At 42.9% G+C, this 60948-nt stretch overlaps 1 protein-coding gene across 1 annotated transcript; it reads left to right on the plus strand.

Moving 5' to 3' along the window:
- Window positions 1-33279: 33279 nt before the first annotated feature.
- On the plus strand, window positions 33280-60605 carry SCAMP5 (secretory carrier membrane protein 5). The gene is made up of 7 exons (XM_020994527.2): window positions 33280-33528; window positions 41916-41986; window positions 45759-45887; window positions 52443-52599; window positions 53676-53777; window positions 54730-54847; window positions 55909-60605. Exons 2-7 carry the CDS (start codon window positions 41980-41982, stop codon window positions 56101-56103), a joined length of 708 nt encoding a protein of 235 aa, XP_020850186.1. The 5' UTR covers window positions 33280-33528; window positions 41916-41979; the 3' UTR covers window positions 56104-60605.
- The last annotated feature ends 343 nt before the right edge of the window (window positions 60606-60948 follow it).

Raw genomic sequence — 60948 nt, forward strand, 5'->3', positions numbered from 1 at the left:
GGGAGGCAGAATAGGGAAGTGGAAGAACTAATTTAATTTTTAAAAAGATTTTTTATTCTAAACCAAAATATCAATAAAACGAACATTTTAATATACAAAGAACCACAAAAGAAACCATTTATTTCTGTTCTGTATAATTTGTAAGTGCATATTAAATTTAAGATGGTGGTAATAAGACTGCTGGTTTGTATCTACCTTGTGAATTTTTGTATTTTCTTTTGGAGATTTTAAAATGTTTTATTGATGTTCTTTCCTCTTTTTTTTTTTTACAGCTCTATCATTCACCATAATTCATCTCACCCTTAGAACAAATGAGCACAGGCAAGCAAAACAAAGCAACACATTGGCTATGTTGAAAAATGCCTGCCTCCTTTTACACCTCTAGGCTATTGCCTTTTTGCTAGGAGTGGGGAAAGCATGCTTCACCAGCATCTGTCAGTTAATCGGTCACCGGCTTGGTTGGAGCCATATAGTGTTTCAAAGTTTCAGTCATCCTGTAAATTATACAAGTTAACTTTCAAAGCTTATGGAGAACAATCATAGAAGGTTATAGACTATGCAGTCTCACAAAGCAATAAAAGACAGTGAAAAGGGAAATGGACCTGTAATGGGAGACCCAACTAAGCCAGATGACTGAAAGCATGTATAGATGAAACTAGAAGGGCAGCACATAGATACAAATGAAATAGACCCGGCTGTGTTGGGATAGTTGCCTCTTCTCATCTCTGATTGAAGAATCCCACTCTAAAAACTAAAAACTCTATTGTCCTGGTAGCCAATGTGTTAGAATAAAAAGTGGAAATGGTACGGAAGAGGATGATGTAGTGATGAACGACTGGGCTTGACCAAATGCACACAGCAGAAAATTGTGCTGGAGGCAGCATGATTCTAAAGACACTAAGGGGAAGGAGAGTTGTGGGAGAATACAGGCTGGCAGGGCTAATGAAGAAGAGAAAAGGATGTTTATACCTCTGGGCTCTCCATGCATATGTAGATAATAAACCAGCCCAACCCAGCTCAGCCAGATGGACAATCTTTGTTGTTTGGTTGTTTCAGTCATGTCTGACTCTTCATGACCCCATTTGGGGTTTTCTTGGCAAAGATACTGGAGTGGTTTGCCATTTCCTTCTCCAGCTCATTTTACAGATGAGGAAACTGAGGCAAACAGGGTGACTTGCTCAGAGTCACAAAGCTAGTAAGTATTTGAGGTCAGGTTTAAATTCAGGTTTTCCTGACTCCAGGCCTGTTACTTTGTGCACCATGCCACCAATCTGCCCTCTTCCAAATGTCCAAGGATCTGATGAGGTTGATAGTATGAAAAGCTATCCATCCAGCTATCCATGATTCATTCTTATCTGTGGACGTGGCCAACCAGAAGGAGAAGACGAAGATAAAGAGATTGTGACAAACTTAGGAAGGTTTCTTCTGAAACCACTTTCCTTGAGGTTCAAGTTAACAGCATTGACTGTCAAGGTCTATGACTATGGAGGATGCTTGTGGAAGCAAAGCAGGGACCAGGCTCACAGAAGATCTGCTTCAATACATTGAGAAGACTTGTAAGGAAGTGGGGATCCACGCTATATTTTGCTCTCTCTATTCTGGCCTGCACAGTGTCACCGCTGGTTGGCTATGAAGGCTTTTTGCATTTGAGTTTTCCAGGAGGCACAGAAGCTGAAGAAACTGAAGAAGAAGGGAGCAACACCCAAAAATGAGAGAACAAAGAAGCCAGAGATGGAGGAAGCTTCGGTTAGATGGTTTGCAGTCTAAGTTTGACTACCAATCATGTGGCACTTTATATAAAAAAATAATAACTATGCTAACTTCCTTTCCTTCCCAATTAAAAAAAAAGACACAAAAGCATCAGTTTTTAACATATCTCAAAGATGCATCATTTGTGGAGCTGTGAATTGGTCCAACCTTTCTGAAAAATAATTTTGGATCATTTGAAGACAGTGACTAAAATGTCCACAGCTTTTGACCCAGAGATTCCTCTGCTAGCCATATAACCCAAGGAGGTTTATGGCAAAAAGAAAGGCCTGAAATACACCAAATACACCAAAATATTTATAGTAGTGCTTTTCATAGTGACACAAAACTGGAAGCAAAGTAGGTGCCCATCAATTGGGAAATGGGTAAACAAAATGTGGAAGATTTAACTGATACAAATCAAAGCAAGTAGAACAAGGAAAATGATATGCAAAATGACTACAATAACATAAATGAAAAGAAAAAAAACCCCATAAACTGAATACTGTGTAATCTTAATGACTAAACTTGGTCCTAAAAAAAGAGGAGAAAATGTCCTTGCCTTCCTTCTTTGAAAGGGATGGGACTTTGCATGTGGCTCATTGAATGTACCTCAGGCCTGGTTAATGTGGTTTTTGTTTGTTAGTGTTAGTTTTTCAGCACCACTTTTTTCTCCTTTTCTTGTTTATTCTTTGACTCTCATAGTTGGGGAGAGAGGAAGGATATATTCAGAAATGAAGGTGGTGTCAGAATAAAACAGATTTCTTCTCCCACCCCCAACCCCTAGCATATGCTGGGTTTCCAGCTATCCATGATTCATCATTAGGTTGAGTTCTCACAATTGGTTGCTGAATTAGATAAACTGATGACATGGGGTGCTATACTTGTTAGGAATAGAGGTCTTTTCTCTGTGGCAGATTTCTTGGAGGCAGCTTTCAAGAACAAAAGGAATGACTCCAGTTGGGGAGTAGAAGAAAGAAGGCTCTCTACTTGGGCACAAAGGTGGAGACCTGGGAACCTTGGGTCCCCCATTCCCCATGTGAAGTGTGGACTCAATTATTTGGGCTTTCACTAGAGACCCCAGGCTGTTTTGCCTGTCTTTTCTGTTTTGTTTTCTCTAGCATCTGCTTTATGAACATAGAAATGTCTTAAATGGCTTGTGAATGCTGTTGACAAGGACAGAAATTAACTTGAATAGGTGCCATTACAGCAGCACTAACAGTCTTGTGACCAGAAAAGGGTTAGTGTTTGCTAGAGAGGCCCCTTTAAAGAAGATCCTACTTTGTGTTTTATAAGACTGTTCAGTGGAGGTGAATTGTGAATGGGCTAATCAGCAGCCTTGCAAAAACTGCTTGTGTCCCAACAAGGCTGGGTTATTAGCTGGATTCCATTCTAATCATTCTACTATTCTTTATTACTTAGCATCATTCTCTTTTATGTGTTGGAATAGACAACATGTTCTAAATGTGACTCGTGCTTGAACATTCATACTTTGAAAAAAAATCTCCCACCTCCCTTTATTTTGGAAAACCCCAGACTAGAGCCAAGAGCAACATTACTGTAATTGGCAACTTTCCTTGGAATGCTGAAGTGGGGGAAAAAAGTGCCTACTTCTCCATTGAGAAGTCAGGCTTTCTCCAAGGCTGAACCCTGGGTAAGTTGTGTGGATGGGTAAAGTACAAGGACTGGTGCAAGTTACCAGCCTCTTGATTCCTCACTTCCTACCCTACCCACCTCTGACAGGAAGAGGACTTTTCTAGGCCAGAAGATTTTGGACTTCCCATCTTCTCGTTGGTGTCCTAGTAGTATCATAACCCAGGAGATGGCAGTAGCCCTCACCTTCCCCTGGTGTGTCCTAAATTGTGTCCCTGGACCATCTGGCATTAATGTCTGCAACACTGGGAGCTAAGGACAGCCTGGATTCATGGCTGTGCAAGGCACGCAGCAAAGAGCCTACATTATGCCTAAAAGGGGAATGTGCCACGTATGTCCAAAATGGGAGAAAAGAACTTCCAGCACCCAGGAGCTGTTACCACTTGGCTCTATGTGGTCTCTAAGCTTGAGTTCACATTCCCCTTGACTATATATGCACTTATGGGAGAGTATGACAGACTTTTGAGGGAGATATTTTGTCATAACTGTGTTTACTATACCTCCTTAGTAAATATACCTTTCTTTAAGGGAAAAAAAAACAATGCTGCTTGAGGCTGGTTGACTAAATAAATCTCAACTGATATTCTAGGGGGGAAATTCACCATTAAGGAAGGGGGGGTTTGAGTCAATGGCATTAGAGAAAATTCCTCAGGGGTATCCCTGGAATCGTGGGGGAGGGGAGAGAAATGTATTTGCCAAGATCTGAAAACCTGGCTTGTCCATGAGATAGGAAGTTAGGATAAGGATCCTCAGAGCTTACATGGGGCTACATAAAGACACATGTGCACGTACAAAGATTTCACCAAATGATTTAGATTTTTAAAAGACATGTAGAGAAGATGGAAATACGATCAGCTAATGGAGAATAAAGCATGGCACAGCAGCACAAGAAGGGTGTTAGAAATGTTGAAGATGGTGACAAGTGCAAAGGATAACAAAAAAGATGTTGGGGGTTTTTTTTAAGCTGTAAGAGGGAAAAGCAAGGTCAAATAAAGCATAGAGCTTCTGCTTTTGTGTGGATAGGCTGATGATAATAGCCAATGGGGAGAAGAGTTTGCTCATTTGTTTCTTTCTTTTCTGCTAAGGAGAGAAAGCTGTCTTCATATGGCATGTATTGAAGGCAATCTCTTCTGGACACACTCTAGCTCATCGATGCCAAATCAAGTCAAGGCAACAAGCATCTATTAAGTGCTGACTTACTATATGCCAGACATTATGCTCAGCACCTGGAACAGAAATACAAGCAACAAGACAGTCTCCGAACTGAAGGAACTTAAATTCTAATGGGAGAAAGTTTCAGGAAGCTGAAAGCTGGTGGGGAGGGGGTTAAAGATGGGAGAAGTGAAGGGATGGTGCATGGTGGAAATAGAAGTCCAAAGAGTCAGGAAAACAGCCCAGAGAGGCATGACGCTGGAAGGCATGGCTACTTCTTTTAACATAAGGGTTCTGGGAGGGACCACCCAATCAGAGAAAAGAGCTGCATGGATAGCGGGATCTTCCAGAAAGAAAGAAGGTTGCTGGCGCATGGTGAAGGAGGAAATCCATATCAGAGCCCAAAGAGGATGTCCTTACTTAAAATGGGACACTTCCCTGAAGACTTTTCAAATCAACCTTAAGCAGTGAACGATTCTTTTCTTTAAATATTAGAAGGGCAGCCATGTGGAAGAGGGATTAGATTTATTCTGACAAGATTATTGATGACGATATTATTGAGTTCCACTTGGGGCAGGGCATTTCCTGGGACCTGGGAAAGGGCGATCCTTTCCTGTGACTGAGAAGACAGGGCCCCAGTGGGAAGGAGAATAAGCATAAATCTAAAATATAGGGCTGTCTGGAGCAGAGCACTGAGACCCTAGGGTGGAGATAAGTTAAAAAAAAACACCACCACAAAACAAAATAAATAGTCCTCACATTTGTAAATATGCAAATGTTTGCGAAATATATTATGCAAATTATGAAGCCTTTCCTGATCCCCTCCCCCAACTGCTCTCTCCCAAATTACCTTGCATTTAAGGACTTTGTATACAATTGTATTTATTCTTTTTATATTTATGATGTGTGTGTGTGTGTATGTGTGTGTGTTTATCTCTCCCTTTAGAATGTAAAATTGTTGCAAGCCAAGAATTGTTTCTTTGGCCTTCTATCCCCAGAACCTGACACAGAGTAGGTGCTTAATAGATGCTTCTTGATTGATTGGTGAATAATAATAGCTTGCATTTATGTATCATCTGTTATGTGCCACACCCTGTGCAAAGCACTGATTTACAAATATCATCTCATTTGATCTTCACAACACCTCTAGGAGGTATGTGCTATTACTATTACCATTTTACAGACAAGGAAACTGAAGCTCAGAAAAGTCAAATGACTTGCTCAGAGTCCCACAGCTAGTAGTGAAGTCACATTTGAACTCAGGTCTTCTTTAGTTCAGGCCCAGTGCTCTATTGCCTCCTAGCTGCCTCATTATCTCATTTCAGACAGCAATGTGAGGTAGGCTTCCCAGTTGTCATCTTTACTTTATGGATGAACCCCGTGAGACTCAGAAAAGGAAAATGATTTTGCTCTGATCCTATAACCAGAGGTAGAATTTGATCCCAAGCCTAGCATTCTATCCACTCTACTGTGGACCATTTCTCCAATGGTGTAGGATGGAGATTCAGAGTAAAAAGCTAAAACACAAGGAGCTGAGCCATCTTTGACTCCCCTTGACCCTCATTTTCTGGGTTGCTATCTTGGGGGCCTGTACTTGACTCAAGCCAGCACAGATGGTGGTCATGGCCTGTCTCCTCTCTTTCTATCAAATCCTACCCATCCTTCATGGCCCGGCTCAAATCCCAGCTCCTCTTGGACCACCTGGCCAGTGTCCTTTCCTCAATCACTCACAGAGTTTAGTGGTTCACATATTCTGATGCTTAATTACATTGCATCAAGCCATCCCCTGTCCTGTATTGTTCTCTTCTTGTTTCCTGTGTTTTATTCTTGCTATTTCACTCAGCCTGGGAGTTCCCAGGGTTTAGAGACCATGTTCTCTCTTCCTCATGTCTCTTTCAAAGGGTAAACCAATACACGCCTGTGCACACAGGAGGACCTTAATAGACACTGATTGGATTGGATTGAATTGTATCCTTAAAAGCATGAGATTGTTAGCTCTCCCAAATACATGTGGGATACCTCTCTGAGCCCAATTAGTGAGCAGATGCTCTCTGCCTGGTCTTGAAATTTTTACCTCTGGGCCAGCTAACCTCAACCACAACTCAGTTTGCCTCAGTAATGCCTTTCCTATTGCCTTACTGATGTGTGTGCACGTGCATATGTGTGTGTATGTGTGGGTGTGTGTGCATGCATGTTTGTGTGTATGTTTGCGTACACATGTGTGTAAGGATGCAAAAGTCTTTGTCTTTGTGAAAATCTCCCATCTCTTCCCATACTCTCAGTCCTATCCATTTAAGCCCTACCCTTGCATCGTCTATATTTGTCTCTATTCTCCAATTTTGTTGCTCCAGCTGGAATCCTCACTCTATTGTTAACAAACTTCTCCTTGATTCTGGATGTCTTTGCTTCACATTTTTCCATTGTCTTATACTAATGGAAACTTGATTTCCCCAAGAAGACATTACATCCTTGGGCACTGACTCATCGGTGCCCTTTCTCATGCCCCCCGAAACAATGAGCCCAAAGAAGTAGTAAACAGTTCTTGATCCTGACCCCCACTTCCAGTCTGTTCCTTTGCTGCCATCCCCAAGACATCTCTCCTGCTCTGAAGTTCATTCTATAAGGGATGTGTGGATATGCTATGTCCCCATGTTGGTTATGTGTGTCCACATGGGTCTGTCTAGAAGTGGCTCACAGGGAGGCAAGAATACATATCTCTACAGTCTCCTCTCCCCACTTTTCTCCAAGGGAGTCTTTGCTTCTCGCCAGGAGGGGAGGAGGAAGTTAGGGTCCGAGGCTGGTCACTCCATTCTCCTCAGAGAGAGGGGGTACTAAGCTAGAATTACATCTATTTGTCCCCTTAAATAATGTTGATCTAGGGGAAATCATTTTTAGGTTCAAGCTCTAATCCTAATTACCATCCCTTAACAGGGAAGGACTACCCCAAGCTATATATATTCAAGGCTTGACTCCCTTCCCACAAAATGCCAGTTCTATAATAAACACACATAGCAAATAGTTAATAAACCCATTCATCCAAGTTGATGGCAAAAGAGAAATCAGAAGATGCACATATGAGAATTTGCCTTACAATACAATACAATGCAGAGTACATAGAACAATAAAGAATGAATGAGCTCTCCCATTGGGAGTGAGATAACTCAGCTCAACCAAGAGAAGAGTCCCAGATCTCACCTAAAAAGAAGTTACTTGAAGTCTCTAATACAGTAAGCTGGCCATAGGGGCATGGTTGAAGTGCATGTCAGCTTCCTTCTGGAGTCTTTTTCTCCCTTCAGGGACTTGAAGAGAATCTAAAACTATGTATCTTCTGTCTTGAAGCTGAAAGCCCAAAGCCCAGGATTTTTCTTCTCTCAACATCTCACCCACCCCTCATGAAGGCTTAGAGCTTAGACTCATTGATTAATCAATCCATCAATGAGGAAAGTCTGATGCAAATGACCTTTGAGCCACAGGTTAACATCTATCTTTATCATCCAGTCTAAGTCTTTGAAACAATTATTTATTGGTCTCCAAGTAATTTTCCCTCTTTTCTCAAGGATTCCAGTGCACAGATCCTTATTTCTAACCCAACTCTGATCTCATACTTGGAACTCCAAAAATATTCATGTTGACATTCCCCCAGACAGTTTATTAACCTTTTCAGTTCTCATGACTTTGATCTTTACTTCATTTTAGCTATCTACAGGAATGTTCAAATTCTTGATTTGACTCTCACTCATAATTGTTCTACCTTGGAATTAGGCATCTAGGATGAAGACTAAGAAGAGAAAAAACCCCAAAGAGTTAGAGGAGAATTCTGACCCATGTCACAAGGTCAACGAGGGTGGAAGAATGTCACATAGAGGATTAAAAAAAAGGAGATCATTTAATACAGATTAAAAAACAAATGTGGATAGAGTGACAGACCTAGAGTTAGGAAGACTCTTCAAATCTGTCCTCAGACGCTTAATAGCTGTGTGACCCTGGACAGGTCACTTAACCCTCTTTGCCTCATCTGTAAAATGGAGAAGTAAATGACAAACTACTCCAGTATTTTTGCCAAGGAAGCCTCTAAAGGAGTCACAAAGAGTCAGACGTGTCTGAAAAATAACTCAGCAACTCAACAAAAGAAACCAATGTGAATCTCTTTCTGAAGGAGGGGGAAGCTAAATGTTCAGAAAATGAACTGGCTGCTTGTCCTCCAAGGAGTGATGATGTTGACTCACAGGTGCTGTAGGATGGGTAACCATTTAGTAACAGAGTAAGAAGAGAAACCTATTAATACTTGGGGATTTTCAACCAAGGGGGATTGAGGTATTTATCTGTTTTCCTGATAACAACAACAACAACATCAAAGTTTATTATCTTCTCAGGGCAAGTATTTCTAGCAGGGACATTCAGTGCTGTTGCTATAGCTTGAGCTTGGCCTACATTTTCCTAGCTCTTTTCTCTCATGGCTCTTCCATTCCTTTCCCCATTTCCTTCTTCCTTCTCTTCCTTACAAATGTCCTCCCCCCTTACATCTCTCCTGTCCTTTAGGTTATCAATCGCAGGGTCCCAGCAACTTTCCAAAGGGTTGAATAGAGGAACAGTGGGGATTTTTCTGTCCATTAGTCTCCAGTATACTGCTACATATTTCAGATATAATAACTCAAGATTTTTCAAAATGGATGACTAAGACCCTCTTTGGATAATTTATCTCAGCACAAATGATATTCTTAAAATACAAGTCTGATCATGCTACTTTGCTACTCAGAAATAATCATTGACTTCCTATTGCTTCTAGGATGAAATATTCCATTCTTAGCCTTGAATTAAAAAAAACAACCTCCATAATATGGCTGCCATATACCTTGCCAACCTTATTTCCATTACTCTCCTTTCCCTGTTCTTTGTTCCAATTGTACCACTCCCTCTAGACTCATTCCCCCAACTGACTGGTACTTGCAGGTTGGGTCCCCAGAGGGCAGCTGACTACAGCTGGCCTTAGGGCTCTAGTGGGTCATTCTGAGGTGTTGTGCTTGCTACTGTAATTGCTCACGAACCCCCATCTGATACGCTTCCACACAATATTGATTGATCAGTTCATGTCAATGAATTTTTACAAAGAATATTTACTGAGAAGGTGCAGCAAAGATGGCAGTTACCAACCTCCCATCACCCTCACTAAACTCGGGGTATCCTCTCCCCTTTCCACATACTCTGTCCTTAGAGGTGTGGACACAGACTTGAAGCACATGTGGTACTGAAGAACCCATGTCAAAACCACACATGATTGACAGGTGCTTCTTAGTCCTAGAAGTCCTTTTCTATTTTTGTGAAGCCCTCACCAAATTCACTTCTGTGTATGATATATCTAACAGATGACTTGCTCCCTTAGTCACCTGGGCTAAGCCCTTGCAGGATGTGATATCTCTGCTGTCTGGCTGATGTACTGTTGGGCTGAATCAGGCAGGTCATTCCTCAGGGCTGCACTCAGCTACTGCTGCTCCCAATTCTCATGGTCTCTACGGGTGCTTCTGGCTGCTGAGCTTATCTGTGGTGGTTCTTCTAACTTTTCAGACCTTACAAGGTCATAAACTAGTCTGTTTGGGCGCTACATACTCCTGTACCTAAGATCAGGAAAGAAGAAACATAAAGGGGTTTTAAAAAAACAAAGGTACCTTGCATTGAGGCTGAGTGGGTCATAGGACCCACAGCCCCATCCTCACCTGTGACCCACTACAATCCTCCTCACTCAAAAGTTTCCCGTGAAGAGAGAAGCACAAAAACCACTGAGAGAGGCTTGTGTTACTCCCTGTCCACCAAACAGTCCCAGTTTCATCAACAGTCCTTCAGGCTCTCGAGGCAACCTGAACATTTCTTATCACCACACGATACTCAGTCATTCCTGGCTGAAGAAGGCTCCCAAAGTTCCCTGTGTTGGAGCGAATATTCTAAATGCTCTAGGGACTAAGCCCTTATCAACCAGTACCCCATTACATAGCCAAATTGCCCTGCTAGCTGATCCCTCTAGATGACATCACATCTCACTCAGGTATTCCCCCTAGGTCTCCCTCATTACCTCTGCCTTCTGGAATTGCTTGTTTCAGTCAAAGTCAGATGTTACCTTTTGAGATTAGGACCAAGGCATTTCCTTACCACCCTAGTGTAAGGATTCTTAACATTTTTTTCTGTTGAGGATCCTTTGGTAGCCTGATAAAACTGTGGATCTCTTTTCAGAATAATGTCTTTTAATGAATAAAACAAAACACCTAGGATTACAGAAAAAAACAATTATGTTGACATATCATTATCAAAATATAACAAAACAAATTGGCAGGCCCCAGGTTGAGAACCTCTGCCTTATTTGTTAGGGCTTGCTCCCTCTTACATTTAAAAAGAATGGCTTTTTATATAATTTGTATTTATTTATCCATGTATTTGACAGGTTGAGTTATATCCTAATAGAATGTAAGTTCCTTGAGGGCAGGTACTATTTCATTTTTGGCTTTGTGTCCTCAGTGTTTATTTTAGAATCTTGTATACTATAGTCAGCTCTTACTAAATGTTTATAGAATAGAATTGATCCTATTATGCCCATAGAAATGATTTGGGGGTTTCACCATGATTTTGTATGATTCATGAGTGCAGAAAATTGGAAGTGGCCTGTGCATGTTCTAACATCAGAAAGACCTCATACATGAGGCACACACCCACATATCCTTACGCAAAGGTGTGTGTGGGAGGGAGAATCAAAGGATAAAGGTGGTTTAGTGCAGAGTTATTGATCACCAAGACATTCTATGTAATTAGGGCTGGCTATAATTATGCAGAAAAGAGGTTTAGGAGAAAATAGGGAATGGAATAGAACGTGGTGTTGGCAGCTTCCTAGTAGAGGATAAAGGTTTAATGGATGGAACTGGGTTTCTGGCCATTGGTCACCATGTGAACATTATGTAGTCCCAGATTTAGCTACACGTGATCTGATACAGTTGAGTGAGACTACTTGCAGGGGTGAGGAGATGGGGAGGTGGAGACCAGGTGGGATGGAGCGGGGCAGGCTTTGGTGGTAGAAGTACCCAGTCATCATTTTCATTTAGCAAAGACTCTGGTTGAGTGACTTAAAAGAGAGAAAGCACTGGGCTCTACAGTAAAGTTTGGAAGCATCCATGGTATCTTGGGAAGTCTGGTTTCCCTTATATGCTTGGGAGTGTTCTCTGTACTTGTCTGGCAGGAGTTGGGAAATGGTTGCCTCACTCAGATGCCCAGGGAGGGGTATGTCTTTTTTTCAATATAGTCCACTAGTCTTCACAAATTCAGGAATTCAGGAGTGGTCTGCTCAAGAGAAACTTCACATACTCCCTGTATGATCTTGGTAAAGTCATTTAACCTTGTGGGTACTTCTGTACCCACATACAAGGTTGCCTGTTGATTATGTGACACATCCTATTTGAGCTCTTCTCTTCTGTCTAGAATAACAGCTGCTGCAGAAACCCTGGCCTCCTGACAAGGTGGAGAAGAGAATTGTGCTTAGGGAAGATAGGTAGGTTCATTATTCTGGGTCCTTTTGTTTTAGGGTATCTGTAGTTTTCCTACCCTCCCTCCTGCCCTCTCTTCCTTCCTCCCTTCCCCCCCCCCCACTTCTGTCTCCCTCGCTCTTCTCTTTCCTTTCCCATGGATGCCTGGTTGCATCTCTGTCTCAGCTCTTGGCCAGCTCATACACATCACCCATTCTCGGCTGTCTTTTCCTCTCAGTTTTGCCGGGGATGAAAATGTGGAGTGTGAGTGCCAAAGTCATTGAATTGCCCAGCATCCCTAAGGCCACTCCTCTCCCTCCTACTCCTACTCCCCCATCCCTGGGGCTTTCCTAAGGGGTCTCCTGCTGGAGAGTAAATGGGTGACAGAGGAGACAGGAGAGAGGGACTCCATTTGGTAATAATATGCCTGTTAATCTTGCGTGAAATTAAACTGCTTAACATACAGAGAAGCTGTGGCCTGTAAGAGGGAGAGGAGGAATCCATCTGAGACCAGGGAAGGGAGTGCTAGGAGACAGGACAGGACAGGACAGAAGAGGACAGGCAGCAGAGGCTTCAGCGACTCCACTGATTTGGAGTTTGTCCAGGAGGGGAATGGAGGACCCAGAGTGGAGAGAAAGGGCCAGAGAGCAGTCCACTCCCCCAACCCCTGCTGCCTATTCCCAAGGTGCCCAAGTTATTTTATCTTGGTTGCTGGTTCTCATTCCCACTTATACAAAGGCAGACTAAGTGGCCATCTACAGGTTGTGGCATGAGCCGCAGGGAGGAAGTCCTTTGCCCAGGAATTTCATTTATAGCTAACATTCTCCTATTCATCCCATTGGATACTACCTACAGGATCCTTCCTTGCCAACCTCTTTGGGAGGAGAAGCATACAGTCCCTTCCCCACACTGGAGGAACTAGTAACCTTGTCTAAGAAGGTCAACCCCCAAATCATGATATCACAGATCTGAAACTGGAAGGAACCTGGGAAATCATTTAGTCCAAACCCCTTCATTTTCCAGATGAGAAAGCTGGGGAATCCAAAGATCAAATGACTTGACCAAGGTCACGCAGGTAGCAGGTGGTAGAACTGGGATTCAAATGTGAGTCCATTGATCCAGCATCCCCACTGCTTTATCATGGAGAAGTCCCAGTTCAAAGGGCAGTGGGCCCACAATGCTTTGGGCGAGATGGATTGTGGGAGGATCCTCAGCAATGGCAGGGTAGGTGCAAACCTGATTCCAGATGTGATTCATGGCCAAGCAGGTCCATAGGAAGCAGTAGAAGAAGGATTAAGTTCTAGTGGCATCACTGAGGGTGAGAAAGAAGGAGCTGGGGCAGGGTACCTGCCTCAGACACTGGCTCAAATGGGGATCTAAGGTAGTTTCCTCATCTGTCAAATGGGGGGCTTACATTAAATCATCTTGCAGGTGTTCTAAGTTCTATGTTCTAAGGTCCTTTTGGTGTGGTATTGTGGAAAGAATGCTTAATTTGAAGTCAGAGGAACTGGGCTCATCCTGGCTCTGTCTTTTTGACCCAAAGCAAGTCATTTCACCTAAAGCTTCCTCTGTCAAATGAAGGCATTGTATTAGATGACTTCAGAGGTCCTTTCCAAGGTACCCTTAAGGGTCTAAGGTCCCTTCCGTTTAATTCTCAAAATGTATTGAGCATCTATTAGTTATAAGACATTGTACTAAGCACTGGGGATACAATAACAAGCTCAAAACAGTCTGCCCTCCAGGAGCTTACATTCTACTGTGGAAAGCAACATAAACACAGATCAGTAAATATGAGATAAATACAAGGTAAATATAAAGTGTGACCCCTGACCCTGGGGGCCTTCTCCTAGAGTAGCAGCTAGATTCTTATTGGAGGTGGCCTGACCCCAAAGATGTGAGTCAGGCTATTATTTTACTTTTTGGCTCATTATACCATCTAAAACAAAGTTTAGATATGGCTCATATTTGTGGTCTCCCCAAAAATGTGTTAGCAGATTCCCTTTTAGAAAAGATATTCAATATAGAAAGTATCAAAGATCAGATATTTATTTCTTCCACGACAAAAGAAATGCTTAATTTTAATTTACAAAGGTATTTGTATTTACAAAGGTCTCCTAAGACTAAATCCTTTGACCATAAACCAATAAGTGCAAGAATTAAAGTCAACTTTATGGAATTGCTAAATGGATATTTCCCAGTCACCTGGGATCTGTACTGTTTGAGCATGGAGCAGCAGTCCCAAGGATATATCAGCCTGGGCAGTTCACTAGCTAGAGTGAAAAAAGATGAAAAATAAATGAAAAGAAGGAGAAAAAAAAAGGTTGAATGTACTGACCTGTCTGAAGCTATGCTTAGGGCTCAATTTATGGCTGGGACAAAAGCTGAGTCTATAGCCAGGCTCAGGATTTGATTTTTCACCAAGGTCAGGAGCTGGTCTTTGTTAAAAAATTGAGAGTTGGCGTGTTGCCGGGTTTCAGGCCAGGGTTAGAGGTCAGCCTCTGGTCAGAGTTAGAAGATCAGTCGTGGCCAAGATTAGGGATCACTTGATGTTCAGGGATGTAGGTTAATCCATGGCCTTTATTGAGTCTATTTGTGCAACATTGGCACATTACTCCAAGGATTCCTGCCTTCCTTCCTCTAGTTATCACTTGCTTATGGGGTATAGAATGTAGCTGTATTATATAAAAGTTTCTAAATCCCTTCTTTTCTATACATTTTTTTTTTCAATTTAAGAACTGGAGATCTACTCTTCCCTCCCCACAATAAAGACCCTAGTGTTTGGGAGAGGGGAAGAGTCAATCTGTGCCCAAAGTGAGAGAAAATCATGAATCTGGGATTAGGACCAATGGGTAGCTATGGTTAAGTGTCACATTATGTCCACAGGTAGAGAAATTAGTCTACAGCTAGCATTAGGGTTCAGTCTGAGGCTAGGATTAGAAGTCAGTCTATATTTAAGGTAGGAGACATAATCTGTGTTAAGAGTAAGGTATCACTCTGTGGCTGGGATTATGGGTCAGTCTTGACTGAGTATAAGGCTCAGTCAATGATTATGGTAAAAAGTTATTCTGTGGCCAGAATTAGGGGTTAGTCTATGATCAACCTTGCTATCAGTTTCTGGTCAGAATAGGGTTCAATCTGTGGTTTAGAGCTATGGGGCTAATCTGTGCTAAGGAAGAAAGGTCTGTCTCTATCCAGAGACAGGGAGGTGGTGTATGTCCCCAGAGATAGAGGCCAGTGTGGCCTGAATTAGTTACTATTTGATAGCCACGGTGAGGTCATTTTGTGGCTATGAGTAGAGGTTAGTCTCTGGATGGTATTAGGATTCAAGTGAACCTGTGGTTCAAGGTTAATCTGTGTCCAAGGTTTTGAAGGCATTTTTCAGTGTGAGTTCAAGGTCAGTCTATGCTGAGGATTGTGGAGCAGTCTATGACCAGAGTTGGGGTAAAGTCTATAATTGTAGTTAGAGGTCAATCAATGACAAGAAGGAAGGGGCATGTGGGCAGTCTGTGTCTAAGGATTAGGACCTAATCTGTGGCCAGGAGTCAGTAGGTGGTGGTAAGAGTTGGTGGTGAATCTGGCCAGCACTTAAAACAGAATTAGTGGTCAGTTTATGACTAGGGGCAGGAATTCATTTATACTCACAGTTAGGGGTCATTTTTGTAGCCAGGATTAGGAATCAATATGTGGACAATTTTTTAAAAATGGTTTTAAGTGGTTAGTATAGACTCTTAGTTTAGGGATATGGCAGTGGTTGGCTAAGCTAGAGGTCAGTCTGTGACTGGTTTAAAGGGGTGGAACTATCATCATGATTAGAGATCAATCTATCATTAGGATCGGGGTCAGTCATAGGATCATAGATCTTGAGCTGGAAGGGTCTTGGAGGTCATCAGATCCAACCCTTATTTTGTTGCTGTTGTTTTCAGTCATTTCCTACTCTTTGTGACTCCATTTGGGGTTTTCTCAGCAATGATACTAGAGTAGCTTGTCACTTCCTTCTCCAGCTCATTTTACAGATGAGGAAACTGAGGAAAATGGGGTTAAGTGACTTGCCCAGGGTCACACACTGATAAGTATCTGAGGCCAGGTTTGAATTCAGGTCTTCCTGACTCTAGGCTGGTGCTCTATCCACTGTGCCACTAGCTGCCCAATCCTTAGTTTACAGACAAGAAAATGGAGGCTCAAAGAGGTATAAGTGATTGACATGGCTGCTACAACGGGGGACTACCAGAAGCAAGATTTGAACTAGGATCTTTCAATTTCAAAGCCTAACACTCTATGCAGTATTCCACACTGCTTCGGCTGTGGCCATGTAACTGGCAGGGTTCTGTCTCCAGCCAGCAGTTGAGGGCCATCTGCACCTGGAATTAAGGGGCTCAGTTCGTTGCCAAATGGATCTGGTTACCTCTGTCTGGGTCTCACAGAAGTAGGGGTAGGCTGTGAACGACACCTTAGAAACTGAGCCAACCTGATTTCCAGAGCACATAGTTGCAAGCTTGAATGCATTTGTGGGTTTAACATTGGGGAGACAGTAGACCTTGCTGCCCCCTTGTGGCTTTAGGAGACAAAAATGTGAGTTCATGCTGACTGTAGACAACTGATAATAATAATGGAAGTCAAGAAAGCATAATGAGAGGAGGCAGGCCTCTAGGGTGGGGGAGAAGGAGGAGAAGAGGGTACATATATTGGTAAATTAATGGGTAAGCTGGGTGAGGCTCAATACTTGGCCCTACCCACTAAGCAGGAGTGTGGGCTAGAATGTCTGTCATGTTCTCTGGCTGAACCTTCCAAATGGGAATTCCAGGACAGCAAAGTAAGTGAGGAATGTCTTAGTCTCTTCTACCCTTTGGTTCCTTCCTCTTTTACTACCTCTTCTGATCAAAACCTACACCCAGCTATGGCTTCAAGTTAGAACTCTCCCAGGGGCTTTTAAATTTTAAGAGATTTCACTTCCTACAAAAGGATAATTGGAAATTTCCACATCTTTAGGAAATTACTTGAGGGCAGGTACATTTTGTGTGTGTGTGTGTGTGTGTGTGTGTGTGTGTGTGTGTGTGTGTACACATAGTACCCTTGGGGTATAGGGGTGTTCAGGGAAGACTAGTATCTCTGGTGTGAGGGCTGCTCATCTACCTGATTCACCCAACTCTGACCTGTGGCCCTAAGAAGCTGCATGTGCTGTGGCCATACCCCAGTAAACCATTTTAGCAGAATGTCTAAGCCAGGTTGAGGGTAACTGAGGGGTCTCAGGTCAGTCAGTTTGAATAGGGGGGTGTCTACCCCAGGCACGTGAAGACTTCCCCTGGTGGAATGGGCAGATAAGAACAATTTGTTCCAACAGCCATGAAGGTGGCTTGAAGCAAGAGCTGTTAGAGCTTGGTTAGACAGCAAAGATGTCAGGGTCATCCACTGCCTCCTGAGCCATCACCAGTCATCTTGACTTTTGTCTTGCTGCTGGACTCTAATGACTCTGGAAGAGAGTATGTGGCCCAAAATTTCACACATCTCTGCTTTACTTAAATCCGGATTTATTCGTGGGTCAACAGACATCATCCATACCATTTTTTAAAACCATTTTTGCCTACCTCAAAGTTTTGTGGTGATAGGCAGCAGGTGAAGATACACCAGGAGCTGTAGTCAACCCTGCACACAGGCAGCCTAGGCCATAGGGTCATCTTCTCACTGGACTGGAGCAGCAGTGGGATTCAGCAGCCTCATGGGTATCTGAGTGCCTTTTTTTTTAAAAGGACTATACTGCTCACCTCCTGGTGTGAAGAAGGAGTTAGAAAAGATGCCCCCAAAATAATTTGCTTCACCCAACCCTGATTTGCTTACTTTGGTAGGCAGCGATCCCACTCTGTGGTCGAAACACACAAAAAAAATGCACGAAAATTTTTGCAAAGATGATTCCGCTCACCACTGATACATGGAATATGTGCATACTTATGGGCAGCACAAAATCTAGTAGACCTGAAAGACAAAGAGCTCTTGTTGCAAGAGAACTCAGCAGGGCTGAACTAATGAGAGGACATGGACAAGAATTTCATAGAATGAGAAGGCAGGTATAGCTTGCTACCTGTACCACTGGAGGAAATATTTGCATCAGTCAGATCAATAATTGGTTGAAGAACAGATCTAAAAGCAGGCACTCGGGCCTTTTCGGTAATAATGCCTTTTTCATTCTTTGGAAATTTTCATTCCAGTCCTGTCTTTAAGATATCTTGATCTTAAGTCTTTAAAAAATAAATTACCTTTAATGTAATCAACAATGAATTTCTCATCTGTAACATAAGGGGTTAGAATAGATGATCTCTATGGTCCTTTCTCATCTTGGAATTCAGATTCCAAATTAGTTTGGTCCAGTCACTCTTTCCAAATTCATTTTTTAGTTGTCATTTCCACCTCTTTTAACACATTGGGTACTGAAGTGGTTGAAATCAAATATGGAGGTTCCACTATCATGTATGATAGAGAGAAGTGAGAAATTCCATTTCATGCCTATTTGTTGTTTTCCTTTCAGTTTCTTCTACAAATGCCCTCAGGTGACACAGCTTAGCCAAGCTTTCTGAAAGGTTCATTTTCCCTTCAACTCCTTTTCGTTGTTTGTGAAATGAGACTACTCATAAACTTCCATTATCCTCTTCTGTAATGCTGGATAAATGAGCTTGTAAGACTAATGTTTCCTTTGCCTGTCATGTTTGCTCTCTTGGCAAATGGATTGAGTATTTGCTGTCCTAGGTTTTTTCTGTGCTGTCTTGGCCTCCTTGTTGTGGTAACTGTTTTACATCATCTAAACATCTCTTAGAAATGATAATAATCAAAACCAATGTCATTACTTTTACCCATTTCCTATTTAGAGTTAATACTTTCTTAAATTGGGTTGGTTTGGAATTGTAATTCTGAGTAGCATCATAGATATTCTGTAAATGGTTCTGGCTTGTTCTGTCCATGGCAGACAGAAGCCTCTTTGTCTACAGTCATAGAATTGGGGTACCTTCAAAAGGTCTTATTAAGCTTTGGAGTGTCTATTGATTTTTATATTTTCTTTCTTGGTTGGATCTCCACTTTGGTTTGACTCCTTTATCGATGGTATCTGGTGGGAGACAATGTTGTAAGGGGAAAGGCCTTCTCTCTTTCCCTTCTGAGACTGGCAAGTGACCAGGGTTGTTCAGGTAAATGTTTGGCAATTAATTCTCTTAAAAAATGTACCCATGACAGATTTTAAAATTTAATCTGCATTATTAATGTTTTCTCCATCACTTTCTTAAGTCTCGACAATCAACAAAATAAAAAATTAAGTCCTGATTTGTAGTTTGCCCATTTCTGAAATAGAAATGCTCACTCTGAATATTTAACAATGGTCATAAGTTGGTTCCAGCATCCTAGTGTGTAAAGGACAGTGTGCCCCCAAGATAGTGGAGGATAGGTTTGAAGGAAACATCCTTTTGTCAAAGCTAATTGATGCTAATTGGTTAAATGAAAATGGGATGCTCCTCACTGGTGGCTAAGGGGGGACATGCCTTGAACAGGAGTTGAGCTGATAGCATTAGAGGAAGCACTCCCAAATCACTCAGGGGAACCCTCTAGGCCCTAATGGGGATATAGCCCTGACTTTGGCATAATGAGCCCAGAACATACCTACTACATAGGTATTGCAGAAATAGAAAGTTTAGGTAAGATTTAGTACTTGACTTTATGAAATTGACAGTCTAGAAAGGGGGATAAGCCATAAATATGGATTACTATAATGTAGAATATTACATGCTTAAGTGCATTAAGCAGGTCCAAGATAAATTACTATGTGAAGTAAAGGGAAGGAAAGATCTCTATAGGCAGGAATATGATAACTGTCTTCAAATATCTGAAAGGTAATCATGGGGATAAAGTATTTGACATGTTCCATGTGGCTGCAGAGGATAGAACAAGCACCACTGGGGAGAAGGTGCCGAGATGTAGACTTTGGCTCAACATAGATGTGGTCTTGGCATGCACCAAACCCATCACATAGGGAAGGATGTTCTAACAATTGGAGCACTCCATACATAAGCTGCTTTGGGAAGTAGTGAATTTTCCATCCCTTAAAGCAGCCAAGTAGAGGCGTGATGACTACTTATCAAGGATTACTGCATTGGATGGAAGGTTGGGCTGTGCTCTCAGGTTCCTTTAAACTCTGATAATCTTGAGTTTTGACTTTTTTCTAAATTATTTTTTTTCCAAGGCAATTGGGGTTAAGTGACTTGCCCAGGATCACACAGCTAGTAAGTGTCTGAGGCTAGATTTGAAATGAGGTCCTCCTGACTCCAAGGCCAGCGCTCTATCTATTGCACCACCAAGCTGCCCCACCAAATTAAATTTCTAAAGGGGATTCAATGCTCTTGTCTTACACCTGCTTACACATGTTCTCAAGCTCAATTAATCTCTTTATTCCAGATCTTCTTGTCCCTTCCTTCTCCCTAGGCACTTTCTCTTCCTGTCAAAGAGATTAGTGGGCACTGAGAACCATGCCAATCTCACATCTCCTGGGGCTTAGTTCCCAACTGCTAGGATTATGCTGTAGGGAGTGGTATGGAATATTGTATTTTTGGGTACCATGTTGTAAGACACTTATAAGCTGGAGAGTGTCCAGAAAAGAGTGACCAGAATAATGAAATGCCAAATCATGCCACATAATGATTGGGTGAAGAAGCTAGAGAAGAGAACACTGGTGAATTGGGAGGTGATGGTGGAATACGATAGTTGTGGGAATGGTGTTTGAACAAAATTATTCTGCCTGGTCCTGAAGGGCAAAACAACAACAAATAGGTATAAGTTATAAAGGGACAGATTTAATTCAGATCAAAATGATTCTTACCAAGTGGAGCTATTCCAAAATGAATCAGTTTCCTCAGAGATGTAGCAAGTTACCCATCTGTGGAAATCTTTTGCCTCTAAAATTCTGGGATTCTCACTTGGGACTCAGAACACCTTAATTTTGCAGGCGGCATACAGGTTTGAGGCAGCCACCTGTGTATTCTGCCTTAGTTCTCAATCATCCTCATGCTCTGTAAATAGAAGTTCTCTAGAAGACATCCAGGGATCTATATCCATGTTCAAATAGCCCAGGCACCCACTTCTAAACCCACCCTTCTCATTTGCAAGCAGTGAGTGACTCACATTCCTTCAGCTCCAGCAGGGTGCTTTTCACTAACTTCTCACCCTCTCTGCTCCCTCACATTCCCTGTCCTCTGCACACTCAAACTCCTCCCTTAATACACTTTATAACTAACATCCAGAGGCCAGCTTCCAACTACTCTATCTTCTCTGGTGTCAAGAGAATGTTGGACAGCTCTCCTATAGCCTGAAGGGTAATTAATCATTACTTTGGGCAGCTGCTGGCTCTGTTTTCGCTGCATTCTTTTTTAAAAGCCTGGTTTCCCCAGCATATAATTGTTCTAAGAAATTATTCTCACTTGGGGTACAAAGGTGCTTTAATATGATGTAAGGTCTACATACCATCACAGATTCTCAGCGTTGGAAGGGAGCTAAGAAGCCATCTATTTCAACTGATGTCTGAAAAAGAATCCCTCTACACTTTCCCCGATGTGTAATCAACCAGCCTCTTCTTAAAGACCTCCAGGGCTAGAGTCAATTAAATATTTAATTGAAACAATCAATAACTTTAGAAAAATTGCAGGATGTAGAATAAATCAATACAAATCATTAGCATTTCTGTATGTTGCAATTAAAACCTCACAGGAAGGGATAGACAAATTCCATTAAAATACTATAGAATATTTAAAATATTTGAGAATTTACCTACCAAGACACACACCACACACACACACACACACACACACACACACACAGAGGAAGTATCTGAATACAACTGCAAAATACCCTTTACTGAAATAAAAACAGACCTCTAGAATTAGAGAAATATTAATTGCTCATAGGCAGGTAAAACTGATGTAACAAAAATGATACCACCACCTAAATGAATTTACTTATTCAATGCCATACCAATCAAACTACAAGAAAGATTTATCAAACTAGAAAAAAATAATGAAATTCATCTGAAGGAACAAAAGGTCAAGCATCTTAGAAGACATAAAAAAAAAATGGAAAGGCCTGTAGTACCAGTGGTCAAATTACAATACAAAGTAGCCTTGGCCAATATGATTTGGTCCTGGTTTAATAACCAGAGAGACTGATTAGTGGAACAAATCAGATATACAACACAGAAGCAAACAAATCTAGTAGAGGCAGCTAGCTGGTAATGCAGTAGATAGAACACTGGGCCTGGAATCAGGAAGACCTAAAGTCAAATCCTGCCTCAGCCACAGTCTGAGCCAGGGGTGGGCAACCTGCAACCTTGAAACCACACGTGGCCCTCTAGGTCCTCAAGTGTGGCCCTTTGACTGAATCCAAACTTCAGAACAATTCCCCTTAATAAAAGGATTTGTTCTGTAAAACTTGGACTCAGTCAAAAGGCTGCACCCAAGAACCTAGAAGGTCACATATAGTCTTGAGGCCGCAGGTCAGACTCTAACTTTACACACTCACTAGCTGTATAACTCTGGGCAAACCACTTAACCTCTGTGTGTTTCAGTTCTCTCATTTACAAAATGGAGTTAATAACAGCACCTACCTTCCAGGATTGTTTTGAGCATGAAAGGAGATGATATTTGTAAAACATTTTGCAAACCTTAGGGGGATACGTGAATATTAGCTAGCTAGTAGTAGTGGTAGGAGCAATCTGGCATTTTCTAAGCTTAAAGACCATAGCTGCTGGAGCAAGGACTCATTATTTGAAAAAAACTGCTGAGAAAACTTGAAAGCAGTCTGAAAGAAATTAGGGTTAGGCTATCACCTCATATTATATACCATGACAAGCTCCAACTGGATATGCCTTAGATGTAAAAGGTCACATCATAAATAAATTAAAGGAGCAAGGAAGAAATCACCTTTTAAATCTGTGGATAGGGGAAGAGTTCATGACAAACAAGGGTTAGAGAGGATGACAAAAGTTAGAATGGACAATTTTTTTTTCTTTGCTTTTTGGTGAAGCAGTCGGGGTTAAGTGACTTGATCAGGGTCACACAGCTAGTAAGTGTCAAATGTCTGAGGCCGGATTTGAACTCAGGTCCTCCTGACTCCAAGGCCAGAGTCTATCCACTGCCCCACCTAGCTGCCCCATGGACAATTCTGATAACATAGAATTAAAAGGGTTTTGTACAAACAAAACCAATGAAGTTAAACCTGGAAGGGAAATAGTTAACTGGGAAAAATTCTTTGCAACAAGCTTCACTCGTAAAACTCTCATTTCTAAAATATGTTGCAGTTCCAAAAGTCTTAGTACAGTTTCAAGTTATTAAAATTTAATTAACTGATTCAAATTTGTGAGACCAAGAACTATTCCCTGATAGATAAATGGTCAAAGAATATGAAGAGGTACTTTTCAAAAGAAGAAACACAAGCTATCAATAGGCATATGAAAAAATGCTTCAAATCACTAGAAAAATGTAAATTAAAGCAACTCTGAGATTTCCCCTCATAGGCATAAGATTAGCAAAGATGGCGAAGAAGGAGAATGACAAATATTGGAGAGGCTGCAAGAAAACAGTCATTGTAGCATACTTGTTGTGAAGCTGTAATTGGTCCAGCAATTCTGGAAAACCATTTGGATGCCCCTGAAGTTGCTAAGTTGTTCATTTCTTTTGACATTTGATACTATTAATAGACCTATATCCCAAAGAGATTAAAAAAAGAAAAGAGACTCATATTATGAAAATATTCCTAGCAGTTCTTTTGTTGTGGCAAATAACTGGAAACTAAGGGCACCCATCAATTGAGGAATGGCTGAACGAATTAGGGAATATAAATTAATGGAATATTATTGTGCTGTAAGAAATGATAAAGGGGTTGGTTTTGGAGTATAACATGAGATGGACACATGTGCAAGACACCTCTGACAGTCACCAGTCATGTGGAAGAGGCTGCGGAGCTTGCTACCAGGAGAGTTATGAGGCATAATAGAAGAAACCCATTAAATGGTTTTAGTTTGCTAACCAAGTGGTTAGGAGAAGGCTTTTTGATCATAGCCAGAACTGGAGGAGTGTCTTCAAAATTGACAGGCAACCAGAGCTTTGTTCATTCTCTTTGGCTGTTATCTCTTAGTTTGACTCCTTTGCTGATGACATCCAGCGAAAGCTAAAGCTGTAAATGGACAAAGCTTGACCTCTCCCTACTGGGGTCAGCATGTGTGAAACATGCCCTAATCTTTTGCTTCTGCATTTGTTCTTTTTCCATTTTAGGTGGAGATTTGAGACTCAGACCTGTTAAGATTTGAAAGGTCAGTAGAGAAAACCTTTGGGTATTTTAGCATATAATGATCCTAGCACCCAGTTTTTCTAGCCAGGTTAGTATAAATTCCTCAATGAGCAAAGAATGACCTTTGGGACCCTGCCCAGTGGTAGCTGAGAGGAGGACTGGATGCTTTTCCAACATCTGGAAGACAACTCCATAAAGTCAGTGATATATAGAAACTCTTCTAAATTTGAGCCTACTTTTCCTAGAACCCAAGTTGGTATTGGGGAGATCATACACTTGAGGTATTGGAGGGAGATATTTGTACTGTAGTTACCATATCTTCAAACTAGGCATCCCATTCTAAAAGTTAATTGATATTAAGTGATTAAATGGAACTGGAGTGCTAGTCACTGTACTTAATAGTGTGTGTGGAGAAACACAACTGGTAGAGGTTCAACCTGATGGAATTAAACGAGGGATACCCTAAACCTCACAGGGTACCTCCAGAACCCTGAGGGAGAGGTGAAGCAACCTGTCTCTGGGGTAGTGCTCCCACACTTGCTACAAAAGAAACCTGAAAAGACTTGTATAAACTGATGCAAAGGGAAGTGATAAAGGGGATGGTTTTGGAGAGAGCAATTTATATAATAAAAACAATGTTATAAGACAAATAATTTTTGAAAGACTTAAGAACTCTAAGAAATGCAGTGACTAACCGTGATTCCAGAGCATTAATGATGAAATATGTTATCCACCTCCTGACAGAAAAGTGAAGGTATCAAGTGCAAAATGAGACATATATGATAAAAATAATGATAATCATAGCCAGCATTTATATAATACCTACTATGTGTCCCACTCCTAGATCACTGCCTTGATGTGGCAGAGGGGCTTGCATAGTTCAATGAAACCATGAGCTATGCCATGCAGGGTTACCTAAGATGGACAGGTCATAGTGAAGAGTTCTGTTAAAAGGAGATCCATTGGAGAATGAAATGGTAAACAATTCCAGTATTTGTGCTAAGAAAACACTTAACCCCAATTGCCAAAAACAAATAAACAAACAAAAAAACAAAGGATAAGCAATAAGGTTCACAAATCACTTTACATGCATTATTTCATTTGATTCTAATAACAACCTGAAAAAGTAAGCATGACAGATATTATTACCTCCCTACCCCATTTTAAAGACAAGAAAACTGAGGCCTAGATAGGTAAAATGTCTTACCTGTGTCCTACAGCTAGTAAAAGTGACAAAAGGGGTGGGACAGGTCTCTGCTCATTCCAAGTCCAAGGTTCTTTCCACTTCAGTACTACATCAATTTGATGAATTTGGTGACTCCAGGTGGTGTATATCAAACCAGAATTTGATTGTAAGTTGGTTACATGGCTTGTCCATGAAGACATCATTTTACTTTCTCTGTGCCTCAGTTTCCTTATCTGTAAAATGAGTGGGTTGGAGTCTGTGGCCTCTAAGGTCCCTACTATCTCTAAATCTATGATCCTATGACATTTATATAGTTGAAACTTGTTGAAATCATGTTGAAACTTGTGAAACATTTCATACACATAGCATTTTCTCTGGGTTCACTCTCCTAACTCCCAATTGCACTAGCATTTTGCATCCCTAGAGTATGGCTGACTCAAGTTTTATGCAAGCCAAATCTTGGGACAAAAAAGGTGTGATCTATATTCCAGACAATTGAGTAATTACTAGAATTCATTTGGCCATAGGTCTAGAGCTGGAACGGACCTTAGAGGTCATCTAGTGCGTCCCCTTCATTTCATTGGTAAGAAAACTGAGGTCCATGGAGGTAGATTCAGGAAGATCTGAGTTCAAATCTGGCCTTAGATGCTAATTAGCTGTGTGATTGTAGGCAAATAACATAATCTCCATATGCCTAATTTTCCTATCTATAAAATAGGGATAATAACAGCCCTTACCTCCCAGGGTTGTTGTGAGGGTAAAATGAGATAATATTTGTAAACGTTTTGCAAACCTTAAGGTTCTAATTAGTATCATTATTATTGGTGTTGCTTTTGTTGTTATTGTTATTATCCAAGGTTACAGATCAGAGGTGGGATGTAAACCTGAGTACTCTGACTCCAAAGACCATGAGCTTTTCACTAGACCAACCTAGGTGATCTTGAGGCTGGTGCAGGATGGGATTTCTCATTCTACCCTACGTCTTCCTCAACATTCTATTTTTCCCTCCTTGACTGAGGTCATACTTTGTATACCCACCGCAGAGCTTTTCTTTTATTCTTGGCTCTGCTGTCCCACTTCCATCTCTTCTTCCCCTTTGCTTCCTGTGGTCTTGTTTGCTCTGACTGACTTGAATTAATCCCCCATAACTTGCCCCCTTGGGGAGAACCTCCTGTTTTTACCCAAGAGTGTTCTTGTCCTATTATACCTTTCTAATAGGGATTTCCTTCCAGGTTTCTTGATTCTCAGAAAAAATTGGAATGAATCTGAGCTATCTCAATCCTAATTAGGACAAAGAGGGGCTGCCTTGTATCCAGATTGTGGATTATCTAGGCCCCTCTATATCTCTTCTTCCTCTACTACCTCTCTTTCTACTTCTCCAGAAGGCTAATAAGAGCAGACAAAAAAAGGAGGGGGGAATTCTTCAGAGCTGTTTATTTCCAGATGAATTGTGTCCTTTGAGAAAGGGAATGAAGGTTGAAACAATAAAAATGGAAATTAGCGATTACCTATGATTTTCTATTGTATAGGCTTTCCCTGCGTTCAAGGACCACAGACAGCATAAAATTGAAAAGAACTGAGTATTATTCTGGTGTCTTTTCATAAGTCCCATTGGTGGGTGATTTCTAGGAAGCAAATTTATGCTAAGTGAGGATTGAGAATGTGGCAGTTCACTGTGGCTGAATCCCCAGGCATGTGTGATACCTGACCCTGGGTAGTCTCTGTGAGCAATTATGAACATTTTAGCATCCCTCCCTCTACCTCTTTGGCTTGATTTTTATGGGTCTGTGTAGTTGTGCCCACATGATTACAAATGTCTGTATGTGAAATAGAAACTCCTGCCAGGTCGATGTTTCCAAGTACCTAAATGATTGATGGCATGAAAGACAATTAATGCTCAAGTGGCTGAGTTTTCTAGGACTGAATATTTAACCTCCTCATTTTCCAGATTAGAAAACTGAGGAAAGTGACTCACCCATGACCATGTAGGTCAGAAAGTGGCAGAGCTGAGATATGAACTCAGATCTTCTGATTCCCAATCCAGTGTGTCCCCCCCCCCATACTACCTTGCCTCCCCATATACTGTAACCAGGCATTTGCTGTGGCATTGATGCCATATGTGTCTGGGAAGATAGAAGTTTAGAGGAAGAGGCAGAGACAAAAAACATAAAAAGGGATTGTAGGGGAGATGCTGAAATTCTATTGGCTAGAACCTCTTTACTTAAAGATATATATCTTTTCATTAAACTCAATGTATGTCTTTCTATTGTCCTTTGGGTCTTTTTTTCTCTTGAGTTTCAGATTTATTGGATATGAATTTATTTTTAAAATTTCTTTATATTTTATAATACAATTGTTTTATTTACATCTTTCATTTTCAACATCACCACTATTTTTCAACATATACCTCTTCCTCCCAGAGAGCCATCCCTTATAACAAAGAATAGAAAACAGAAGTAAAGAGTTCTTCAAAACTAATCAACTATCAACCACGTCAAATATTACATGTAGTGTTACACACCTTAATCACTCACATTGGCAAACAAGTAGGGGAGATTCATTCCCATATCTCTTCCACAGAGCCAAGGCTGGTCACAATAATTACATAGGATTCATTTACAATTTTTCTTGTTGCTGTTGTTATTTCCATTTATACTGTTGTAATAATAATAACAGCTAACATTTACATGGCACTTACTATGTGCTAAGCACTGTTAAGTGCTTTATAATTATTAATTCATTTGATCCATACAACAACTCTGGGAGGTAGGTGCTATTATTATCCTCATTTTGCAGTTGAGTAAACTGAGGCAAACAGATTAAGTGACTTGCCCAGGGTCTCACAAATAGTAGGTGTCTGAGGCTGGATTTGAACTCAGGAGTTCCTGAATCCAGGTCCAGTACTCTATCTATGGTGCCACCTAGCTCCTATAGTGTTGTAGTCACTATATATTCCTGCTTTTGCTTCCTCCACTTCGTATCATCTCATGTGTCTCCCCATAATTTTCTGTATTTTTCATATTCATCATTTCTTACAGTATAGTAATATTCTATTATATTCATGTAGCATACTTTTTTAGCCATTCCCTGCTAACGGGTGTCTGTCTACTTTGTTTCCAGTTCTTTGCTACAAATTTGCTGTTACAAATATTTTGGTATATATGGGGTCTTTTTATCACTGACCTTTTTTTTTTTTTTATAGATTTCCCACACATTTTCACACAAATTTCAATGGGAGGATGTATAGTGGACATAATGAAAAACACAATTTTTAAAGTTTCTTTGTTGAGAGGCTGTGTGAGTAGTGGATAGAGTGCTGGATTTGAAATCCCTAAGATGTGGGTTCAAATTCTATCTGAAGCTTACTAGATGAATTAGGTCTACTCAAGGCAGCAATTTGAATGAGGGCCCTATGTGAGTTCTAGAGGTTTAAAATGAGGAGTCTTGATTATTATCACCTGCCCATTTACATTTTACATTTGGTAGCAAAGTTCTCTACAAATGAATGACTTCATGGTAACTCACTGTCCACAATAGGGAAGGAAAAAAGAGTAAAGACATATATAAAACTTAAATGTATATAGTGGCAGCTAGGTTGCTATGTGGATAGAGCACTGACCCTGGAGTCAGGAGGACTTGAGTTAAAATGTGGCCTCAGACACCTACTAGCTGTGTGACCCTGGGGAAGAAGAAGAAGAAGAAGAAGAAGAAGAAGAAGAAGAAGAAGAAGAAGAAGAAGAAGAAGAAGAAGAAGAAGAAGAAGAAGAAGAAGAAGAAGAAGAAGAAGAAGAAGAAGGAGGAGGAGGAGGAGGAGGAGGAGGAGGAGGAGGCTTACATGTATAAATGATATTTATCAAAGCATATAGTGTATACCAGCCAAGGCCATAGGCATATTGGAGAGAGGAAGGAGATGCTGTAGTCCTCCAAATTTGCATCCAGATTGGGGTGGTGGTGTGGCAGCTTCCAAGATGTCTTCCCTTGCTTCCCAACTTTTTTCCCTTGGTACACAAAAATTCTTATCTCTGACATGTGTTAGGGATGCATGCTCTTTTTCAGGGGCTTCAGGAATGGCAGAGGAGCACCAAGGGGTTCTCTGTTTTTTCTACTTCCAGATCTATTCTTTCAGGTCTTTGAGTACTGTAACTGGTTGATGGGTATTGCAGGAGTTTCCCAGCCTGGGTTCCATGAGAGCCCAGGGAGAATCTCACCCATCATGAGATCTATAACACTGGAGGTCAAAAAGTGAGTAGCCAGATTGAAAGGAAAAAGAAATTCATTAGTGCACTAAGAAAGAATGCTTGGGCTGGTAACAGCTTCCACTTCATAAGCTATAGATTGGATTTTTATAGCTTTTTAGGGAAACTTATAGCATACACAGCCAATCAGTGGCATTCTGCAGCAGAATGGAATTGGACAAATATGCAAGCCCTGGGGACACAGAAGTTGCAAAAGGTCAGATTTGTTCTGGTGGGAAAATGCATTTTGCAGTGGTTAGTTTTATCAGAATATCTCGTGTTGGCAGTAAATCTCTACAATGGTACAGGCCTCCTTCAAGATAGAATCAGTCAGGCTCATCCTGTTGTTTCCATTAAGGCAGGGAATAAAATACAGCCTAAGGGGCACTATTTACAAAACCCAGTAGCTCTGTTTCTTTGGCCTCTGAGATTACTTTGTCTAGTGAGAAGATGTATAACCAAGATTTATAATACTCATGTTCATCTGCCTCCTGCATGTGGAGATGAGAGAAATCGAATCGCAGTGTCCATGTATAATCAAGGCTGGCTAACAAGGGGAATGTAGAGGATCTTATCTATGATTGTAGTAGTTATGGCACCGTTTGGGCTCAGACAATCATCCATAAAGTTATAATTGGGGAGACAGGGGAGATCTTGGCTAATTTTAGGGTTGAAAGCAAAAGAAAGAGAGAAGTAATTAAAACTACATGGGTATACAAGACAGTGGGTCTTCAACTTTCCAAGGAGTCCAGTCTCTTAATTAATTGGCCATTGTGAAGATATGGCCTTGGATCATTTAAAAGAAGAATCAAAGGCCCTCTTAAGGAGAGGCTTTTCTCTTGAAATTTTGTAGTGGAGAGAGAACATATTTTGAAAACACAAGGATCCTAACAGGGGAAAGAAGCCTCAATGATAATAATAATAATAACTAACATTTATGTGTTCTTACTATATGCCAGGTACTATACTAAGTGCTTTTCAGATATTATGTCAGTGATCCTCATAACAACTCTCAGAGGTAGGTGCTATTGTTGTCCCTGTTTCACAGATGAAGAAACTTAGTCTAACAGGTTAAGTGATTGCCTAGGGTCACTCAGCTAGGAAGTTTCTGAGACCAGATTTTAACTCAGGCCTTCCTGACTGCAGGTCTGGTGCTCTATCCACGGTGTTACTTAACTGTTCCTGATGCAGATATTTATAAGTGTGTATAGTATGTGTATATTTTCCAGCTAGCAATATTAGTTAATTTTAATTCCCTGGAGGAAATATGGTACTTGAAATTATAAAATTCTAAGAAGCTAACATCTCTTTGTACAGATCCTAGGAAGACTCATTGAAATCTCATAGTAAACATTAAGACATGAATTTCAACATTCATAGTTTAATGTACCCTGCAATATCAGCTTTATGACTTTGGGCAAGTCATAACCTCTCAGTGACTTAGCAACTCCCCTACCTTAGACATAGCCACTAAATTATATGATATGCTTGGTGGGGACTTTTCCCACACTAGGAGCCCTCTCCTTCACCATGCTGAATCACAGATCCTTCTTGTATTCCTATTACTTGTTATTTTCCAGTCTTCTGGTTGATGTAATAAGGGCTTTACTAAAAAGTTCTACTAAAAAGTCCTAGTTCTGAAAACCTGAGAATGAGTTAACACACAGCTCTGCCCACCTACCTCCCCATGCAAAGACAAAGATTGCTGGCATCTGATGCTGGTAGAAGAGGATCTGGGCAAGTACACGATTCTGCTGCTTGCCTGTGGTGGGGAGTCCCTGCTGATTCTTAGAGGTAGGGAGAGACAGTCTTGAAAATCTCTGCCCCTAGGCTTTCTCTCTAATGTTCCTTATATGTAGCCAGGATTTTATTATGCTTTTTAAAACATGGTCAGGTTCATTATCTCATTTGATTTTCCCAACCAGAGAGGTAGCATAGTGGTTATGCTAGTCTGAGTGTCATGAAGATCTGGTTCAAGTCCTGACTCTAATGTATTGCCACATGCAAATCATTGAACTTCTCCGCACATCAGGCCACTAAACTTATAAGGTAACAGTTACTTCTGCACTGGGCTTCCCATACTGATGGATGAAATTACAGGTTTGGACAAAAAAAATAACAATAAAAAACCTAGCAATTCTGAACTTCATTCAATGCATGGAGAAATGGAGGCCCACATTTGGGAAATGACTTGCTTAAGAGCATACATAAAGTTAGTATCCAAGTCAGAATTGAAACTGGGGTCTATTGATCCTCAGCCATTCTCCAGGATGTCTGGCAAACCTTAGCACAATATAAAGACCCAGAAGTCAGACTCCCCCACTTTCTTCTTGTGCTGATTCTATCCCTCCGTATCACCCTAATCTTCCCAAGAGCTCCTTCTAGCTACTGCTCCATTTTGAAGCAGCTGTGAGGGTGAAGCATCAATGTCCATCTGGGTAGGGCCTCAGCCAGACAATTAGCCCTTATTCCTGGGAAAGAATCCTTTCAGTGTCTCCCTCTCCCAGAAAATTTCCTTTTAGGACCCAGAACTGTGTGGGTGGGCTGAAAGAGGGGTTGAGAGTGGGCATGTAAGGAGCAACAGGGTGACTTATCCTGGTGATCGAAATCTGACCATTTGTATACTATGTAAATACCATTTAAAATAAAAAAACCCTCACAAACCAGCCATGCGCCTGCTACACAGGCTTTCTCTATGTGTCTCTGTGTGTCTATCAACCCTTGCTCTCTGTCTTTCCGTGTCTTTTCTCCTCTCTCTGTCCTTGCCTCTGTTTTTCAGTCGGTCTCACTATCCCCACCCAGTGTTTCTATGTGGCTCTGCCTTTCCATGTTTCCCCGTCTGCTTTTCTGTCACTGTTTCTGCCCCCTCTCTCACCCAGCTCTTTGCATCTGTCCCCCTGGACCAGTCTGTTTCTCATTGTTGCTAAAGAATGTCAGAGCTGGAAAGAAGTTTAGAGATCATCTCGTCCATCTTCCTTATTTTACAGATGGGGAAATGGAGGCCCAGAGAAGTGCCCTTACTTCTCTCTCTCTCTTCCTTCCCCTCTCTCTTTCTCTCCCTCCCTCCCTCTCTTTCTTTTCCTTCCCTCCATCTCTGTCTCTCTCTCTCCCTCCCTCTCTTCTCTGTGTCTCTTTCTTGACTGATTTGTCTGTGCATGTGTCACAGTCCCTGTCCCTCCCTCCCAATCTTTCCCTTTTTCCTGTCTGTTCTCCTCCCACTCGATTCCTCGTCATTGCCCTCTCCCTCACTCCTTCCTTTCCTCCAGCATCCCTGCTCAGCCCTGCATCCCGACTCCGCCCCCGCGTCGCCCCCTGCTGGCCCACCTGCGCCCTGCAAGCCCTTCCCCGGTCGCAGCACCTCGGACAGCGTTGTGGGAGCTCAGGCAGCCTGTTGGGTCCTCTCTCGCGACAACCCGAGCGGCGCTGGAGTTGGATCGGATTGGGGCGGGGGTGGGGGAAGGGGGGGTGAATCTCGCGAGAGGCTCTGCTGCAGGAGGAGGCGGTGGCAGCAGAAGCGCTGCTGCGGGAGCGGGAGCGGGAGCGCGAGGAGGAGCCGGCTCGCGAGCGCGCGCGCGCTTGCCCCCTCCCAGCCCCGAAGCCTAGAGCGGAGGGGCTGCACCATTCGGAGTGCATCGTCCGTGCCTTGCCTTGCATTGCATTGCATTGCGTGGTTGCTCGCAGATTTTTCTCCCTCCCCCTTTCCCCCCACCCCTATCCCCGCTTCTTTGGCAGTGGAGCAGCCCTCGGGAGGGTGAGTTGTGGGACTGGGGTCGGGGGGGGGGTCGGGGGTGCAGTAGGGTTGGAAGCTGGAGGCCCAGACAAGCTGCCGCTATACATAGCCCCAGAGATCTGGGATTACAGGCTCCGGGTCTTGGAGCTTCAGGCTTTGCTGCGGAGGACAGGGCGCGGGGGCGGGGTGGGGGCGTTGGGCTGGGGACACTGGTTAACGGGCTGGGTGGGCTGAACCTCCATTCTGCTTACCTTCGCTTTGCGCCCCTTTTCCCCTTCACCTGCAGAGTGTGTCGAGGAGAGCCCAGGTGACCTTCGTTCTGTACAGGCTCGGGGTGAGGGGGTGTCCCCTGGACTGGGTAGAGGTGCGGTTTCTGCAGCAGGTGGGGAAGCAGCGGGGAGCTCGCAGGTTAAGGCGCCACCCAAGGCCCCAGTGCAATCCCCTCTTCCCCCATCCTTCCTTCATCTTCCTCTCTTAGCACTGCGTCCCCTTCCCCCCTCCATTGACGTAAGGCTTCATGGACCTGATGCCATTGCCTGGGTTTCCAACTCCTTTTCCTTAGAAACCACCTTCTCGTCCTTTCCAGTTCTGATATTTCCTGTTTCTAATACCTTCTTCCCTGCCATGGGGCTGTGTGGGGGAAGGGAAATCCTAGTAAGGCCTCTCGTTAAGGCCCTCTTGCTCTTCCATCCAGGAAAAGGCCAGTTTTGGGCATGGTCACAGAATCTGGCAAAGTTTAAAAAAAAATGAATTCATTATTAAAAAAAACAACGCAGAGCCTCAAAGTGATAGATTGTGGGAAAAGAAGCAAATATGGTCAAAGCTGTCCTGTGAGTACCCAGCTTGGGACCTCACCAAGTGGAGGCTTAATTGTGGTGAAGCTCTGATCTCTCCTGTGAGGACCAGAGGGCATCTCTCTTGTCAGTACCATGATTCAGCCTTTCCACAAATATTTACAAAGTGACTACTGTGTGCCCAGCCCTGGGTTAGATTGCACTGGGGAAGGAGGAACGGGAAGTAGGAGGTATAGTGTCTGCTGTATATAGTACAGTGGGAAGAGTACTGGGCCTGGAATCTGAGGACCTGGGCGTGAATCCTGGATCGGTTTGCTATTACCTGTGTGACCTTGGGCAAGTGACTTAATCTCTTGGAGCCCCAGTTTCATTATCTGTAAAATGAGGGGGTTGGGCTAGATGGAACCGTAAGGTCCCTTCCAATTCTAAATACTCTGACCCCTTAGGGAGCTCAGTCTAGTTGGGATGACAGGACACACAAATGAGAAGGTAACCAGTGATCAAAGTGATATTGGAGGTCAGAAGGAAGATCCCTGTGGGCTGGGGTGATCAGGGTCTTAAGTCCCAAGCTAAGTGCTATAGAATTAGGTATATGGTATCTGTGCTTTAAGTGAGTGTTTGGGGGTGGGGGAGAAGAGGAGTAACTCCTGGGCTGGGGTGTGGGGTGAATTGGATAGGAACACTCAGGCATACCTATGGAAGGCTGGGCATTCTTTGAGATTTGGCTATAAAAAGGAGGAGCACATGCCTAGCAAACCCTGAACCTTCAGACATTGGGCTCAGGACTCTGGGTTTTATTTTGTTTTGTTTTGTTTTACTGGAGGATCCTGAACAAATTGTTTCCGTTCTCTGGTACCCAAACTTACCCTAGACAATTGCAGCCCCCATCACTATTTCATGGGAATGTGGGGAATGGACAAGATAATGGATATAAAGTATTTTGACCTCTTTGGAGAGAGCTGCTGTAGAGACTATTGTTGTATATGGTTTTGTTCTCTGTAATTCCCTTGGGAAACTCATCTTCCTTACCCCTCAGTACCGTTTCCTCTACTTAAGGAGTCAGAGCTCAGAAAGACCTTCAGAGACCCTGATTTCACAGAGGAGGAAACTAAAGCCCAGTGAGGGGAAGGCATTTTCCCAAGGTCATAGACTTAGTAAATAGCACAGCTAGAAAGAGAATCCAGGTCTCCTAATTCCCAGGGCAGGGCTCTTTCCTCTGCACCACAGCTCCATTTCCCCATGATCATGTCCCAGAAGGCATTTTCTCAGCTCTCTGTGAAGCAACAGTGTCAGGAGCCACATAGAATCAGAGTCTCAGAGTTGCAAGGGACCTCAGAGGCCGTCCAGCTCAACACATACCTGAGCAGAAATCCTGCCTATGCCAGCCTCAACAAGTGAACATTCACACTCTGATTGAAGACCTCAAGTGATGGGGAAGTGACTTCCATGTTTAGCAGCTCATTCCACATTAAGATCATTGATTGTTAGGAAATTCTTACTTACATTGACCTGAAATCTGCCTCATGTTGACCCTAGTTCTGTTCTCTAGAGCCAAGTGTAACAAGACTTGTAGACAGAAATCATAACTCTCCCTATTCTATCCCTCTGCTCTAGTTTTTCTTCAGGCCAAATATCTCCCAGCTCTTTCACTCCATTCTCATGTGACATGTTTTCAAGTCCATTCACAGTTCTGGTTACATGTTTTAGCTTGTCAATGTCCTTTCTAAAATGTGAAACCCAGAACTGAATGCAATACTCCAAATGTAGTTTGACTGGGGAAGGGAAGTTCCAGAGGGTAAGATTGACATATAGGAAAACCTTTCCTGGTGATTAGAACTGTGTAAGAAAGTGTTTTTCCTCAGGATAGTCAGGTCAAGAAGCACTCTTAAGAAAGGATTTGAGGGTCACTTACTGAGTTTGGTTAGGAAGGGGATTCCTGTTCAGATACAGGTTGGGTGAGATGAATTCTAAGGTTCTTTCCAAATCAGTGTATAGCAGGACCATGACTTCTCTTTTTTCTGACTTCTGACCTCTGACCTAAGATTGCACTAGCTTTTTTGGAAGCCGTATTACTCACTAAACTTGAAGTCCATTGCAGAGGTAACTCTTCCTATTTAACTTTAACCATCTGAATAACTTGGGGGCTGCTAGGTGGCACCATAGTGCACAGAGCACTGGGCCTGGAGTCAGGAAGACTCATCTTCTTGAGTTCAAACCTGGCCTCAGACACTTACTAATAGTACGACCCAGAGAAAGTCACTTAACCTTATTTGCCTCAGTTCATCTGTAAAATTAGCTGGAGAAGGAAATGGCAAACTACTCCAGTATCTCTGCCAAGAAAACCCCAAATGGGGTCATGAAGAGTCAGATATGATTGAAATATGACTCAACAACAACATCTGAATTACTTAGGGTAATATTGGAGGACCAGGCCTTTTGATCCCCATGTCATGGCCTTAGACTCTTATTGTACCTCCAGCTGAGGAGGATATATGTGTGATCTTTCTCCTCCCCCCTCCCCCTCCAGCCCAGCAAGATGCTTTTCTTTCTAGAAGGCTGGATTCCAGAACTCCCATCACTTGGCCATGTAGTTCCACTCTTCTGGGACCACATAACTGAGAACATATGCAGCTTCCATGTTCTTCTACCACTGCTTTTCCAGGGCTAGCTACAGCAACTTAAGATCCAGAAACTCACTTCTCCACCATTGCCTAGCTGCTGCTACCTCTCAGGCCAAGAAACTGCAACCTTTGGGGCCAAAGGGGAGATAGCCAATTAGATTAGTGCTCAGAAAAGGTGTGTGTGGGGGTGTCAAAAGAGCATGACCCTTCAACTGACCCTCTTCTGTAGGGGATCGACCTAGGGGGGTGGCTCTGACCCACAACTGTCAATCAATTCACCCTCAACAAGAAGAATCCAAATTCTAGATGAAGATTCCTTACAGTGTATGTTCTTCAAGTTGATCAGGGAACCCTCTGATCAACCCTTGACATGTAAATCCTTTGAATTTATAAAAATCTGTACAAATTTAAGTTATATGTGTCTGTATGTTTCTTTTCTTCTGCTGGGGAAAGATAATAATAGCCCTTCTGTTATTTTCCTCTCCTAGTATCTCAGGGAAAGTGTAGATGGGAATGGATTATCTGGGTTTGCCCATACAAATGAGATATATAAAATTTTATAGTAGGTTGGGAGGGGGACAGTTTAGGGGTAGAATTAATCAGAGAAGACATCCTGGGGGAGATGTCTTTAAGCCAAGTTTTGAAAACTATAGTTTTCATGGGTTAGTGATTTGTTGAGAGGAACAGAAAAGGTATTATCAATGCAGGTGGGTGGGAGAGGGGTCATTGTTATTGTCATCAGCAATAAACATTTACAGAGCACCTGACTCTGTGGTAGGTACTAGGAATATGAAGTAGTATAAGCCAGGGTCCTTGTCTTCAGGGAGAATTGTTAGGGAGGTAAGACCATGGAAGAGAATCCATAGTGCAAGATGGGCTGAGGGCATTGGAATAGAAGATCTCTAAGTTTTCTTTCCAACTTGAAAATTTATGATTCTATAAGTAGCAAATGAGTGTTTAGATAAGAGGAAATTAGTCAGTGTGTGCCAGGGTGCTCTGGACAGGCTTCCTAAAGGAGGGTAGTAGGGTGGAATTTGAGGTGATTCTTGAAGTATTGATGAGACTTATACAGTCAGAGAGAAGGAGGTTGGGAAGGGCATGCCAGTTATGGTGAGCAAAGCAAGTACTATATCTGATTTATTTTTGTCTCTGTACAGAGTAGGTGTTTAGTAAATGTTTATTAAATCAGTGAACAGTGTGACATGATCAGAGGCACAGGGAAATCATGTTAAGAATAGTGAGTAGGATGGTCTGACTAGGACAAGAAGGGTCATTTCTGGAAGTAACAAGAGATGAAATTGGTGATGAAGACAATGAAAAAAATGATAGCAATAACATTCATTAAGCACTTTATGTACAATGCACTGTGCTGAGAATTCAAGTAGAAAGGCAAGATAGTCTTTGCTACCAAAGAAATGATGTTTGTTGATGGAAACCCTTGAATGCCAGGTAGAAAAGTTAATTCTTGGATCTGATAGGCAATAGGGAATTACTGTGAGTTCTTGAGTAGTTCTATGATACCATAGAAGCTATGTTTTGGGAAGAATATTAATAGACTTCAAGGATCTGGTTTGGGCAATAAAGGTGAAGGGAGAAGGGGAGATGTAACGAACGTGACCCCTGGGCAAAATGGAAGATGATCAAACTACAAAGTGAGCAGATCTGAGAAAGACCAGGATTTCCCCAAGAAAGTAGGGATACTGAGAAAGAGAGTGTTCTGTCAGAGACAGATGAAGGGAGTGCTTACCCTGTGAACTGGGAAACAGTAGAGGGTGGGGGTTAGATTTCTCTGAATTGCAGTACTTTCTAGTTTTACTAACTCATGGGGAGAAAGTGAAAAAGAGCCCTGAATTTTAGTATCCTGTTTATCCCTGGAATGCTGTGTGGTCGGTAGAAACGTCTTTCTCTTTGTTCAACATCTTAGTCACCCTATCTGTAAAATGGACCAATATGGCATCCTGCCTCCCAGTTTTGTAGCACATGAGTGGATGATAGGAGAGTAAGTTTCTTTAATTCAATAAGTATTTATTAAACATCTCCTATGTGGTAAGAACTCTGCTAGGTGTTGGGGATTCAAAGACAAAAACCAAAACAGCCCCTGCCCTCAAAGGGTTTACGTTCTGTTGGGGCTAGAGAGTAGGAAACAACATGTAGAAAGATAAATAAGTACAAAATAAATTCAGAATCATTTCCCTCCTCCCAGTGGAAGGCACTGACAGCTGGGAGATGGGGTAGAAGATCAAGAAGGCCTCATGTAGGAGGTGGCAGCTGAGTTTTGAAGGAAGATGGAAATTCCAAGAGATGGAGTTGAGGACTGAGGTCATACCAAGTATGGACAACAGCCTTGTCTGAACAAAGGCATGGAGACATGCGAGATGAAATGTTTTGTTGATGGGTCAGAAAATAGGTTAGTTTGGACAACTTGGCTTCTAACTTCTTGAAGCATGGGTTGGATTTGATGACCACTGAGATGCCTTCCAGCTTTCAAATTCTCTGGTATGGCGTAGTGGAAAGAATGGAGGATTTGGAGTCAGAGGACTTGGGTTCAAATTCTGGTTCAAATTCTCCTGCTTTAAAAAGTACCCAGATGACTAGGTAAATCATATAATATCTCTGGGTCCCAGTTTCTTCATCTGTAACATCAGAGAGTTGGATGAGATGACTTCTGAGGTCTCCATAGGACTTTGGATTTTTATTTTGAGGCAGTGAGAAATAATGGAAAGTTTTTTTGGACTTAGAGGTGATGAATCTGTCAAATTCTGGCCCTGTGATTTACTGATTTAGTTATCTTAGGGAAATCATTTCCCCTTTCTGGGTCTCGATTTCCTTATCTGCAAAATGAGTTAGACTAGCTGGCATCTCAAATTCCTTTCAGCCCTAAATCTATGCTCAAAACCAAGGGAGAATTAGATTTATTGTTAATAATTAACAAGGCCATATAATGTCCTTAAAAGATGGTCATTCATTCTCGGGAAAGAGTGGATTGCTATTTCCCCTTCCTTAAGTCCTTCCTTTTGCCCCCTATTTTGTAGATGAAAAGATTGAAACCCAGCCAGACCAAGTAACACAGTACATTGGGAATAGATCCTGCTTTCCTGTGTTACCCATACCTAGGCTCCCTCTGGAGTCCTTTTCCTTCTCCTCACCTGTGCTGCATTCCCAGAGACCTCCTCTCTAAGGTCTTCCTTTCCTGATTGGTGACATCCCTGCCAGGACTACCATTTTAGAATTGCTTCACCTCACTTTTACCTAGATATCTTTCCTACTGCATGACTACCCCAAGAAAACATTGCCCTGAGAAACCTCTGTTCTGGGGCCCTCCTCTCCTGATTGATGCCCTTCCTCTCCCTTCCTTTTCTTGAGGATAGAGACTGCCTTGTTTTTTGTTTTTGTTTTTGTTTTTCTGTTTGTATTCCCAGCACTTAGCACAGTGTCTAATACACAATAAGTACTAAATAAATGTTATCTATCTATCCATCCATCCATCCATTTATCTTTCTTCCACTCTTGTGTCTTTACTGAGTCATATTTTTCTGTGTGCTGTTCTTAATACACAAAGATAATTTTTTTTTTAGTTATATATCCAGGGGTGGAGATGGGTTTTGTTGAGTCATTGTTAACATTCCTTAATCCTTTCTTCTTGTGATTAGTGGAAGATACTTCTTAGCTGTTAAATTGGTCTGAGACTAGGGTTAGGAATCAGTTTTTGATGGTAGACTTTTGCCCATGAACAGGTTTATAAGGTCAGTCTGTAAGAGGTCAGTTGGTGGCCAGATTTAGGAGAAAGTATAGCTGAGATCAAGAGGTCATTCTGGCCAGTGTTAGAGGTCAGTCTGTGGTTGGACCTGGGATCAATCTGTGACCAAGGTTAGGATACCAGTCTGTAGTCATTCTTTGGCTAGATGTAAGGGTCAGTGTATGCCCAAGATTAGAGGCCATCAGTAGCCAGGATTTGGTACCCATCCTGTGACCAATTCTAGGGGTCAGTCTTAGAGGGTCAGTGTGTGCTTGGGATTAGGGCCAAGTCTGAAGTTTAAGTGGTCTATCATGGGGAGAATAGAGTTTTCCTATTAGAGAGGAACCAAACTTGTGACCTTGGCCACAAGTGTGTCCTTTCTGTATGGGACTGCCCCACCCTTCCTTTTGATAACATGGGGTCTTGGCCAATGGAATTATAGGATCATAGAACTTAGAGCTGGAAGAGACTTCAGGAATTATCTAGTCTAACCTCATTAAAAAGTAAACATTGTGTACAGTAATAGCAGTATTGTAACAATGATCAGCTGGGGAAAGGCTTAGCAACCTAATCAATACAGTGATCCAAGAGAATTCCAAAGGACCCATGAGGAAAAATGCTGTCTTCCTCCAGAGAGAGAACTGATGGACTCTGAGTGCAGATTGAAGCATAATTTTCTTTCTTTTTTCTACGTGGCTATTACAAAGTCTTTTTTAAAAGTGAGGAAGCTGAGACCTAGAGAGAGAAAGGAACATATACAGAGTCACACAGGTAGTGTTAAAATTAGGATTTGAACTCAGATCTTCTGGCTTTTAAAGTCCAATATTCTTGGAGGACAGAGAGAGCACTGGATGGAAGGGGTTGGGTACTTGGAATTGTCAGGTTGGTGGAATATGAAGTTGTATATGTTTCTGTGGGGAGATGGAGTGGGAAAATTGGGCAAGACTTGTTGAATGAGACTTATGGGATCTAGCCCCGCTCTGATCTGAGTGTGTGGATCGCTAATCTGTAGGTCCTTTGCCTGTAGTCCTATCTTCCCTCCCATGAGGGTTGGGGACATTAATGTTGGAGTCAAGATCTTCTCACTGGTTTTCCCCTAGATACTCTTCCTCCAAGAGTGCTCAGAGAGGGAGTCTAGGGTTCTGGCTAGCTGGCCTCAGCTACAGGTAGTATTTCCCAGAAGGAGAGTAGAAAGGGGACAAAGGAATAGTGTCACACCATGCTCTGATCCTGGCTTGCCTCTGTTTTCTCTTTCAGCTCAGGACAGAGAAAACGTGGATAGGTGCTTGGCTGCACCTGGGTGTCAAGGGCTGGTGTCACAATGGCAGGTAAGGAGGGATGCCAAGGATAGAAAAGGGATGATGTTTGGGCAGCAGAATGAAAGTAGTGGGTAGATTGGCCTGTGTCCCCCCAACTGAGTCCTGACTCAGCATAGAATCAGAATCTTAGCTCTGGAAGGGACTTTAAATATCTCACCTAATACAATAATTTCTTGTTCAACTGCTCTGACTGGGGCTGCTCTAACACTTCCAGTGATGGGCAAGCCCGTTCCATTGTTGGGCCATGCTGATTTTCAGGAAATGCTTTTTTACACTGAGTTGAAATCCACATCCCTGAAAAATTTATGAGATCTTAGAGCTCAGAGGGCCGTTAGTAATTGCTTCAGCCAAACTGTTCATTTTCTAGAGGAGGAAATTCAGGTTAAATGACTTTCCCAAAAAGTCATTATTGGGCATGGGTAATAAGGAACAGAGCAGGGATCTGAATCCAGAACTAATACAGTCAAAATTAGAAGAAAAGCAGGAAAGTGGTGGGAAAATTATGCAGCAAATTTCTTTGATAAAGGCCTAATTTCTCAAATATATAGAGAACTGAATCAAATATATAAAAATAAGAGCCATTCCCCAATTGATAAATGGCCAAAGGATATGAACAGGCAATTTTCAGAGGAAATCAAAGCTCTCAATAGTCATGAAAAAATGCTCTAAATCACTATTAATTAGAAAAATGCAAATTAAAACAACTCTGAAGTACCACCTCACACTTATCAGATTGGCTAACAGGACAGCAAAGAAAAATGTCAAATACTGGAAGAGAGGTAGAGCAATAAGTACGCTAATGCAGTACAGTTGGTGGAGTTGTGACCTAGTCCAGCCATTCTGGAGAACAATTTGGAACTACACCCAAAGGGCTACAAAACTGTGAATCCCTAGCAATACCACTAGTAGGTCTGTATCCTCTCAAAGAGATAAAAGAAAAAGGAAAAGGATACAAGACACACACACACACAGACACACACACACAATGTCCTTTCCCCTATGTATATGTATATGTATATATATGTAATGTATAGCAACTCTTTGTTTGTGGTGTCAAAGAATTGGAAATTGAAGGGATGCCTATCAGTTGGGGAATGGCCAAACAAATTGTAGTATATGATTGTGATGAAATATTGTTGTGCTATAAGAAATGACAAGCAAGATGATTTCAGAAAACCTTGGGAAGACATGAATTCATGCAAAGTGAAGTGAGCAGAAACAGAAGAACATTGTACACTACAACAGCAATATTGTAACAGTGATCAACTGTGAAAGACTTAGCTGCTCTGGTCAAAACAATTCCAAAGCAACTATGATAAAAAAAAAATGCTATCCACCTCCAGAGAGAACTGATGAACTCTGAGTGCAGACTAAAGTATACTTTTTTAGCTTTATTTTTCTTCCTTTTTTTTTTTGCAACGTGGTTAATGTGGAAATATGTTTTGCATGATATCACATGTATAATGAGTATCATATTGCATGACTTCTTCTCAATGGGTGGGGGAGGGGCTGGATGGAGGGAAAGAATTTGGAATTCAAAATTAAAAACAAATGTTAAAAAAATAAATTTATAAATGAAATAATAAATAAAAATTAATTTTCTTTCAAAAATGAAAAGAAAAATGTACCCTTTAGTCTTATCTGTTTAGACTGCCTAGCAGTGTGGTGAATGCTTTATTTACTCTCTTACTTGTTCTGAGTCCCCAACATCCTGGACTAAAGACCGCAGAGCATAGTGAGTACAGAGCTGGCCTGGGAACCAGGAAGAGCTGGATTCAAATCCTGCCTCTGACCCTTACTGGTCAACCTTTGAAAGCCCTTGGCAACTGTCTAAGACTAATTTATGCTGAGGAGGTGCCAACCAGCACTGGTAGAGTGACTGTCTCACCCTCATGCTCCTTAATGAATTACAGGTCAAGACCCCATCATTATCCCTGTGGACCTTTGACTCAGATCTCTCCAATGCAGGAGAAGGGGTGGGGTTAAGGACAGTATAGATTTTAAAACTCTCCGAGTTGGAAGATACATCCTCTTGGTCCAACTCTTCCTTCAGCAGGGATGCCCTCTATAGAATATAAGTTCTAGTCCCCCACCTGAAGGCCTCTAGGGACAGGAAACTCACTGCCTACAAAGTCCTTTTCGCTTCTGAATAGCTGTAATTGTTAGGAAGTTTTCAGTTCTACTGAGCCTGTATCTGCCTCCCTATGACTTCATTTCATTGTTCCTTCTTCTAAGACTGAGAAGAACAAGGAATTCCTCATTAAATATAAGTGTCTATGATGCCCAACAGTCCACGTCACTTGATTTGGCTGCTACCAGACTGGTCTGGCCAACTCTGAACCCTGATCTTGGATCATTTCCTTTGTGGGGAAAGAGTGGGCACCCTCCCAGCATTAATATTCCTGCCCTACTGTAGAGGTCTTGCCATCCTGACTCAATGTAAATACTAAGGTCCTCATGCCACAATGGGCTGGGCTGTAGGGAGAGTGGTTGAGTTGAGGGCAACTCTGGCTAGAGAAGGGGTCAGCTGTATTCCTCTCACTTTCTGCTGCTTATTCCCTCAAGACTTTATGTGGGCTATTGGAAAGATGATTGGGGTATCCAAATCCCATCTCTAACACTCACTAGCCATGTTATCATGGACACATATGTTAGCCTCAGTTTCCTCATCCTTAAAATGGGAATAACAATCCCTATGCTATTTCACAGTGTTGTTGTGAGACTCAGCTGCGACTGCATATAAAGTATACCACATACATGTTAGTTATTATTATTAGTAGTATTCTTATTTATTTTCCTCTCAGAATCCTTAACTTCCTTCAAGTAGAGGTGGGGAGGAAGAGGATAAAAAAATGTTAGCTGGTACTGAAGATGTTGTTGTCCAGTTATGTCAGTAGTGTGTGACTCTTCATGACCCATTTGGGGTTTTGTTGGCAGACACTGGAGTGGTTTGCCATTTCATTCTCCAGCTCATTTTACAGATGAGGAAACTCAGGCAAACAGGGTTAAGTGACTTTCCCAGGGTCACACAGCTAGTAAGAATCTGAAGCCAGATTCAGACTCAGGAAGATGAGTCTTTCTTCCTGATTCCAGACCCAGCACTTTGTCCACTGTGCCACCTAGCTGCCCACTGAAGATGATAAACATTCAGTAAGACAAAATGCTATAGTCTTGTTGAAGAATAAATACATGGGCAAATAAACAAATGAATGAATAAATCTTTCCTGATGCCCCTAGGGAAGAATACTTTCTCTTTCCTCCAGTTACTTGCATTTATTTCCTATGTATCACCCCTTCCCCAGAACGTGAGCTCCTTGAGAGCATGGACTCTTATCATTTTGTTTTTTGTATTCCCAGGAGCCTAGTACAGAGCATAATAAATGCCTGTCGAATTGAATTGGTCCATAATATGCAGTTAAGTGGTGTAGCGGATATAGTTTGGCCTGGAGTCAAAGTCTCAGACTGGGAATCAAGTCTCAGACACTAGCCCTATGATCTTGGGCAAGTCACCAAACCTCTGTTTACCTCAGTTCCTCATCTGTAAAATGGGGGTAATAATAGTAACTACCTCTCAGAGTTGTTGTGAGGATTAAATGAAATAATATTGTAAATGCTTGGTATAATGCCTGGCACATAGTAGGTACTCTATATATGCTATCACTACTGTTATTATAGTAATAATGATAGCTAGCATTTATATTGTGCTTTAATATTGCAAAGTGCTTTACATATACCATCTCATCTGATCATGACTTTGGTTTGATTTATGTTTCTGCTGCAGAGAAAGTGAACAATTTCCCTCCCCTGCCCAAGTTCATCCCACTGAAGCCATGTTTCTATCAGGACTTCGAGGCGGAGATTCCCCCTCAACACCTCAACATGACGAAACGCCTCTATTATCTCTGGATGTGTAAGTATCAGCAGGCTGGGATGGACATGGGACAACATGGGTTGGGGGAGAAGTGCAGGAGATTGTGAGCCCTGGGAAGGGGCTGCTGTCTGACTCATCCCAGAGCACAGGTTTGGCCTTTGAGGTTCCTTAGGCTTCTGCCCCCTAGTTTACTTGTATTCTAGTCCCTGCTTAGTATCATGTAAGTGCATGTACCTTACCTAACCTGCAAATTCCAGCCCATGCCTCACATCCCATCTGGCTACTCACCAGGAAACCCTGGGCTTACCTGGGCGTCAGGTAAAACAGTCTCCCTCTAGACCTGACTTGTAGACATCAGGCTCCTTCTTCCTGAAGGATTCAGTCCATTCAGCTTTGGAAGTCTGGGGCTGAGCCAAGTAGCATGCTCCATTTCCCGTCCAGCCACCCAGAGGAAAACCCAGGCCTACCCAGGATTCTTCCCATCTCCCCTGCTGCCACATGTGTATGCCCTTTACTTGGCCCCCTGGTTTTTACCTTTTAGTATAGTAAACAAATTAATAATTATCCTTGCTATGGAAAGGGCATAGAATGCCCTATTAGCATTGTAAGTAGGAACTTACTTTGGGTTTTCTATTCCCTCCACTCCACCTGCCCTGGTGACCTGTAGAGCAATACTCCCTGGGCCATTTATTCTACCTTACCTTTGTTTCTCACTAGGTTTCCCTTTCTGTGCCTTTGTTTCCCCTTTCTGTGCTTCAGATTTTCCTTTAGGCCAGGGGGCAGAGACTAGATTTATTTCTTTTCCTCTCTGAGCAGTTGGTGGGGAGGAGATTTTCTTTCTGAGGAGGTCTCCTGCCCCTCTTCTGTCCCTTGGGGTCTCCCTTCTCTCCTATGTAATTTTTTTCTCTCCACCTTATCTTCTTTTTCACTACCTTTCTAATGGTGGCATCCCCTTAGTGAAGCTCTGGGAGCTGCCTCAGACTTTGGAGATCAGGTACCTTGAATGAGTTCAGGATTGAGGAGTCACCACTCTACACTACAGAGAAAGTCGCTGTTCTGGGTGTCCAGCTGAGAAATAAGTGTTTTCTGGACAATCTGACCCTAACCCTAGGCCATACCTAGTATCTGCCTCTTCCAGCCATGTTTTTGACCAATCGGCCCATCTACCACTATTCACTTTAGGGCACTAGGGGTGGGGTGCGAAACCAGAAATGGAAAGAAACATTTGAAGCTTAGAACTGATGTCTGATTTCCTACCTCTTCCCCAGCTGTGGGCTTTGCTGTCTGCCCATGATCTCAAGGCAGGTTTGCAGATGGCTGCTTGCCAATGGTGCTGTAGAAGAAACATGTTTCACTCTGCATTTTGGATGAAGTCTGTCAGAGATACTTTATCCAAATTATAAGCAAGTTACAGTAGGGTTGACTGAGGCCATCTCCAGGCTCTGAAGGAAGGATGGTGTGGAAGAGGGCCTGGAAACAGAGAGAGAGAGAGAGAGAGAGAGAGAGAGAGAGAGAGAGAGAGAGAGAGAGAGAGAGAGAGAGAGAAAGAGAGGGAGGGAGAGAGAGAGAGCCTTGAAACTCTTTGAACCTGTTCATGGACTAAAGTTCACCTACTCTTTTCCCTTAATGGGCACTATACTCCACACAACCATTAGAATCTTAAAGGATCACTGACAGTTTTGTACATGCAACAAGTAGGAAAAGGCTAATTCTTTTAAGAAAGATTTCCCTATCTCTCTATCCCAATCACTATGAATTCAAGGATTCCTAGTGACATTGAAACATACCACGCATTTGGCCATCTCCTGTAATGGTCAGAGGAATTTTCCATAAAAGAGGAAAGAAAGACATTGTGGTAACATTTAAAGATTCAGCCAGGCCTCTGTCTAAAAGTTATAGCCTTACCTCTTATGGATATAGTGGGACAAGACTCCCTCAATTAGGTTTGATCATGGGTTTTTGAAATAGCCAACTTGTGATTATGTAAAGAGAGTTTTAAAAATAACCAATTTATACATAATAACTTCACCTTGATGTCTCCCTGGCCTTCCCAGGGATCAACATCCATCTGAAAATGGTTGAATGCATTTTTAGCACTCCCAGTAGATGGCCATCCACCATTTTTGCCTTGCATAGTAAACTGCTGATTTGTTAGCATAAACCCTTTGCCAGGATCAAGGTGCGAATTTGGGCAATAGATAAGCCAGATTTATGTCCCCAAGGATTCTATCTGATCCAGAAAATTCCAGTGCTTACAAATAGAACAAAATATAATTATTTTAAAGCTAACTTTGATTCTAGCAAGTCTTGGGATTGGTTTCTAGGTGTAAGGTAATACATGACTGTCATGGAAAAGTATTCATCTTTTGTACCCAGTAAGCTTATAAAAGGCCTTTCTAAAAGCTTCTAGTTCTTTCTGGGTCTTTCTAATCCCTCATCTCATTCATATATGACATACTACATCCCTCTTATAACACATTCCAAACCAAACACCAATTATTAAATTAAAAATTGTAAGTATAAAAACAACTGTGACAGCTGAAAAACCCAAGAGACAGAGTTTCTGGGTAATTAATAATTTATTAATAGGACTAGCTAATAATCAATAAATTGATGGTCAGTGGTTTTTTTCAGTAACCAAAGACACCTAATGGAGACACTGAATGCCTTAAATATATATGTATATTTCCCCCCCATTTATTTATTTATTTGTTTGTTTATGTATGTATTCATTCATTTTAATTATTTATTTATTTGTTTGTTTGTTTGTTTGTTTATTTATTTATTTATGGTGAGGCAATCGGGGTTAAGTGGCTTACACAGGTAATGAGTGTTGTGTCTGAGGCCAGATTTGAACTCAGATCTTCCTGACTCCAAGGCCGGTGCTCTACCTACTGCGCCACCTAGCTGCCCCTTTAAATATTTTTTTGAAAAGGAAATGACTCAGCCAGGAGATACCAACCCTGATTAGTGGACATTTAAATGAGGAGGTGGGCTAGAAGTCTTCAGCTCTTCCTGCTGAAAGCTTGGCTTGATCTCGAGACTCTTGCCATCTGGACGGAGTAATTCATCTCCACCCAGACCACTCTGATTAGTGTTCTTGAGCTGGGTCACCCTAAACTCCAGTAGAGGAGGGCAAGGACATAGGCCCATTGCCCTGGGGCAAGAATTCATTTAGATTAGATTCTGTTTACACTTTAAGCAGAAGTAAGGTCTCCTAGTTGGGTGGGTCCAACCCAAGAATGAGGAGAAGCTTGTTCTCCAGGATTAGGGCAATCTCGTCTATCAGCCAAGTCCTTCAGAGACTGGTCCCTGAATGAGGAAATAATCCTAATTTAATAATTGGTTGTTAATATAATAGCAAAATAATAGCTTCTTTCACAATGATAGGAGATTTTATCAAGAAAATTATCATGAGAGAATTAAAATGAATATGCTACAGCTGTAGGGTCCTGATTTCTAGGGGACAAATCACTAACTCTGACATTGGCAATGCCTACTGTCTAGACAACCTCTTCCACATTTTGTCTCCATTCTTCGTATTCTAAGTTCTTGTGACATGCACTGTTTTCAATCCATGCTCATGTTTCGTTGTTCTCAAAGGTGGCCCTGCCTACTTATTAAAGCAAAAGAAAAAATTGTTAGAAGATTTGAATAAATTTAGAATCAAATAACCTCTTAATAAGCTGACATAGCATAGCCATCTTCCCATCTGGTAGGGAGGGCACCTAGTCAACAAACATTTATTAAGCACTGACTGTATGCCAGGCACTGTGCTCAGTGCCTCAGGCTCCAATATCTTTAAGTTGTTCAATTAGACAAGTTCATATCCAGATGTTTAAATTTACAAAATCTATGGAGCTTCTTCAATACAATCAGTATGGAACTTTAACATCCAAAAAAACAACTTTCTAAATATCTTATTTAGAGGCCAGTAGGATTTCCAACCTCACAAGGTCTCCTACACTCTTTACCAAAAACATTAACTTTTGACATATTGGGTTATACACTTTTGAGTACATAGATAATACTTTTCTGGAAGAGTGTTCTTCAAATAAATGCTTCTATTATGTGACAGAATGCAGGTTTATAGTAGCTGAAAGATTAGACATTTGAGTGGTTGGATGGCTCCCCTTTTTTCTGGCTGTGGTCTACAGGAAACTGATTGGATTGGGGAGGCCATGAGGATTTCAGTAGTTCAGGTGAGAGATGTTGAGAGCCTGACCTAGGGTGGGGGCCATGTGAGCAGAGAGAAGAGGACAGATAAGAGACTTGTCATGGAAGAATAAATAAAACTTGTTAATTGATTGGATAGGGGAAGTGAGGGAGGGTTCACTCCAAGGTTTCAAACCTGATTGTTAAGAAAGGTGATGACCATTTGGGGAGTATTATTCCACCTAAGGAGAACTGGAAGTGGGTTAGATTTACCAGTGAAAACCCAATTTAGCAAAGAGACAGCTTGATCTTGGGGGTTTCCATTATAGAGCTTTTGTCTCAGGGCCTAGATTTTTTTTTTTGCCTTTTTGGTGAGGCAATTGGAGTTAAGTGACTTGCCCAGGGTCACACAGCTAGTAAGTGTCATGTGTCTGAGGCCAGATTTTTGAACGCAGATCCTCCTGACTCCAAGGCCAGAGCTTATCCACTGCACTATCTAGCTGCCCCTTCAGGGCCTAGATTTAATGCCTGTAAATATATCCCAGAGCCTGTAAATATGTATTCTATATACTAAGACCTGGTAAAGCCCACAGTGCTTGTTCAGGAAAGCTTTGGGGTCTTCCTGATCCAACAGAATTCTTTATGGCATCAAAGTGGCTCTGGCTTCATAAAACACAACTTGGACTGCGTTTCCTTCCTTCCTTCCCTTTCTTGTCATCTTTATCAAGAGTCCATTGTGTGTCTAGCTCTGGACATGGATCCAAATTGCATCTTGAATATGTTTGCTGTGTGACTATGAACAAGGCACTATACCTCTTGGAATTTCTTCATCTCTAAACTGGGGAGAATTCCTGGGCTACCAATCTCCCAGGGGTGTGGTAAAGAAAGCACTTTGTAAGCCTTCGAGTGATATCGAAATATGAGCAATTACTATTGTTAAGTGTTGGGGGAGGGGGACAGAAGAAGCAAAGGGAGAAAGCCCAATATCTATTTCTTAACAAGTACCAAATTGTTTTGATGTTTCCCATTTTGGGTCATCTTTTGAGATCTGGTACTTCTGGTCCTCTTTCCTTCCCACTTTTTTTTTTCATTATTCCCTTTGCGATTCTTGACCTTTTATTCCTTGAAATGAATATTGATATTTTTTCTATCTCTATAAAGTAGTTCGATTGAATCAATATACAATTAAATGTTGGTGCAATGGAATGTTGGCATAAGGTTCAGAAAACCTGGTGGTTTGCCCATATGGCTGTGTGCCATGGGCAAACTACTCAATTGAATGAGAATATTAATACCTTCTCTTCCCTACCTCATGGGGATGTTGGGGGGGTCAAATGAGATCTGCTATATTTTTGCTCTCTGAAAATTAAAAAGAGTGATATAAATAATAAATATCATCATTATTATCATTAATCAAACCAGGATGGCCAATAGGTTTCTTACTTGCCTTATACATGTCTCTCGTGTTTTTGGTGGGTGCCAGGCTGTCCTTTGGGAGAGATAGGGAAAAGACAGGGAATTCACAGTCTGGTTGGGGAAATCACCTTAAAGTTAAATGACAATGGAAGAAATTCCTCATTTGGTTCTTTCTACCATTTATTTAAGGGCCATTTCCCAGAAGGCTTTGAGTAGAGTCTCTCTTTGCTTTGCTCCATGATACCTGAGTGGATGCAAAAGTGGGAGTCCTCAGTTCCCATCCTGGCTGTCACTAACTTCCTGTATGACTATGGACAAGTCATTTCCCTTCTCTGGTTCTGTTTCCTTGTCTGTTGAATGAGAGGTTGGGATAGGTGGTTCTTTAAGTGCCCTTCTACCTCCAATATTTTATGTCTAAGCCTTTCTCTCCACCCCCATCGTCCCATCTGATTCCAGTGTCTGTCCACAGGTCCCTGTTGGTACAAAGAGCTGATCCTGGGATGGGGGGTGAGGTTCAAGTTCTGAGACCTTATCTCATTTAAGTACTGGGAGCTTATTGTCTTTGGGAAGTATCAGAGACCTTACACACCAGGTGTTCCCAAGATCTCTAAGGATATTCAGGAATGGCACCTGTGGGCACAGAGCAGTGGGCCATGAACTTCTTCCCAGTTAGAGATTCCCTGGGGTGGAGGAGATTGGGAGGGTGATTGCCTCCTGGCTTTAGAGTGAGCTGGGAGTGGTGTGGGAGGAGTTGTAGCTCAGGCCAGTTGTGTTGGTCATTGGTCACTCCTAGGCCCCAGAGGTTTGGGAAACTGTGAGATGGATTTTCTGGCCTTAGGAGTTTTTGCTTCTTGGCCTGGGAGGTCTTTGAGGTGCAGACACCTCTTTCCGCATCTTCCCAGGGCTGGGGAATGATGGGTGCCCTGAGGTCTCAGCTTTCTTCTTACAATTTCTGTCCTGTGTGTGTGTGTGGTATGTGTGGTGTGTGTGTGTATGTGTGCTTCTGCATGCGTGTGTTTGCAGTAAACAGCATCACATTGGCCATGAACCTGGTGGGCTGCTTGGCGTGGCTGATTGGAGGCGGTGGAGCCGTTAACTTTGGACTGGCCTTTCTCTGGTTCATTCTCTTTACCCCCTGCTCCTATGTCTGCTGGTTTCGGCCTATTTACAAAGCCTTCAAGTAAGTGGTCGCTGCTGAGCCTAACCTTTCTCCCTCCCATCTCAGCCCCCTATACTTGTCTTTCCTGTCCCCCTCCAGTACCCCTCTCTTTTTCTGTCTGTGTCTCTTTTTCCTTGTCCTCTTTTTGCCCCTCCTTCTGTTTCTCTCCCTTCTCTCCAGGACTGCCTATTCAGAGGGTTTGGGATCTCTTGCCCCAGATATTTAGACAAGGCCTAATGATTCCTTGAGAGGTTCTTCTGAGGCAGGCAGATAGATATTACAACTCTAGAGAGGCCCTGAACAAAAAGCCTAGCTCTGGCAGAGGCAGTTGAGTGCTTCAGAACTCCCTTTGAAATAGCAGGAATGTTCTAGCTTTGCCTAGTGCTTCCTACCCCGATCTCGGCCCGTAGAGTTTCTTCAATCTGTGGCCTAGGGAGAGTGTGGAGACTTTTCCCATCTAGGTTCAGAGCATTTATAGCCGGAAGGGACCTTTGAAAAATATCTAACTAAACTCACTAATTTTATATATAGACAAGGAAACTGAGACCCAGAGAGGTCAGAGATTTGCCCAAGGTCACAAAGGTAATGAGTAACATAAGCAGGATCCCAATCCAGGTCTTCTGGCTCTCTTTCTACTTTTTTTCAGGCTGCCTTTGATAACTCTGGCCTCTAAGGGCCGCTATAAACACAAGAGCCCCAAGCAAAGCCCTAACCATCTGCAGTCTCATAAAATCACTCCCAGTGGTTTTTGGTTAACATCAGGGGCACCAGGGGGGAGTCATAATAGCTGCCCACTCCTAAACTCTCCCTCCATCCCACCCCTTGTGGCATCATATAAAGAAAAGAACCCATGCTCCCATTAGAAGCTCTACCTAGTAGCCTGGCACCCAAAGAGCTGGTGTGGCCCACTGGGTGAGATTTGTCCCCCCTGGACCTAAGGGGGTTATAATTGTCTTTAGCTCATTACAAACTTGCTGGAGTTGCAAGAGCTGGAAAGTTCTTAGATCAAGGAAGCTCCTGCACACTTCCCGACCCTTCCCCGCCAATGGCGGCTCTGCTCTGCTGGATGACCCCAGCTTTTCCTTCTCTTCTTGCAGATCAGACAGCTCTTTTAACTTCATGGCCTTCTTCTTCACCTTCTTGGCTCAACTGGTCGTCAGCATCATCCAGTCTGTGGGGATTCCTGGCTGGGGAGTCTGGTATGGAAGGAAGGGCTGGGGAAGGAAGGGTTGGTCACTGGGAGGGGATGGGGATGATATGGCCAGTACTGAGAGAGTAAAGAGCCCTTCAGGCACATTGGAGGCTTAGCCCAGGGCAGGGCAGTCCTCCAGAGGACGGAGACAGAACCAGGCAGATTTGGGAAAACAACTGGAATTTGGGGTAGTGGAAAAGTTAGGGTCTGAATAGTACTCCCCCGGCTTGTTTAGCCAGGGAAAACTCTGGGGCTTGAAATAGATTGATGGAGCCCGTAAATTATGGTCTGAGAAACCTGAAATACCCAAGTCCCCTGGAAAGAGGGAGATGCTTTGGAACAATTTTGGAAAGAAACAGAAAAATTAGTCTGTTTTCTTGCTGAAAATTTGCTGCATATAATCAATATTTTTACTATGTTTCATATTTAATATCTTAGAAGGAAGAATATCACTAGTAAGGACATTCCCCCATAGAATCTCTATTTGCATTGCACTGAATGCCAGACTTTCCTGGTATTTGCTTTGGGAAATACTGGGTGAGAGCAAAGGGGAGAAAAATGGGGAGATTAGAAAAAGAGTGTCTTGTAGTGACTATTGGAGGAGAGGAATACTTGCTGTGACTAGAAACCTTCATTGTATGGTACTGGGATGTCCCATCTTTGGGTCAATGATGTGGGGTCTTTCCTAGTAATAATGGGAGTGTGTTCCTTCTCAGGGCCAATGGGGCAGGATTCCTCCCTCTGACTATATTGTGGTCTGTCCCAGTGCCATTGGAGTGGGATCCCTCCCGGTTCCAATGGTATAGTTCTCTCTGCGGCAGTGGCTTGGTTCTCCCAGTGCCATTTGGATGGTAGTCCTTATTGGTACCAATGGGGCAGTCTACCTCCCTGTGCTAATGGGATCATCCTGTCTTGTGGCAATGGGGTGGGTCCTTAACTGGGGTTCCAAAATCTTGCAGTGGCTGGATCGCAACCATCACTTTCTTTGGGACCAATGTGGGAGCTGCAGTGGTGATGCTTATCCCCACCATCATGTTCTCCCTCATGGCTGTCTTTTCCTTCATCGCCCTCAGCATGGTATGTAGGCCCTCTGGGGCATCTGGGGTAATCAAGGCTGGATGGAGCTGGCAAGATAGCTGGGCTGGGAATCAGCGTGAAAGCCCTGAAACCTCTCTGCTCTAAGGGGACCTGGGCTGGCTAGGTCACCAAGAGCCAAGGCTATATCTACACGGGAGCACTGAGGGAGCATTAGCTCATTTGGAGGTAGATACTTGGGCCTCAGACAGAAGGGGCTCCTCCCAGGATGCTTGCATTTGATGAGTTTGGGGTTTCATTTTGGTCCAGACCTGTGATTTGATTGGTGTAGGAAACTGCCCAAGGGAAACTGCCTTTATGCATTGGGATTGGCAGCTGTTCTGCTGAGAGTGTTGGAGTTTCCTGGAGCCCTGGGAATTTCAGTGATTCACTTCTGTCAGTGGCAGCATTTGAACTTCCTCGCTGTACCATGCTGCCCTCTCATCCATTTGATGAGCCCCATTAATTTTTCCTGGAGTCTGCTATAACATTTTTGCATGTGGATCGGCTCCAGTCTCAGCTCCTGCTCCTCTTCTACCTTGTGCCCCACCCTGCTTCCCCTTTCTTCTTTTCCCTTTCCTCCAAACTGATATTTGTGACAACTCCATAGAATTTGGAACTCCAAAGGAACCTTAGACTTCATTAAATTAGCGTCCCCATTTTGTAGATGAGGAAACTGAAGGCCAGAGGGAGGTTTTTTAAGTTCACACAGGTATAGTATAGTTAGGAGCAAAGCCAGGATTCAAAGCCCCTTCCCTTCCCACTGTTCCATCCTCTCTTTCTAATCCTGTTGAGCTTTCCCACTAGTAGACAGAATATGGGTTGGGTGCTAGGACTTCTGGGTTCCCATTCTAGTCAAGCCATTGGCTTTCTTGGTACCTTTTTTCCCTCAACTGGAAAAAAGAGAAACATCAGCCTATTAGAGGAAAGGATGCTCATCTAGAAAGGCCTAGAACTTTGGGGCAGGAAAGTTTTGGATTTTCTTTTCACTTAACCTTTTTTCTCTCCATCTCTTCCCCTTTCTTCCCAATCCCATCCTTCTCATCTCTGTCCTCTGACTGCAGGTTCATAAATTCTACCGGGGCAGTGGTGGGAGTATAAGTAAAGCCCAAGAAGAGTGGACTACTGGGGCTTGGAAGAACCCACATGTTCAGCAGGCAGCCCAGAATGCTGCCATGGGGGCTGCCCAGGGAGCTGTGAGCCAACATCAGAATCCATACTCTGCCACCCCCAATTACACTTATTCTAATGAGATGTGAACAGGAGACTGGGAGGGCAGGGAAGGGGGAAAGTAGGAAGGCAGGGAGAGGAGAGGAGCGGATCTAAAGCTGCCTTGAGGCCATCTTGGTGATTAAGTTGGGGTTGTACTTTCCTATCTTTTCCTTTCTTTCCCTACCTTCCTACTTTGTAAAAAGGAAAAGAATTACATATATATGTATATTTCCCCTCTCACTGTCCCAACCCCATTTTCCCTTTGTGGTATCTGCAGAAGCCGTGGGTCCATGTGGCAGATGGTGCTATGTGGTAGTACCTGTGTGTCTGTGTTTCATCGTGATCTAGTGTAGAGTGGAGACACCCATTGTCGTGGGCTAAGTATGTTTTAGAATCAAGCCAGTCCCCAGAGCCACGGCATTCTGGTTCCCTCCCCTCCCCTTACCCCGCCTGGACCTCATCTCCAACTTGATATGACAGCTAAAGACATCCTCTCTGCCTGACTTTGGAGCTGGACAGGGCTGCCCGTTACAGACCAGCTCAGGATATTGTTCCCAATGGACTCTTGCCCACCCTGCTCTCTTTCTCTTGAAGCTGTTAATTGGGGGTGTGGGTAGGGGAGGAGGTATGGACTTCTGAGATGTCTCCTCTTTACCACCTCTTAGCTCTTCCTCACTGCCATGGTGTCACGAGCTAGGGATGGTTTCTTCAGTGTGTTAGAAAATGACAGTATTAGTGTATGATTGATACACTACAGGGCTGAGTTAACTATCCCACCTGCTCTCCTTTTTCTTTGACTTAGCCTCTCTTCTTCTCTCTAATTTTCTATTTTATTGCTTCTCATCTCTTGCACTCAGTCCATTTCCTTCTCCCCTGTGCCCAATGTGTATTTTTCCCTTGGCCTTCCTGAAACCTAGTGTTTCACAGATTGAGTCTGAGCCATAGGAAATGACCTAAGTCAGATGGTTTATTCCCTGCCTTTATCCAGGGCTGAGATGAGTGACATCTCCATCCCTTTGCTGGTCTCCTGCCTGGTCCTTCCAAGCTTAGGGGAGCTGAGATGCCCCCAGTCCCACACAGTGCTCTGCTGGCCAGGTGTGGGTATGGATGGTGGGGTGCCCCATAGCCGGAAAATGGATCTTTGGAACTCCTTAATAGCTTTGTGTCATGACAGTGTTTGTTCCTGGAATGAGGGAGGAGTAGCAAGTAGGGGTAACTTGAATAGTGTGTGCATGCAGAATATAGAAAAGTGTTCATGACTTTGAGATCTCAGCCTGCAAAGACAGAGGAAAGAGGCCAGACTTAGACAGGGAACAGTTTTTCAAGCCTCCATCAGAACAAAGCAGTGGCTTTCCCTGTCCCAGGTTGTTTCCTCTGACTCTCTTCCCCTTCTTTTTGGCCCTCTTTCTTCTCCTCCTCTTCACAGCTTAACCTGCCCACCCTCACCAGTGACGCTCTGAGACTTGAGACTTTTTATCAGGTTACCCTCTAGCCTGTTGAAATCCTGTCCATGCCAAAGGCTCCCTTATCTCTACTTACCTATGGCTGCTCAACCCTTCCTGTTCCTCCTTGATGCCCAGTGGTATTTGCATGTTACAAGGGGAAAAAACTAGCTTCCTTTAAAGGGCAGACATTCAATCACTTCTTGACAGTTGATAACAATCATCATCTGGGACTAACAGGTAAAAGTGCAGCTTGAGTTGAGAATGCTGTGGTATACACTCATATATCTGGAATGATCAGGGGTCCCTGCCCAGGGAGGCTAAACAGGTTATAGGCATCTAGCAATCTGGGGACGTGAAGGAGACATGATCTGTTCTGACCTTTGAAACACCATGGTAGCTGCATGGCATGATGGCTCCAGTCTGCAGGCGCAGGAGGAATTGATAGGGTTTTGCCCTTGGCCCTTGAATGTCTGCCCTGCAATGGGAATTAAGGTCTCTGGTCCTCAGGTGTCCTCAGCCCTTGACCCCAAATGGAAGTGAGCCAAACTGGGTTGCTTGGTTCATCAGAAAATTTCTAATCATGCTTGCTTGGACTTTATTCATGTGCTCTGTGTGGCCAGAGACCTCCTTTGGGTACTCCCACTCACACACCCACTCCCCAGACACAGTCCCAGTCAATCTGATGGACAGAGATGATACCAGTGTAGAGAAGCTCCGATCTAATGGGAATACACAATTTCACAATTTCTAACCTCAAGCACTCCCCTCTCCAAGTCTGATGGGGAAGAAATAAGCTGTTTTCAACATGGAACCCCTCGTCTGCTGGGATCTCTACTTTTGGAGAGTTCTTAGTCTGATGAGAGGGACAGGACTCAGAATATTGACTATGGACTTAGCCAGACAAATCTGTAAAGACACATGTGACCAGCCTCAGATGGAAGCACTGTGAACAGAAAAGAATTTCCAACAGGAGAGCTGTCTCGACTTCAGGGCCTTCAAAATCAAGGAAACGTTGGCCACTGTAAATCTTACCAGCTGATGCCAAGAGTCCCTGCGGCTGAGGCCCATTCTAAGCCTCACTGTCTTTGGGGTCATCTTAATATCAATCATGACTTGGAGAGAATTGTATGGGGCTAACAAAACTTCATCCCCCATGACACACAGAGGCTTCTTCCCACTTCTACGCCAGCGTTGATGTTTGGCTCCTTGCTCAGCACAAAGGCCAAAATTTGGTCTTCTGTGTTTGAAAGAAGTGAAGGTTGCTGTCTATGGACCATTCCCATTAGGGTCAGGCAGCAATAGTTCTCCACCCACTCTCCCATCCTTGATGTCTCCAGTTGCTTTATACACTGGCTTCTGTATTATGACCGTCAGTCTTTGTGAAGGGCACAGGAAAAAAACCCAAACCCATTCTGAATTTCAATCCTGTATATGATATTGAAAGGGAATACTTCATCCAGCGGCGACATCAGCATTCGTACCAGCGTGCTCAATATGATGCTTCTTGTGGCTGATCCCCTCTTCTGCTGCTTGTTGATCAATAGAGACCAGATAGAGGCTTTGGGCAGACCAGCCATCTGCCGTCCTGGGGCCTCATGCAACCCTGGTTGGTAATCTCTCAGATACTCTGGGTCCTTTGTTTATCCTCCATGTGGCTGACTATGTGATCGCTTGACATCTGAGTGCCCTTTACAGTAGTGAATCTCTCTTTGCTACTGTCAGATTTATCAGGCCTCTGGGGCTCTGGGCCCTTGCCTTGCCATGGATTAACACAGGCAACTTCAAGAACCTTTTGGAGGCCCTTTTGGGTTCCCTGCACTTAGGGAGCCAGTGATCCCTTGTAAGAACTGAAAACTGCATGGGAAGACTTTGTTTAAACTGGTTCTCAAGTTTGGTTCTGTAGATATCTAATTCCACTTTCCTGTTAATTGCTTCTTTCCATAGGACAATAAGATACTAGCTTCGGAACCTAAGGTGACTGGGTTGGAGAGTCACATAGTCCTAGAATGTTAGAACTGAAAGGGGACTTAGAGACCATCTAGTCCAACTCGTTGCATTTTAGAGATGGGGAAACTGAGGCCAAGAGAGAGGAAATATTCGCTCAAGGTCACGTAGTTAGCGAGTGGAAAAATCAGGACTCAACCCCAGCATTTCTGGGCTCTCAGTCTCATGCTTGCTTCTCCGGACTATGTTTTCTCTTCCACATGAGACCAGACAAATGCTGCTCCCTCCTCTGCCCCATAGTGGAAAGGGATGATAGGGTCAACAGGTAAGTTGTCCTTCACTTCTTCTCCTGTGTCCCCAGCCCCAGATTCCTGGTGCTGTCGGTCCTTTTTAGAAAACTTGTGACTTGCTTTCTGTCTGATAACCCCAGAAGATCCCTACAATGCAGCGTGAGGTCATTTTCTCTCAAGCCTGCTTCCTATGAGGATCATAATTTCACTGGGACTTTTACCTAGTATTCTGTCTGCCGTGTTCACTTTGCATTTCTTCCCAGAGTCCTTTCTGCTCAGACCTGCTGGAGACCACAGGCCAAGCGGTGATTTTAGGCTAACAAATGGGTAGGTTATGTAGTCTTTGGCCAGAAGCCCAGTCCATTGGGTGCTGCCCTAGTCTGCCCTCCCAGGAAGTGGGGTCTCTGGTTCTGGGGATCTATGCACTTCTCTGCCCCACCCCAGAGAAGGGCTGGGAGGGCTTGCATTCTCTCTCTCCTTCGTAGCTTCTCTGAGAGGCAGGCGGTTCCTCTCTTCCTACATTCTGAACTAATCTAAGTAAGAGGTAGGTACTTATTGTCCGGCTCGGGCAAAGGGAGAGGAACCTGGAGAAGATGCCAATGTAGGCCTAGAGCAGGGGTCGGGGTGGGATTGAGGGGAAGGGGAAGGAGTGTTCTCTGGTCCCTTGTCAGCGCCTGGCCCTCTGGAGAATAACTGAATTTTCTTTTTGTTCTGACACCCTCCATTGGACAGAAGGTATTTTTATGTTACTCACTGGGGGGTGGTCACATTCCCTGTGCCAATCCCCACTTTGAGCCATTCTGTGTTTGTCCCTGGTAACTGAATGTCGACTCTGTAGACTTATTAACAATAAACAAGAATCATCTGGCACCTTGGACTCGAACTGTGTCCTTTGTCCTTAGGTGGAGCTCATTATACTAAGCTCATCACTGGGTTCCTCCTCCTCCTCCTCCTCATCATACTTGGATTATTTTTCAGGATTCTGTTTATGCAGCTTGAGCCAATGACAAAACCAGTCTGCTTTCAGTTCTAGACAGTTGACAAAGAATTGATTAAGCACTTAATATGTGCCCGGCACTGTGCTAAATGCTGGAGATACAAAGAGAGTCAAAAACGCTGTCCCTCTCTTCAAGGAGCTCACATTCTAATGGTGGAGATGACATATAAACTACTATGTACATACAAGATATAGACAGAGTAGATGGAAGGGAAT

The sequence above is a fragment of the Phascolarctos cinereus genome, unplaced genomic scaffold (assembly GCF_003287225.1).
Source record: "Phascolarctos cinereus isolate Bilbo 61053 unplaced genomic scaffold, phaCin_HiC Scaffold_3;HRSCAF=262, whole genome shotgun sequence".
In the NCBI taxonomy this organism is placed as follows: domain Eukaryota; kingdom Metazoa; phylum Chordata; class Mammalia; order Diprotodontia; family Phascolarctidae; genus Phascolarctos; species Phascolarctos cinereus.

Bases quoted from the DNA above. Each gene is read 5' to 3' on its own strand.
- SCAMP5 (XM_020994527.2), top strand. The intron at 45,888-52,442 runs GTAAGTATCAGC...GTGTGTTTGCAG, and splicing joins CCTCTATTATCTCTGGATGT to TAAACAGCATCACATTGGCC. The intron at 52,600-53,675 runs GTAAGTGGTCGC...CTCTTCTTGCAG, and splicing joins CCTATTTACAAAGCCTTCAA to ATCAGACAGCTCTTTTAACT.